At 39.2% G+C, this 64378-nt stretch overlaps 2 protein-coding genes and 2 long non-coding RNA genes across 4 annotated transcripts; 1 reads left to right on the top strand and 3 right to left on the bottom strand.

Moving 5' to 3' along the window:
- Nucleotides 1-19795: 19795 nt before the first annotated feature.
- Nucleotides 19796-22386, top strand: LOC114269489 (gibberellin receptor GID1B). The gene is made up of 2 exons (XM_028210819.2): nucleotides 19796-20394; nucleotides 20805-22386. The coding sequence occupies exons 1-2, from the start codon at nucleotides 20356-20358 to the stop codon at nucleotides 21801-21803; spliced, it is 1038 nt and encodes a 345-aa protein (XP_028066620.2). The 5' UTR covers nucleotides 19796-20355; the 3' UTR covers nucleotides 21804-22386.
- A 6841-nt stretch (nucleotides 22387-29227) lies between these two features.
- LOC114269490 (uncharacterized) lies at nucleotides 29228-32648 on the bottom strand. The gene is made up of 3 exons (XM_082905489.1): nucleotides 32547-32648; nucleotides 31659-31703; nucleotides 29228-29812 (listed from the first exon to the last, which is right to left on the bottom strand). Exons 1-3 carry the CDS (start codon nucleotides 32629-32631, stop codon nucleotides 29520-29522), a joined length of 423 nt encoding a protein of 140 aa, XP_082761615.1. The 5' UTR covers nucleotides 32632-32648; the 3' UTR covers nucleotides 29228-29519.
- A 10661-nt stretch (nucleotides 32649-43309) lies between these two features.
- On the bottom strand, nucleotides 43310-44407 carry LOC145807682 (uncharacterized). Its single transcript, XR_014350972.1, has 2 exons — nucleotides 44037-44407; nucleotides 43310-43570 (listed from the first exon to the last, which is right to left on the bottom strand). It is a non-coding gene; the product is annotated as an uncharacterized LOC145807682 (long non-coding RNA).
- A 10363-nt stretch (nucleotides 44408-54770) lies between these two features.
- On the bottom strand, nucleotides 54771-55867 carry LOC145807683 (uncharacterized). The gene is made up of 2 exons (XR_014350973.1): nucleotides 55497-55867; nucleotides 54771-55031 (listed from the first exon to the last, which is right to left on the bottom strand). It is a non-coding gene; the product is annotated as an uncharacterized LOC145807683 (long non-coding RNA).
- Nucleotides 55868-64378: the final 8511 nt, after the last annotated feature.

Below are 64378 nucleotides of genomic sequence, written 5' to 3' on the forward strand. Positions count from 1 at the left end.
AAGAGCCTGTGAGGCAAGGCCGAGTGTTCGCACTAGTACCGGGAGACGTGCAAAACACTGAGACCGTTGTGTCAGGTATCCTCTCTATCTGTATGCAAAATGCATATGTATTGATTGATTCGGGGTCTACGCATTCTTATGTATCGCATGCTTTTTCGCGGAAATTGAATAGACCCTTAGAACCTATGAACTATCTGCTAGCCGTATCATCACCCGTAGGGGGATCCATGACATGTGCTTATATGTACCCCGCATGTGAAATTATTGTTGAGGATATGCATCTGTTTATTGATTTACTGCCATTGAACATTGATCATTTTGACGTAATATTGGGGATGGATTGGTTACAAAAATATCATGCCACTATTGACTGTGTGACCAAGCAAGTTGTTTTCCGTCCACCTGGTTTGCCTATATTTGTGTTTAATGGGAGTGGAGTAGTACCTCCTCCGTATTTGATTTCGTCAGTGAAAGCTGTTAAATTAATTAGAAAGGGGTGTGGGTTTGGGTCGTGACAGCTTTCCTCTGTGCTTCTAACTCTTCCCTCACTGGGTCCTCCCCTAACGGTTGCAGTCCCAATTTCAGGGCGAACAACGTCGAAGGCAGGACCAGCTCATCTCACCTCAGCCCTTTCTCTTCTCTCCATTCCCTCACCTTCTTCACTCGGTCTTCAGCCTCCCTGCCAAACTTAGGTTGGACTGATTTAGTGGGGACCTTCCACGTGGTGCGCGCCCCAGTCCCATCGTTCTCCGTCACAAAGAACCATCTCGGTCTCCACCCCTTCACCGACGATGGAAGACCTGCCACCAAACCTCTCCCCGCCACCGCTTGCAACGTCACCCAAGTCTCCTACTGACTAGAGGCCTTGTAATAGGAGAAGAACTCCTCTACTGTCATCGTCGTCCCTCCGGTCGCCTGCGGCCAAGCACTCGCGCACGCCATTACTATTTTCCAGGCATTCGACATCGGTTGCCCTGGCGCTGCCTCTAGCTTTCTTAGCACATCCACCACAACCTGAGGGAGGGGTACCCTCAACCCTCCTCGCAATGCTTCTTCGTAGAGGCTAAATTCGCCCGGCCACACATCTGATGCCCTTTCCTTGGATGTGGGCACTCTTAGCCCTATCTCCGAGGGAATTTGATACTTCTTCCTTATTCCCTCCAACTCCTCCGCTGTTAGTACAGACCTATCCGGTTTGGTGTGCCAATGGTCTGGCTCCACCTGACTAATGGGCCTCGCGGCCGAGATTATTGTCCGGGGGCGAGCCCGCACAGCCTGACCTGCTTCCTCCACCTCCCTGTGCCCCGTACGGTATTATTCTGCCAAACCCACCGCATCATCGTCGCCTAATGGATCAACCCTCGCGGTCGTTGCTTCCTCTTGGGCCATCTCCCTCGTGTGTCTGCGAATAGCTTCGGATACGGGCACTAGAAAATTCACAAAGTGTTGCAGTGATGTATCACTAGCGACGAAGGAATTTACACTTGAAATATTTTGGTTGTTTGCAAAGAGGTATGTAAAACGGATAATACCAAAAGCCCAAGGCTTGCCTATATCCCAAGGGTCACAATTAATTTTCGCCAGTTTGAAAATTTTCAATAATCCGCCAAAACTGTCTTTTCGACAACCTATAGTAATGACCTATTGTTTCACTTCTTGCCCAACGCCTAACCTCTCCCACTACAAGATTCTGCCACGTGTATGACCACGATTCACTGCCCCCTTCCCCTACCCTGTCTTTTCCACTTCACATCACCACGTGTCCCGCCACCCCTCGAGCCCCACGTACCGCCACTCACCCTTCGCGGTCGGCTCTCCTCATGGTTGGTCCCTCCACTCGGCCACCCTTCGCGATCGGCCCTCCTCATAGTCGATCCCTCCGCTCAGCCACCCTTCGCGGTCGGCCCTCCTCATGGTTTATCATTCCACTCGGCTACCCTCCGCGGTCGATCCTCCTCATGGTCGGTCACTCCTCTCGGCCACCCTCCGCGGTCGGTCTTCCTTATGGTCGGTCACTCCTCTCGATCGGCCTTCACCCTGCCGGCCTCCCACAACCCTCGTTTTCTTCACTATTCCCTTCGTTGGACTAAAACTACACTTGGGAATGGGGGACTACTGACATGGGTAGGCCCATAAAGATTATAGGCCACCATTTAGGATCCAATATATAACCCAAATACTAAAGGCCAGCATTACTGAAGCCCCAATTAGCAATGAAAACCAATGACATCAAGACACATGGCAGGAGAAGGGCAAGCCACATAAGCAGACAAAGATCTGCAAAGTTATTGCCACTGCACATCGCCATTAATGAGGCCCCTTACAGCATTTATTGCGATAACCCCTCTCCGTCGGGACAGAACGCTTTCACCATGAATAAGGTAAGCCAGAGCGTAGACTTTCAGCCAAGGTGACAGGTCGGAAGGAACAACGAAATGATTACCAGAGAATATAAGCAGACGTCGAAGACAAGAAGAAGGTTAAACTTTTCTATCTCTAATTCATCTCTACATTCCACTTCTCTCTCTAAGTTGCTCGTCGGAGGGTTCATTGGAGGACTCCCCGTTCCCCGTTGAACTCGTCTACAGGTCTTCTAGTGGGCTTGATCACTTGGACACTGGTTTGGGAAGCGTGGATCAGTCCGACCCATTCCATCTGGAACTCGCTGTATCATCAATATCATAATTCATTAAAAATTACTAATCATCAAACTAGGGGGGTGCATGAGATAATTTGGCTACAAATCAGGTGCATCAACATTTTTTTTGTCCACTCATTATTTAATTTGCCTTTGAATCAAATATTAGATGATGGTTAAACAAAGAAAGTACTAGAGAAAATCTTCCTCCACATTGTATATGAGCAAATTGAGTTCAACCTGCAATATTTTAGGATTTAAGCAATATAATTTGAAATTTGGTTTTGATCTGGACTAAAAATTTGAACTCAAATTGTATTACTAACATATAGAAGTATACATATGTTGGATTTGTGTGGGTGATTTTCCGACCACACTGCCCGCCTAGCAATCAGCTGGAGAGCACCGGCAGAATAGATGGCTTTAGTAACCTGTAATAGAAAGAAAAAGGCTCTGGCGGTGGCTCTTCCACCCGGGGGCACTCCGACGATCAAGTCAATATATCTCTCAAAGATAATCAAGTGCTAAAACTCACAAGCTTGAGTATAAAACTGCGTACCTTAGACCCACGGGGGTGCCTCTCTTTTATAGTTTACTAAATCCAAGTCCCACTAGAAGTCTGACTTTTATGGACTCCAATTTAGTACTCACTTTGAATTCCTCAAGAGATAAAGATAAACTCCCTTAGAGCTTTATCCTTATCTTAGTAAAGTCTTCTCTTTTCTCCAGGACTCTTAACCCTTATCCGCTTATCTCGGATTTTGATATCTTCAGAGGCAACCTCGGCATCGCCATGATAACCTCGGCACAGCTACCACGACACGTGGCACCTTGGCTGACACGTCGGCGTCACCATGCCACGTGTTGGTACTCAGAAAATATATCTCCACAACTGCCCCCTAGGTTCTATTACCTCGGCATTCTAAGGTGATAGAACCTATATCTGTATTTTCTTCTATTACCTCGGCGTAAGAGTTCCTTGGCTGAGATCATTCTCGTCAGGCCCACATGTCTTCATCGGGGAATAAGAACTTCAAATGAATCCCTTTATGCGTATGAGCTGTCATACATCACTTGTCAACCGTTTTATTCACGTGTTACATCCTTATTGGCCCGTGTCCGCGACGCGCCTGTAAGCCGTCTTTCGTCCGTCTGCGCCGTCTGACGTACGCGTTCCTCCAGGCACAATAAATGTCGTGCTTTTGTCGCCGTTTCGAGTTTTTTACAAAACTTTTCTTTTCATCTTCACTTCTTTACTTTTGTATTCGGCTTTCTGGCTTTCTCTCTCTCTAAACTTTCTCAAAACCACCATTGATCTTGCTCGAAGCTCTGCAACCGTCTTCATTCCTCCATTCCAACGAAGCTTTCGTCATTCCGTTGTGTCTGCAACCACTGCCTTACCTCGACGACTCTTATTCCGGCATCTTTTGTTTTGGTAAGCCTTCACCCCTCTTATTCCCAATTTCTTCTATGTGCTTTCATTTACGTACTGCCATTACTGCTCTGTTTCAAACCTTTGATTTACTGAACTATCTATTTGGATGTGTCTATTCATGATTTCACCCATATCTTGAACACTTGCACTGTTTTCAACACTTTTCTTGCCACTGTTCTTGACCTTTTACTTTTGTATTTTCTTTTCTTTTAAGAACCGTACCTCTGTTCTTTGATTCTGAAACGTCGTTCTTTGTTTTTTGTTTTTTGTTTTTCTATTCCAGATCTCTGCTTTTAAATCTTGCTTTCAATCTTTGCCTTCATAGATTTAGGTTTGGGTTTTGTCTGTAGAGCCTTCAATTTTTAGGAAAAAACTGAAACAAGCCTTATCAGTCCTTACCTAGGGTTTTGCCGAGGTCCCAATAACCCCTTGACAACACCTTCTTTCTGAAATCTAGCCCTCTGATTTTAGGCCGACGTTATGGGCATGTGGAGACATAGGGTCGATACCCCGACCAGACTTGAGTACTTTAGGCGGGAGTTTTCTATTCCTGCCGATATCCATCTGAGGCTAGCTGAAGATGATGACACTATCGTGCCCACAGATGATTCAATGCCCTTCCCTATAGTAGCTTTTACTGAGTGCGGACTCCGGCTCCCACTTAACATTCTTTTTCGCGAAATTCTTCACTTTTACAAGTTGAACCCCATGCAACTTACCATCAACTCCTATCGCGTGATTAATGGTATCATAGCCCTAGCTAGACAGGAGAACGTTAGGATCACCCTTGCCGATGTACAATACTGCTATACCATGTGCCCTCTTAACCTGAAGGAAAGAGGTTACGTCTACTACCTCAAGCCGAGGTCTACTGAATTTAAAATTGTAGCCGACCTCCCAGACTCCAACAAGGGAGCCGGAGATGACTATGTCATTGCTTCGAGAAGTTGGGAATTTGGCCCAGACGAAGATGTTCATCTCTACCCTCTTCCTCGAACAGTTAAAGAGGGCAAGGGTAAGAGCCCAGCGTCAATACTTAGTTGTTTCTTTTCCAAGTCTTCAAAACTTTGTCTGTTTTTAATGTCCGTTTGTCTGTCCTGCAGATCTTCATCAGCCACCAAAAAACTTCCGCCAATCCTTCTTCCCAGGAAAAGATTTAAAGAAGCTCCTAGCTCTTCCAATCCACAAGCGCGAGGCTCCCCTGTTACTGAATTTTATTCCGACATACAAATCCACACTTTTCGACGTCCCAAAAAGAAAAAAGGAAAGCCTATCTCCTCCCTCTGCTACCATTCTACAAACAGCATCAACATCTCGGGCTAACCAAGGGTCAACCTCTGATCCAGCCGACCAACCATCAACTTCTGGTCCATACCTAATCCCAATACCGGAACGAAAACGTCGGCGAAGACTCGTAAAAACTGCCGAGATGGGTCGCCCAAAGCCTATTGCCCAAGATCTCCTAGCCGACCTTCCTACGGATGTTGATGCTCAACCGCCGCAAACCATGCCCCCACCAAAGCCGAAGAGAATTAAAAAGGCGCAGCCCAAGGCCAAACCTACTGAGGTTGAGGCTGAGGACGCTCTGCCCATCTCACACTTGGCTGAGAGTAAAAGAACTACTTCTACTTCTACAAAAAGGTCTGCTGAGGCCCAGCCATCGGAATCCACCCAATCAAAGAAGCCGAGGTCATCGTCTGCGACGACCTCGGTTTCCAAAGTACCAAAAGTCCCTTGGAGACCAGAAATTACTCTGGAAGATAAGCCAGTCCTAGCCAACGATAGTGCCGATGACATAGACGTCGGCGTGGCCCTAAGTACTGCTCTACTCCTCGCAGGCGATCTTGAGCGAAACGCCAAGATGAGTGAGTATGAGAATTACGCCTTTATGCTGCAACACTCTGTCCAAGTAAGTACCTTTGTGTTGAAATTTGTTTTCTCTCTTAATTTATAAAGGTTTGTAACAATTTGTGCCTTGTGTCCTTTCAGGCCATCCAACATGCCCACTCCTTCTCCAAGCAAGCTTTCGAAACAAGGGAGAAGTTGGCCGACATGAAGAAGGAGGTTTCTGCTCTCAAAAAGGAGAACAAAGCTGTTCTGATAAAGATGAAGAAGCTGGAAGATCAGGCCGAAGCTGCCACTAAGGCCCAACAGATGGCCGAAGAAAAAGCGGAGTCTGCTGAAGCCATCAAAAAAGTTGCCGAGGCTGAGAAGAGAGATGCCGAGGTAAAAAAGGCTTAAGCCGAAAAAGAGCTCAAGGAGGCCCTGGCCACTAAAAACGCCGAAATTACTGAAGCCGATGAAAAAGCTTACGCCCAAGGAATGGCCGATGTTGCTGAGGATTACAAACTGCAAGTTAGGCAGGCATGCAACAGGGGCTTTTCCCTTGGTTGGATGTCCCTGGCCAAAAAGCTCAATGTTCCTGAAGATTCCCCTCTGCTTAAGGCTGAAGCTATTCCTCTCTCATTCCCTCCTCCTGCTCCATCTTCAAGTCAAGCTGAAGATGAGTCAGAATCTGAGGCTGAGGATGAAGATAACAATGAAGATGAGGCCTTGGTGAGGAAATCCAAGGATGCTACTGAGGCCAAGTCCCTTCCTCCAACTGAGCAAGTCATGGACTTAACCTTGGATGAAGAGGGTGATGAGGTTGGGGAGGCGTCTAGGGAAGCTGTTACAGGGCAATTATCATCCGACCTTCTTTTAGCTGAAAGAAGTCTTGACAAAACGCTTGCGGAGATTGATGCCGAGCTGGTTGCAGAAAAGGCTGCCGAAGTAGTTCCCCAGGAATCTACCGAGGTCCAGACCCAAATCGCTCCTGAAACTAAAGAATCATAACTTGGATGTCTTCCGTACTCTTTTTGTTTCTTTGGATAACATAAGCTTTTCTGTACTTCTGGTTTTGAAACAATGTAAGCTCTTCTAGTTAGCTGATGTATCTTCTACTTCTGTTGGATACAACTTTATTTCTGGTAGGCCGTAGTGCCTTCCTTGTATACAACTGCAACTGCTTTAATCTTAATTTCTCTTGATTGTGTTTGTATGATTCTATACTTGGAATATTTTGCATGCCGTTCCATTTTGCCTCCTTTGTGCAATATTCTCGGGGTTACATACCTCGGGTATAATAACGTTTTACTTCGGCAAGATACAGACCTGCAAACTGTTCATAAATTCCAACAAGTGTTTAACATATACTATTTAATGTTAACTTTGCAAGTTTCTTCTCAAGTTTCAATAAGTATTTAAACAGTGATCTCGGTCTAACCTACTTGTAAATTGCTACAAATTTCAACAAGTGTTAACATATACTGTAAATTTTTCTCAAGTTATAACAATTATCAACTTGTAAATTGCTACAAATAACAAGAGTTTAAACAATATACTTAGCTTTTACTTCAACCTGAAAATTGCTGTAAATTTCAACAGATGATCACATGTCAGCTTAACATTATCTTGTAAATTGCTACAAATTTCAACAAGTGTTGAGCATCTTCTTTGGTTGGATCAACCTGTAGATTGCTATAAGTTGCAGACTATAACCTCGGCTTCATTTCGACTTGTAAATTGCTACAAATTTCAACAAGTGAAGAGAAACAGTAATCTCGGCTTAACTTCAACTTGTAAATTGCTACAAATTTCAACAAGTGAAGATAAGGAATCAGCTTAACTCCAACTTGTAAATTGCTACAAATTTTAACAAGTGAAGATAAGGAATAAGCTTAATTCCAATTTGTAAATTGCTACAAATTTCAACAAGTGAATTAAGGAATAATCTCGGCTTAACTTCGACTTGTAAATTGCTACAAATTTCAATAAGTGAAGATAATGAATCAGCTTAATTCCAACTTGTAAATTGCTACAAATTTCAACAGGTGAATTAAGGAATAATCTCGGCTTAACTTCGACTTGTAAATTGCTACAAATTTCAACAAGTGAAGATAAGGAATAAGCTTAATTCCAACTTGTAAATTGCTACAAATTTCAACAAGTGAATTAAGGAATAATCTCGGCTTAACTTCGACTTGTAAATTGCTTCAAATTTCAACAAGTGAAGATAAGGAATCAGCTTAATTCCAACTTGTAAATTGCTACAAATTTCAACAAGTGAATTAAGTGTCTCTGTCTTCTCTCTGCCCCCAATGTGAACCTGAGTTCTACTTGGGTTCTCATTATTCATGTTTCCAAAAACACCAATATGTAATTTCATCAAATATATGTGTTTTAAGAAAAGGGAAAAGATTTATTGATGACATCGGCTAAAAATACTGCACACCTAATGATAGAAGAATTTCAAATTACAAGTGTTCCAAGGTCTTGGCAGTGCTTTGCCCTCGTTATCTTCTAGTCGATAAGCTCCATTGCCTAATACCGAAGTAATTTTGTAGGGTCCTTCCCAGTTTGGGCCAAGCTTGCCTTCTCTGGGATCCTTCTTGTTGCCGACGACTTTTCTCAGGACTAGGTCGCCGACTTGAAAATCTCTTGGATTGACCTTCTTGTTGTAAGCTCTGGCAAACTGTTGCTGGTATACTGCGAGCTGAATTGCAGCTTTCTCTCTTCGTTCTTCCAAAAGATCCAGATCTCGGGCTAAGAGTATGTCGTTAGTGTCATTCTCTACTCCCTGGGTCCTGATCCCTGGGATGCCAATCTCCAATGGAATGATAGCTTCTGTGCCATAAGCCATGGCAAAGGGGGATTCCCCTGTTGATCTTCTCGGTGTAGTCCGATATGTCCAAAGTACGTTGGGCAATTCGTCTACCCACTTTCCTTTTGCTGCCAGCAGCCTCTTCTTTATTCCATCCAAAATTACTTTGTTGGATGCTTCTACTTGCCCATTACTTTGGGGAAAACTTGGTGTTGAAAAGTAATTCTTGATCTTGAATTTCGCACAAAAGTTCTTGATGAGTTTGCTGTCAAACTGTGTTCCGTTGTCGGCGACTATTGCTCTTGGAATCCCAAATCTGGTGATGATATTTCTCTATATAAAGTTCTTAACGTCCATATCTCGGATTTTGGCAAGAGGTTCTGCCTCTATCCATTTTGTAAAGTAATCTGTTGCCACCAGCAAGTATTTTCTCTGCCCAGTTGCCTGGGAAAGTTTCCCAACCAGATCCATGCCCCATTGGGCAAACGGCCAAGGGCAAGACACTGGGTTTAGGTCAGCAGCTGGCTGATGTATCAAAGGTGCAAACTTTTGGCATTGTTCACACTTCTTTACGTAGGCTTCAGCATCCTTTTGCATGTAGGGCCACCAATATCCCTGGGTAATGGCCCTGTGGGCTAATGATCTGCCCCCAGCATGGCTTCCACAGATTCCTTCATGAATTTCATATAGGAAATCTTCAACCTGCAAAGGGTGTACGCACCTTAAAAGTGGTCCAGTGAAGGACCTTCTGTAGAGATGTCCATCTTCTGTCAAATTGAATCTTGCAGATTTCATTCTGACTTTGTGTGCCTCCTTACGATCTTCTGGCAGCTTTCCTTCTTTTAGGAATGCAACAATTGCATCTATCCAGCTTGGCCCCATGTCCACACACATTACTTGCTGCTCTGTGCTCTCTGGTTCTATGCTCGGGCCCGACATATAGTCGATCATAATTGTCCTTGTTTTTCCCGTCTGTATTGAACTTGCCAGGTTAGCCAATGTGTCGGCGTGGGTGTTGTCATCTCGGCTAACTTGGAGTAGTCGGCAGTTCTGAAATAGGGCTGCCAATCTAATGACCTCTTTTGCATATGCCGACATCCTTTCGTCCCTGGCTGCAAATTCACCTGTTGGCTGGTTAACAATAAGTTGTGAATCACAAAAAACTATTACTTCATCTGCTTCTGCTGCTGCTGCCAGTTTTAGCCCTGCAATTAATGCTTCGTATTCCGCTTCATTGTTTGAGGCCTTGAACCCCAAACGGATGGACTGTTCTATTATTTCTCCATCTGGAGATATCAGCAGTACTCCTGCCCCTGCTCCTTGTCGGTTCGAACTCCCATCGACGAACAATCTGAATGAGTTGCCGATGTAGATGCTGCAGGGTCTGAGTTTTTCCTTCCTTTGATCTTTTGCGTTTAGCTGGGATTCTCCTTGCTTGCTGGGACAATGCTCATCCTGGCTCAACGGAGCCCGATGTTCGATGGTTTCAGGCGTGAATTCTGCCACGAAGTCGGCTAAAACTTGGCCTTTAATTTCCGTTCTTGGCCTGAACTCCAGGTCATACTGACCCAGGGCTACTGCCCATCTTGCTATCCTTCCTGTTAAGTCTCCTTGTTGTAACAAGGACTTCAGTGGATGCTCTGTTAGGACCACAATCTTGTGCGCCTGAAAGTAATGGTTCAACTTCTTTGAAGCCATTACTAAGGCTAGCATTAATTTCTCCAGTGGTAGATACCTTGTTTCTGCGCTGGCCAAGGTTTTGCTTACATAGTAGACCGCCTTTTGCTCCCCTTTTTCTTCTCGGATTAGTACTGCACTTACTGCGTGTTCTGAAACTGCCAAGTACAAGAATAGTTCTTCCCCTGGTTCTGGATTGGAAAGAACCGGAGTTGTGGTCAAGTACTTCTTTAGGTCGGTTAGAGCGGCTTCGCATTCTTCTGTCCACAGAAAGTCTGTGGCTTTTTTCACCAAGTTGAAGAAGGGTCTCATTTATCTGAGCTTCTGCTGATGAATCTGTTTAGGGCTGCGGCTCTTCCAGTAAGCATCTGAACCTGTTTTGCCGACGTCGGGCTCTGCAGCTCTACGATGGCCTTGATTTGGTCTGGGCTGGCCTCAATGCCCTTTCTCGTTACCAGATACCTTAAAACCTTACCTAATCCAACTCCAAACGCGCACTTTGATGCGTTGAGTCAGAGCCGGTATGTTTTGAGTATATTAAAGACCTCTTTTAGGTCGGTAAGATGACCCTTAGATTCCTTGGTCTTCACGACCATGTCATCGATGTAGACTTCTACCGTTTCGCCAATCAGGTGCTTGAACATTTTTGTTACTAACCTTTGGTAAGTTGCTCTTGCGTTTTTCAACCCAAAAGGCATTACCTTGTAACAGTACAGGCCTTTAGGGGTGATGAACGCGGTTTTCTCCTCGTCTGGAAGGTACATGGCAATCTGGTGGTACTCCCTATATGCGTCCAGAAAACTCATTCTTTCATGCCCTGAAGTAGCGTCTACGAGCTGGTCAATCTTGGGCAGAGGAAAGCTGTCTTTGGGGCAAGCTTTGTTGAGGCTGGTAAAGTCTACACAAACCCTTCATTTGCCGTTCTTCTTCTTCACCACCACTGTGTTGGATAGCCAAGTTGGGTAGTGAACTTCTCGGATGGCCCTGGCCTCCAGAAGCCTATCTACTTCTTTTGCTTTTACTGCTTCGACGTGTATCAACGTCGGTCTTCTGGCTCGTTGAATCACAAGTTTTGCCGATCTGTCGACATTCAGTCTGTAGTAAGTGACCTCGGGGTCAACGCCAGGCATCTCGTAAGGTGTCCAAGCGAACACCTCAATGTTGGCTCTCAAAAAATCTTCCAGTTCTCTTTCCTCTTCTTCGGCTAAGCCTGAGCCGAGAAGAAAGAAGCGTTCTTCGTCGCCCTCTTGGACAAGGATTTTCTTTAGTGTCTCTTCACTCTTTTCGGTTGGCTCCTTGCCGACATCATCTAGGACCTCCATGTCCTCGTCTTCAATCTCTGCCTCTTTTGGCTCCCGAATGCAGCAGATAGACTTCATTGCTGCCATGGAGCAACTTTTTGCCTGCAGTTGATCTCCTCTGACTTCTTCAATCCCATGCTCTGTTGGGAACCGTAGTAGTTGATGTAGTGTTGAGGGAACTGCCCCCATTGCATGCAACCATGGTCTTCCCAAGATGATGTTATATGGCCAGGGTGTGTCAATCACCATAAATTCTGTTTTAATCTTCTTAGTACCAGCTTGTACTTCCACGCTTGCTGCGCCCAGTGGCCATGTCGGCGTTCCATTGAAGCCGACCATAGAGTTGCTGGATTGTTCCAGGTCGTCTGGGTGAAGGCCCAGCTCCTTGTAACATCTGACGTACATGATGTCACAAGAGCTGCCTTGATCTATTAGGATGTGTTTCACTTGGTATTCCCCAACCTAGAGGGATACTACCAAGGCATCGTTATGCGGATGTTGGACCAGCTCCAGGTCAGCTTCAGTAAAGGCTATCACTGGCCCTTGGTACTCTTCTGGCCGATGTCTTTTTTCCCCGATTTGGTAGACATGCTGTAAATGCCTTACCCTCTGGGTCTCTCCCCTGACTTCGTTCTCGTTGACCCTTGAGTGGATCACATTAACCACCCTTGGTCCTCCTGTCTGTGGTTGCTGTACTGGAGGTGGTGGAGCTGCTGGTGCTTGAGGCAATCTTGCCTGTTCTTCTCTGGTCCTGGCCTCATCAACAAGGTCCCTCAGATGGCCTTGCCTTACCAAGTCTTCTAAGTGTGCTTTTAGGGCTCTGCAACCCTGGATTGGGTGCCCTTCTTCATTGTGGTAAGTGTAACGCCTACCCATGTTTCTTCCCATGAATTCCCCTGGTGCTCTTGCTGGAGTTCTGAAGTAGGGTTGGTTTCGTATTTGATCCAAGACTTTATGGATGGGGATTCGTAACATCGTGGTCACTGCCTGTTTACCCTTCAATTCTGTTTCTTGTTTGGTCGGTCCGTTGTTACCTCGGCCTCACTTCGGCGAGCCGTTTCCTTTCTCCTGCTTTATCTCTTTGTTTCCCGATGTATCTTCCTCGGCTCCGGCGTACTTCTCGATTCTTGCCATGAGTTCTTCCATGCTTTTTGGCAGTGTTTTTGCCAAAGACTTCCGTAGTGGGCAGTCATCTTTCAAGCCGTTCTTGAAAGATACGACCGCCACTTCTTGGTTGCATTCGGGTATTCGATTGAACACCTTGTAGTACCTCTTCGCGTAGGCCCTAAGGCCTTCTTCCTTGGTAATTCTTAAAGTCATTAGGGCGTCGACCCTTAAGGGCTGTAGTTTGTTCGTCACAAACCTGGCCACAAACATCTCGGCCAGGCCTTCCCACGTCTTTACGCTTCCCTTTGGTAGTTTATGGAACCAATCGGATGCAATTTTCCCAAAGGATGAGGGAAATACTTTGCAGAACAACGGCTCGTTGCCACTGTATAATGCCATTAAGTTCAGGTATAGTCAAACATGAAAGTTGAGATCTGACTTACCATCATAAATTTGAAACCTCGGCATACTGAATCTTTTTGGTGCTTTAAATTTGTCGAGATCCACTGAGAATGGTGTTCTCGGCTTAACTGCGGAAGTCACCTCGGCTTCAACATTCTACTGCCTCCTTTTGAGGTAATCCCTCAAGTCTTCCTTACTCCTCCCTGGAGCTCGGCTATCTCTGGACTTCAATCTTTTTGGCACACTACTTTCGGCCTCGTGGTGGGCCCGTTTCGATCTTTCTCTATGGGTTGTGTCAAAGCAGAGTGCTTGACCTTGAATATTCCGATGTTCTTTGGGCCTTGGGTCCTTCATGTAATGTGTCCTTTGGGACTCTTCTTGCCTTGGCTCCTCTCGTTCGATTTCCCTGGAAGGTTGGTGAGAGTGCCTTCCACTCCTAGTGTGCTAAGGGGCTTCGGGGATTGCTTTCCTTCCTCCCTTCTGGGCATTAATTGCTGGCATCGGCGTATCTTGCAGTGGGTATGGTGGCTGCATAACATTGTTTTGCATCATGAAGTTGACCACTGACTGTAGGTCCGCCAACTTGTTTGCCAAGTCTTTTACTTCCTCATCTCTCCGTAGGCACCTATCCCTCCATACCTGAAGGTTATTTTCATCATAATACTTACTTTGGTCTGTCCTCTTCGAAGCGTTGCCCTCCTGGCCGACGTCTCTTTCTCCGTGGCCCTGGTTATGATTTTCTGTACTGTGGTTATCTCCTTCAATGTCAAGGTCAATTGGTCTGCCACTCTCAGCAGGAGTGTTGCCTCCAATATTTTCGCCCTGTCCATTACTGGCCATCTATTCTTCTAAGATTCCCACAGACGGCGCCAAATTGTGTGGGTGATTTTCCGACCACACTGCCCGCCTAGTAATCAGCTGGAGAGCACCGGCAGAATAGATGGCTTTAGTAACCTGTAACAGAAAGAAAAAGGCTCTGGCGGTGGCTCTTCCACCCGGGGGCACTCCGACGATCAAGTCAGTATATCTCTCAAAGATAATCAAGTGCTAAAACTCACAAGCTTGAGTATAAAACTGCGTACCTTAGACCCACGGGGTGCCTCTCTTTTATAGTTTACTAAATCCAAGTCCCACTAGAAGTCTGACTTCTATGGACTCCAATTTAGTACTCACTTTGGATTCCTCAAGAGATAAAGATAAACTCCCTTAGAGCTTTATCCTTATCTTAGTAAAGTCTTATCTTTTCTCCAGGACTCTTAACCCTTATCCGCTTATCTCGGATTCCGATATCTTCGGAGGCAACCTCGGCATCGCCATGATAACCTCGGCACAGCTACCACGACACGTGGCACCTTGGCTGACACGTCGGCATCACCATGCCACGTGTTGGTACTCAGAAAATATATCCCCACAAGATTATATCATATTTCAATTGAACCAATTTTACTATTTGACACACATGATATAAATTAGTTTTCTTCATAATACCATGTTTAAATTTTAAAATATGTTTTATTTAAAAAAATTACAATAAATTGATTTAATATAAACTCAATATTTAACTTAAGATAAATTTTTATACTATTAAATTCGTATTACCCGATTCTAATTTGAGCTCAAGCTCTGACTGGAGTTTAGGCAAGTCATGTTTGTTAATGAACAAAGACTCTTGCTTATAAAAAAAAAAAAAAAAAAAAATGAACAAAGACTCTTGAAAAAAATAAGGGTAAATTTTAAATATATTTACTTAAAATATGGATGGCCTTGTGTGATTTAAAAAATTATAAAGAATTTTTTATCAGAATTTTTCATTTAACATAAATAACTAAAAAAATAAAATTTATAATTATTCTTTTATATAATAATAAAATTATTTGAATTATTAATTGAAATAAATTTCTAACATAATTTTAAGTCGATAATTTATTAACAAAAAAAATTATTTGTTATAAAATTAAATTTTTTTAAAAATCAGATGTAATTTAAAAAACTATAGAGATAAATCATATTTTAAACAAAATATATTTTTAATTTAACAAAAAACTAAGTGATGTTTTGAAAAGTTGATAAAAAATTGACTTTTAAACTTTTTTTTTAATTTATTTTATCTTTTTATAAATAAAAAATATAAGAAATAATATAACTTAAAATAGATAAAAAGTTAAAAACTAACTTTTCATTTGGTTGCCAAAGCACCCCTAAGAGATGAAAAAAATGGTGGTGATAAAATAAAGAAAGAAACATGTGTTCGAGCGTGAAGCAATGGACTTGGGGTTTGGGCTAGGCTCTCGTTTGAATGTGGTTGGGATTACTTTAATTCATTAAATAGAAAAAAATAATTAAAAAATAAATAAGACAAAATATTATATATAAATTATAATTATTTAAATTTTTATATTTTGCAAAATTATAAAAAAAATTCAAAAATTCATTCCAAACAAAAATTTTGTAATCAAACTAAAATAATAATAAAAAATAAAAACCAAACTAAAAACATTTATTACCAAACAAAGTCTACCAATAGGTTTTGCTTTAGGATTCGTTTGGCATTAAGGTTTGAATTGGGTTAGGGCTATTTTAGCCGCAAAAAAATAATGGGCAAATTATCAAGAAGTTTTCTTTGAAAAAAGACGTTTTTCTTCTTCTCAGCCTTTGTTATTCTTTGCCTCTTTCTTTTTCTGAATTTCGACAATCGTCAACGGGTAGTCACATCTTACTTCTTCTCTTTCTCTTTCTAATATATAATCACCGGCGATCGACGACTACCATTAATTGGGGTTCATCGGCAACCACCGACTGTCGACTCCTTACTTCACCTTCACCGACAGTGAATAAGTGTCACGACCCAAACCCGCCTCCATAGGTTTAGTGTCGAGACCGACCAGTAATCCTCAGATTACCAAAGGCCTCATGACATAATAGCATATGAAGAGGGTCTGCGGAAGCAATATATAAAACACATACAGTCCATTGAGCCGTGTTGACATGCATGGAACAGACAACTTAAAATTTCTTTATAACAAGATGCAATATTTACACACACCAAGTACATGCCAAAAGACATCCTGACTAAACATCACATAGCATAAAGTGTTTACAAAAATAGCCATGAAACTTAACTTCAATCGGAGCCTTCTCGGGAGGCACCAGGGTTGGCTGACAAAACTAAAGCATAGGTCGTCAACTCTAGGCCTGATCACGTGCCTGCTCACCTACATACGTAATATAAACAGTGAGCTAATGCCCAGTGCATAATAACAGAGTAAAGATTTTATTGAATGATGTCCATACGGAAACAAAGCCTTGTACATAATTAGTTACCATAACAGAGCAGATTCATAGGTATTCTTACATTCGTAGTCAAACTTGTACATGTATCATATCATAATACGTGACACATCCATTAGCATTGACAAATCCGATAACCCACAAAGGGACTGTTATGAAGGCTTACTGATGATTCATGTGCACAGAGACGTTTCTGATGACCTATGAAGGGAAGCATATCATATAATGCTAAGGATGCCACGGATAACTTTTAGAATCTTGGACAATCATTCATTCGTTTCAAACATAGCATTTCATTTTAGAAAACTAATTACTTCATATTGTAATATTCGGAAAATACTTAACATTGAACATAACTTTACAAAGTCATCACTCACAGATGATTGATAGCTCTAACTAGATGGTAAGGTGGCACTTCACTTGTCTTGAGGCGCGTAACCTACATGAACACACATACGAATACACACTTAAAACACACATTCGAGTTGTACATAACTTATTTCGTTTGTTCTTAGTGTGTTTTTAGTCTTTAATCCTCATTATGGAGTCTTAACATAGCCTAGGAATGCCTAGGATGGAATGAGGATGCAAAAATGTGTTGGAAAATAATTTTCAAAACTTGCTGAAAATAGGGTCCACGCTCGAGCGTGGCTTTTCCCGCTCGAATGGACATGCAAACAATGAAGCCACGCTCGAGCGTGACTTCCCTCGCTCGAGTGGACTGCAAACTTTTGAAAAAGTACTGGTTGCATGTGTTTTCACGCTCGATGGATGCTCGACCCTAACTCAAGCGTGAGACTCAAACCATCGCTTGAGCGGACTGTAAAACACATGAACTTCTGGGCATATGCATTTCACGCTCGAGCGTGACTCTCGACGCTGGAGCGAAAGTGCATGTACTCAGAGTGTACGCTCGAGCGTGAAGTCCTCCGCTCGAGCATGGATAAAAAATCTGGAATTTCCAGATTGATCCTCAAGTACAAAACTCAACCTTTAAAGCTTCAAACTCGATTTTTCTGGGCCAAATTCCTGAAAAATACTTAGAAACTCATAATACAACATGTCTTGAAGATCATTTTATAAAATCAAAGCCCAAAGTATGTCAATTGAACACAATACCAACTAAAACTTCATGAATAAAACATAAAATACAACATACATGATCTCCCTTGAATTCAAACACTCCAAAATATTATCAGACTTGGTAATTTAATGGAAAACATGATGAATTCTCAAAACATAAATGAAATAAGTACATGCATGAAAGAATCCTTTGAAGTTATGCCCAAAATGTGAAGAATTGCACATGCATGTATGGTATGGCCCCATTCTCTCAATTCTAATGCAATTCTACCATGAATTTACTTAATTCATCAATAATCTTGTAGAATCTAACTCAATTACTCAATTTAGAGTTTAGTCCCTTACCTAGAGGGTTGAATCTACAATGGTTGAAGTCAAAACTCTTAAATATTCTTCAATGACAACAATTCCTAGCATCCTATAATTTGAGCCCCAAATTCTTTAAGTTTTGAGCCAATTCTTCCTCCTTCACTCTCTCTCACATTTTGGGTCTAGAGGATGGAAAATGACAAGTCAAAATATATATAAGGTGTGCAACAATTTGTATAAGCCCACTCAATGGCACACTTGTAATTACTTTGGATTCAAATAATTCAACCTTATTTATTATAATTTAATCATCCCAAATCGAATTTAAATTAAACCTACCATAAAATCCTATAAATCTTGATGGGCATATAAATCAAGTCAATTTCTGAGTCAGATGCCGATAAAGCTTTCAATTCGCAAATCGAAACTAAAGCATAAACAGATTTTTCTATTTCAATACATATAGACACAAAATGATGCAATATACATATAATTGACTCAGAATTTCTTCTTAATTACTTATTTGGCATACTTAAACATGGATTAGTGTTAAGCACTGGTTGGGGTTGTTACAAGGAGATATGTTTCTAACGAAGAAGATGAGTAGATCTACATCAGATCCGACTAGATCTAAACAAAAAATAATTGCCAGAATACAGTCCTCTCTCTATATCTACTTCTCTCATTCAATCTCTTAATTTTTCTACATTTTCTCTGTTATACACTTGTCTTTTCCTATTTTAATGGAGAAAATTTTCAAATTCTGAACAAGTTATTTTTGAGTTTTAGTTACAGGTAGTGAAAACTGTAAAATTTTACAGTTTCAATTTATTTGGTGCTATAATGAATTATGGTTTAAAATTATACAATTTTGCAGTTTCATAACATTATTTAAAATTGTAAAATTTTACAGTTTCATAACATGTTTTCAGTTTGATTAACAAGGATAAATGCTTAATAGATTTTTGCTTTGAAACTGTAACATTTTACAGTTTCAAAGCTTGTTTTTTATTTTGACCAATATTGGAGATTATTTGCTTAAACCCTACAAAAATTAAAAAATAACATATGTTTTTTCCATCGTTGTTGTTTTTTGTCATTATATTTTTTTCGTTTTAGTTTATCAATATTTAGTACATTTTGTTACGTTTTTTCGCTCTAATTTCTCCATTTATTTTTTTTTTCTCGGGAAATATTTTGGACATTGCAATGAGTCTCTAATGATATTCTTAACGTTCAGCGAACGTTCTGGACATTCCAGCGACTTCCATTAGCGTTTAGAACACTTCGGTGAACTCTGGCGACTTTCCGGTGATATTAAACATTCCGACGAGTCTCCAGTGACCGTATGATGGAAATCCGACAATAATGGGATGCAGTAGTGTTTGTAAATTAAAAAATAAAAAAATAGGATTTTTTTATAATAATTAAAAAGATATAGGACTAATTGGTGCAAGTGTTATGTTTTGAGATTAGATGAGTTTTGAACTTTATATTATTGATAAATTTTCCAAAGATAAAATAGATTTTTTAGCCCAATAAGACAAAATGTCACATCCAAATCATAATCATTTCATTTTTTCTCCCACAAAAATAAAAAAAATCAAAAAATCAAAAAATCAATCACAAACGAGGCTTTTTAGCCCTCGGGCTAAAATTGCCAAAAAATTAAAAAGTTAAAAAGTCAACTCACATTCCAAACAAAAGTTTAATATGATATAACTTTTTGATTTATAAATATTGTATTAAAAAAGAAAAAAAAATGAGAATAAAATAATAATACTACAAATTCAAAATTAATTATTCAAAATTTACTTAAAAATAAAAATCAAAAATTTAAATTTATTTTACTCATAAATCTCACACATCATCAATTTACTTTTTATTAGACATTCTCCTTCTGATTAAATTCTAATTGTGACATCCTATACTTTTTGAGAAGAAAATGGTGGGAGGAGGTGCAACATAGTAAATTAATAAAATAATTAAAATTTGGAGTTGTTTTGTTTTTATTATGGACCTGGTGGGTCCATTCAAACAGTTTAATTCGGCCGCCCGCTTTGTCGTCTCTCTCGTCTCCGTCCACCACCGTCGTCCCTTTGCGTTTGACTCAACACCTCGCTCTCCTCCCTTCTCTTTCCTCTCTCCTCCCTCTCTCTCTCATCGCCTGTCTTTGTGCTCTTCTTCTTCTCTCCCGTCTCTTATCCAACACGCCATCACCCAACTCTCTCTCTCTCTCTCAAAATATTTGATCTGAGCCCTCTGTTTTTTTATTTCAGAAGTGTCTCTTCTTGTTCAGAACTCAACTAGAGACACAAACCCACACCACAACCATCATCGCACCAGTCCTCTCCATCTTTTTCGTCACTTTGAAAGCGTTATTATGAGTAGTCAAAGACTAATCTTTCTGAACATCACTGTTTGTTTTTGAGGTTTCTAAAAAGCTTGAATCTTTGTGGGTTGTATAGTCCTCATGGCTGGTAGCAATGAAATCAACGCTAATGAATCCAAGGTGCTCACCTTTCTCCTTTCAATTTCGCCTATTTTCCCTTATTTACGAGCTAATTATGTGTTGATTTCTTGATTTTCCGTTTGCTTTTCGTGCTTTCTCTGTTGGGTTTGAGTTTCTCTGTCCTCAAAACCCAAAAGTTTCTTCTGTGGGGAAAAAAAGTATCTAACTTTACTCTGATTGGAATGATTTTGATTTGTATTTTGCTATTTTTTGGCTAATCCCCTGTTTATTTCAAGATTTCCACACAAAAAATCTCATTATCTTCATCTGGGTTTACATGATTACTATTTCAAATCTTCCTTTATTATCAAATTATAATTGAAAAAAACACTATTAAGTATCGTACGGCTCTGTTTAATTGATTGGTTTTTCTCATCATCATCTTCAAAATCTTTGGTGGTTCTTTACAGAGAGTGGTTCCACTGAATACATGGATCCTCATATCAAACTTGAAGCTAGCTTACCACATGCTTCGCCGCCCGGACGGCACATTCAACCGTGATCTAGCCGAGTTCCTCGATCGCAAAGTCCAAGCCAACACAATCCCAGTTGACGGAGTCTACTCTTTCGACGTGGTCGATCGATCCACAAGCCTCCTCAATCGAGTCTACAGACCAGCCCCAGAAAACGAGTCTCAATGGGGTTTAGTAGAGCTGGAAAAGCCCTTAAGCACCACTGAAATCGTACCTGTAATCATCTTCTTCCATGGAGGAAGCTTCAGTCACTCCTCCGCCAACAGTGCCATTTACGACACGTTTTGTCGCCGCCTCGTTGGCCATTGCAAGGCTGTTGTGGTGTCTGTTAACTATCGCCGATCGCCCGAGCATCGATACCCTTGTGCTTATGATGATGGATGGGCTGCTCTGAAATGGGTTCACTCTAGACCTTGGCTACAGAGTGGGAAAGATTCAAAAGCCTATGCTTACTTAGCTGGAGATAGCTCTGGTGGTAACATTGCTCATCATGTTGCAGTGAGAGCAGCTGAATCAGGAGTTGAAGTATTGGGTAATATACTTCTTCATCCTCTGTTTGGCGGGCAAGAAAGGACTGAATCAGAGAAGAAATTGGATGGAAGATACTTTGTGACGATTCAAACCCGGGATTGGTATTGGAGAGCCTATTTGCCAGAAGGGGAAGACAGAGATCATCCTGCTTGTAACCCGTTTGGACCGAGGGGGAGACCGATTGATGATCTGATCAATTTCCCGAAAAGTCTTGTGGTTGTGGCGGGTTTGGATCTTCTTCAGGATTGGCAATTGGGTTATGTTGAAAGGCTCAAGAAATCAGGACAAAAGGTGAAACCCTTGTTCCTGAAACAGGCCACGATCGGGTTCTACTTCTTTCCAAACAATGACCATTACTATTGTCTCATGGATGAGATAAACAGCTTCGTGAATTCTAACTGTTAATAGAGCGTATAATAATATTACTAATTACTACTACTCTTAACTTTGAACAGAAGCTTTTGACACTTCACTCGGGTTCTTTTTTTCTCTCCCCCTTTTGCAGTGATCTCGTGTAGTTACATATTATTGTGTAGTTGTTGTTGTCGTCATGGTGGTGACTCTGGGTACCGGTTGTTGTTCGCTCTGATTATATTTGCCATTGCCAATTGCCTTTCTTGGTGCAGAAATGGGGTTTTTTTTGCAACATGAGAAGGCTGGTTGCTTTGGTTAGTTTCAGCAGAAATTGTGACTCATTCATGGCAGCATTTTAGCAGAAAATACTAAAATTTCAAGCTTTTACCCCGTTGAGCCTTCGACCATGGAGGATGAGGGAGGTGTAGTGCGTACTACTACAATGGGGGGTAAAGTTTGGTGGGTTGTTGATTTGGGTTTCAGTATATGGCTACTACTATTGTAAAAGCTAATTTCAGAAGATGAACTGGGAAAATGTTCATGCTACAACTGCTGTGAACTTGTATGTTATACTTGTGCTCTAGAAATATATATATATATATATATATATATAAAGGTTTTGTTTGGTAACTAATCACTTTGTATATGCTCTTCTTTCTCATGGAAATGGTGGTTGTTGCCAAATCTTGTTCTTTTCATGTTCGACTTCTGGAAAAATTTCCCCAAAATTGAACCTTTTTTCTTGGCAAAAAGGGCTTTCTTCTTGACTAGGTTACCTCGCAGGAAGTCTTCTGGCTCATCTACAAATTAATTAATCACTCTGAATTTTCAAGTTTCGTTTGGATCAAAGATTTTAATAAAAAGATTTGTGAAGGAAAATAAAAAAAGAAAGGAAAAAATGAATGAAATATAAGATTTTAATTTTTTTTCTTCCATTTTCTTTTTCCTTCTTACTTTTCCCTTATGTTTTTCTTTTCTTCTATAATTCTTTATTTAAATCGTTGATCCAAATACATTATTTTCCCTTGATATAGTGAGTTCAAGATTCATTCGGTTGGTTAGAAACTCTTTGATTGTATTTGGGTTTGGTTGAGAAATTTAAAAAAAGAAAAAGAAAAAGAAAAAATAAGTGAAATATAAATAAATAAAATATATATATATATTTTATCTAATTTGATATATATATTTTTTTCTTTCTAAATTCTTTAACCAAATAGTATACAGTGTTAATAAATAAATAAATATACGCACATAAAAAAATATTGATATTTGACTTGGTTTAATCTGCAGTGGCCTAAGCCTACGGATAATATGAGAGGTAAATTATTATAAATAACAAAATACTATGATGAGAAAAAACAAAACTCAACACCAATATTCGAGTTCATTGCGCATTCACAAACTATAATTGAAAGTTATCTTTGTAACCCACTATGGATCAAATTCTGAAATTCACCACTTAAAGCCAACACCAACTGTGTTTCCTTTTCCATGAGAGGGATCTTTCTTAGTCATCTACTCAAAAATGGCACAAGGACCCCATTGTCTTCCCAAATAGCATCAACAATTTAACGAAAGAATGATTGGACACAAGCCCAAATCATGGTTTTTTTTCTTTCTTTCTCGCCATCTTTCACCGTCAATTTGATTAATCCTTTTGTCAGTTCTTGATTTGCCCCTGTTGTAGATGGGACTGTTTGGAGGCTGGGAAAATAGGAAACAACAGGGGGATTGTTCTTTGTTCTTTGTTTTTGAAAACAGAAAACTTATCAAACTAGTGGTTGGGAATTTTTGGATTTACAAAGGGGACCACTTTGATGATCCACAAACATGAAACACCTCCTTGTAATTTTTAAAGCTCTGTTTGGATTGCTTTTTTTAAAAAAATAGTTTAAAATACCCACTAAATGGTAAAAACAGCTAAGCTTAGACAAGGACACCAAACCCTGTTTAAATTGACTTTTTGGGCCTTTGCTTAGAATATGTGCTTTATTAGTTTGCATCTGTCAATCCACTTTAGTTTGTTGGATTATTTTATATATATATATATATATTTTTTGCTTTCTTTGCTTGCATTGTCTTATTATGAAAATGTCGTTTACTAATGAGTTGGTTTTAATGCTTAAATATGTTTTCTATTACAACAAGATGAAAGTTATTGTCATCAATTTGTTTTGTTTTGTTTTGTTTTTTTATTTTATTTTCTTAATCACGATTATGGCCAGATTTGTTAATTTTGTTTGTCGCCACTTTAATTTATTTTGACGGGTTGTTTGTGGCAGTTTGCATATTCACATCTTTGATTCTTTTTGTAGGACATTTTTTACCAAGGGCTTTGATAGAGACTCTCTTCAATTATCACCCCCACCACCATCCCCCCTCCCCCCACACACACGTGACGGGTGGTGATTAGAGGAAAAGAAGAAAAGAAAAAAAAAAATCTGACCAATCAGAGAGAGAGGGGGTTAAGGGGGTGGGGAGAAAGGAGGTCTGAATCTTTTTCCTTTTACCAATTCACAACAAGAAAGTTTAATTACACCTAATTAAATTATAAAATAAAACATAAAGGATGAGGATTGGATCTCATTTTTTATTCTACAATTTAGTTTTATACGATAAGCATATCTCCCCCGAGCCATCTTGAATTTCTTGAGTTAGTTCAAACTAATTGTATTTTTAATAACTCAAGAAGTTTTGCGTACATAGTTAGGTAAACCCCAATCGTAATAATCAAAGATTAACTAGTAATCTTATAAAAACAAAGCACAAAGCATAGACTTCATCAACCCATGTGCTAGCTGATTTTACACCATTGACTACTACGAGGCAAATCAACGACCTAGTGCCCAATTTTTTTGTCCGATCATGCTACGTAGCTCGAATGTCGCGGCTCGAAACGCGGCTCGACACCAAAACGACGTCGTTTTGGTGTCGATTTTGTTTTTTTTTTTTGTTTTTTCTTTCTTCCCTGGTTTTGCAGAACGAAGAAGAAGAATGGAGAGAGAAGGGAGGAGGAGGAGAAGGAGGGGAGGGGGGCATAAAAACTAGTTTGAGGAGGAGGGGAGGCTGGGCAGACGACGGTGGTGCTGCGACATCGGCGGGGCTGCGACGGAGGAGGAAGCAGAGGCGGCGGCGAGAGCTACGACGACGGCGGGAGCTGCGACGACGGCGGGGCGGGGAGCTGCGACGACGGCGGGGCGGGGAGCTGCGACGCCGACATTCTTCCTCTCCCTCCCTCCTCTTTCTCTCCCTCTCCCTCTCCCTCTCCCTCTCTTCCTCTCGAGCCATTTTCGAGCCTGGTAGCTTCGAGCTACCAGGCATTTTCCTTTTTCGTCATTCTTTCTACCTTCTAGTTAATTGGCTAAACTAGAGATGTGGGTGTTAAACGTGCAAAAAAAAAAAATCCATATTCAATACCTAGAAAAATAATATGTAATTTAGATTTAACTCAAGTATGATAAGATTGATACTTAAAATGAAAAAAAAAGGACAAATAATTACTGAATAATAATATGTAAAAAAAATTTGCAACTTCATTGGTTCGAGCATCGTGTGAATAATATGACACGATGCTCTAAAATTACTTAAACATTTCACTATTGTTTCAACATTGTTGATCCCAAGTTTGGATAATTAAGAAACTATTAATAATTACTTGAACATTTCATCATGTTTCAACATTGTTGATTTGTATAGTAAAAATATCATGACAATTAGCACTTAAAACTCGGATCGAATCCTAACATAGACATGAGTCTTAATACAAAAACATGCCACATGTTTTTTTAAATAGGAAAACCCTTTGCACCCTATGGAAACTTTTGTCGGAGGAAATGAACCTCATTGTGGTGAGTTTTTTTTTTTTTGTGGGTATTTTGAGATTGATTCTATGACATGAATACATGCATTTTGTATGACTCTTACAAATCTATGCATTTTCCATATTTACCAAAATAAATACATGCATTTGAATCTCACTTTGGTGAAATGTTGTCAAATGAATTGAACCTGATTTTGGTCAACAGTAGTTGAGAGTTTTTTTAAAAATTTTGAGATTTTTTTTTTTTCCTTTCCCCCCCCCCCTGTACTTGGGCATGAATGAATGCATGGATTTTGAATCTATTAGTCACAGATTCGACACCACGTGCTTCATACAGTGAGAAGCAGGGGAGGAGGACTGGTCTGGTCTGGTCTACCATAGCAGATGGTGAAAAAAAAGGAAGAAAAAAACATGATAGAGTCCAAAACATAGAAACAAACCAAGTAGGACAATGTTTCGAAAAAAAAGTGAATGCTAAAGTCTATAAAGCAATAATGGCATATTTGATGTTCTTCTTTATTGCCCCCCTTCCCCTTTGCAAAACAATGGGCTGACATCCCTCTCTCTGCGGGCTCTGGGAGTGGGTTAAAATGTTGTTTGGTGGGGTCTTGGTTTCTACACTTGACCAGCCAGCCAGCATTCACTGTCAACCTTACTTGCTGTGACTCACTAAAGTTGTGAGTTCATGGACTTATTGCCATGGTTTTTAGTGCATTAACCTCTTCTAATTCACATTGCAAAAAGATTCAGAGAAAAAAATGTGCTCAATTCAAGTCTTGTTCGTTTTATATTTTGAGTCCATTTCAAACGAAATTGATAACAAATTGAGTTCAAATAGTCAATATTTTATAGTGTGTAACAGCTTATAAAATCAAGTTGTATCATATTTAAATTTGACTTGAGAACTTAATATACTTAAAAAATACATTCAAATTTAATTTATTTACATAATAAGTTACTTTCAAATAAATTTCTAACGAATCAATCATGAGTAGAACTTGAATAACCTAATTGGCCCTACTTTGAGGCAGGATAGCCCACCCATAGATCGAATTGTCTTCACCTCTGAACTTAATGCAGTTCCATTTTATGGCCAAATTTTATTACAATCCAAGCAAATGGTTAATATCCAAGTTTGGTATAAAGAATCATCAATCATAGCTCTGTTTGATTTCTTGTCTTAAAATACTTAATTATTGATTCGTATGGTGAAATTTTTATATAATTTAAAAATTTTGAGTATTTTGAGAGAAATAGTTATCATTACGTTTTTAAATTGAGGAAATACCAATAGCCTATTTTATTATGGGATGTGATGGATGAGAGGGAAGTAGAATAGAACAAGGTACAAGAAATTGGCATCACTGGAGGTGATGACTTAGTGGAGAAAGCAGCTTTCTCTTTGGGAGTGAGTCAGGTTCGAATCTTGTGGGATGCGGATTTTGTTTGGCTTTGTCGAGCTAGGCTCTTTCGGACACCTTGTATTGTATTCTGATTGAAACTTAGCCTCTTCTATAACATATGGCCTAGCTCCATTGGTGCCTCGGTGATGGGTCCCTTCTTATGAATTGGGTTAAATTTGACTGGTAACCGGTTACCCCGGAACCAAGACCTACGGATGGTGTGATACTCCCATAAAATGTCTTTTTTTTTTTCTTTTTTTTTTTCAGTTCAAAAAAAAAAGTTGCAAGAAATTATCACATTTAATGGAGGAAATGGGAACCCAAAAAGCAGTTGTGATCAAAATGTATATCAATGGGGAAGTCTACAAGAAGAAAGGGAAAGAGCATGAATTTCACATTTGCATTGGCATTTTGTTGGCCTTTCTCACCTAACTCAACCCTGCTTTCAAAGTACAATTTGTCTGTTTCCAACTCTACTTTTAGGATATAGCCATGTCCAAATATTTATTTATTTATTTATTATTATTTTTTTCTTGTCATGGTGGCTTTGCTACATTTGGACCACAAGCTATTCTCAATGAGAAATACAAGTGGCTTGTTTGTTATACAATACTGGATCTATTCAGGGGCTAGGAGTCCTCTATGCTGTGTCCCAATTTACCCATATTAGTGAAGGAAAATTCTAAAGATCCATAAATTCATACAAAAATTTGATAAGAATGATATGACAATATTATTATTGTAAATAAGTTTATTTTTAATGATGTTTTGGTATTTGTTTTGAAATGAAAAATTCACTATGAACTACATTATTATGTTAAAAATTATGTATAAATTTTTTATTTATATAACATTATTCATTGTTGAATCATGTAAAAATCACGAGACACGGACATTGGATCCTCAGTTAGAGAAAATTTTTAAATTTCAGTTAGATAAACATGGATGTAGCTCAAAAGTCTAAACATGTTCGCTTGTCTGGAAGTACAAGCTCAAAATACATTTTTTTTTTAACTTTGAAATAATCATCTTATTTTAATTTATTTAAGTTATTTTTTATTTAATAAGTTATAAATAGAAGTTACATCAAATAATTTAACATAAAAAGTCTATTTTGGCAATTAAAAAAAAAGCCAACTTATTAGTTTATTGATTTATTTGAATTACATCATCTCTCTACCTTTTTGCATGTTTTTCCTTTAAAAGTCAAAAAATTGGTTTTTTCCTTACTTCCCAAAATAGGCCAAAATAAGTTATAAGTTGTACAATTAAGTTGGCTAGCACTTTGGCTACCAAGTCTCTTTTAAAAGGAGATCTTGGGTTCCACTATTAGGAGTGGAATGAGAAGGCAAAATTTTCTGAACTCCCCCAAATACTAATCTAACAACTACGCACTAAACTTTTGCCAATAAAAAAAAATAATTTGAAACTAGATACAAAATATTACCGTTGAATAATATTGAATTTCTTTGACAGTAACTTATTGTGATATCAGAGTGTAATTCTGGGATTAGGATGTTTTGTATGAATTCTTGTCGCTATTTTATGGATGGATGATGATCTTCATTTCATGAATAAAAAATCTTTATTTTAAATTTAAAAATAGAAAAGGAAAACGAGGTAATTGTAAATAATTAATTTTGAATTTTATAAAATGAAATGGAAAGGATCAAATTTTATTGAGAAGAAAATAATGGTCACAACATGATTATTAATCTGCAATAACAATTTAAATAATATGCAGTAATTGTTTAAATTTATAGAAAAAAATGGTTAATCATTATTCAGAAAATATAATTCTATTGAAAATATTAATCATGAAAATAATCCATCTTTAATAGTGGTAAATAATTTAACATAATATCACAACATAAAATAGAAAAAGTATAAATTATAATATTTGCAAGTGTTTAACCAGGGAACATTGAGCATAAATAGGAGGAGGGTTTTTTTTTATAAATCTGTGTCATCACAATAGGTACATTTACAAGCTAGAAACATGATGTACAAGAACTTTGACTTAACACATTATACATACATGTATGTCTCAACAATTGCAAATCAAGAGAGAGCTTTTATTTGATAATAATGAAAAGAAAATGTTTTTAATCATTACATTCAAAGCCCCTGTTTAGCGGTGTATGTATTTTGACTTATTATTTGATCTGGTTTGGAGGGGGGGTCCCCCTGGTCTGCATTGGAGTGTACATAATAATTCAACAGATGCCTCCTCTCCTCTGACATGGAAAACAGGGAAGCAAACTATCCTTTTAAAATTGAATACTTTGAATAAACAGAATCATATTTACAATTGTTGATGTAGTGTGCAGAGATTTGTAAGATTGTAGAGGGAAAACAAAACCAGCACATGATTTAGAATTAAAAATTGGTAGTTCTGCTCCTACGACTGATTTCCATGACATTGCTTCATGCTCGTACAAAAATTGAGTAACATAGAATTCCCAACTCCCAACTGAAATATTCTACAAAATCTAGAACAGAGGTCCAGCAGTTGAGAGAGTTTATGTCACTGGTGGTAGACAATCAATCTGCAAACTGTTCTACGGCTTCCAGCTGATAATCCATTGTTTGTGCTGCAAACATCAAATTTGCACAGTCCTTCCAACATAGATATTGTGTCTCATAGATGGGTTGAATACTGTAAATCTCTTCATTGTAAAATCCTCTGCTGCTATAGTTCCTGAAAATTGAGCAATGAGCATGTGGGATGGAATTGTGTGCAAAAAGAAACACACTACCTCCAAGACTGCAGCCAAATTTGTTCAAGTCATAGGCATTCCACATCACAGCAGCCATGGTTTGTCCAAAACCTACAGCTGTTTGTGTAATATAATATATTGCAGTCAATCGATTATGCGTACCAACTACATCATCTATCACATGTACATACTTAAGTAATAACTAAACCTGCTAGTATGGTTTAAAGAATAAACAACACTATCAATCATCTTTGGAGTCGATGCATTTAAAGGAGACCTTGTCATATAAAACATCATAAGCACCAGACATTCTCAAGCACAAGCCTAGATTAGAGGTTTTTTTTTTTTTTTTTTTTTTTTTTTCCTTACCAAAGTAAGGAGCAATTTATCGATAGGTAATCATCAATTAAAGATCCTACGAATTCTCAACCAAGTTCCACATGTTCAATTTTCTATCAAAAGCAAGAAATAAGCAATACTATCTCAAGTTAAGATGCAAGTACACACAATGATCAGTGCCACAGATATTCGGGGGTTGACAATTAGCATGTGCAATATCATATTTTGGTTAAGAAATAAGCAAGATCTCAAGTTAAGCACACACATTGGGGGTTGACAATTATCAAGTGCAATACCGATTTCTAATTCACATATCTAATGCTTTAGAGCCTAGCTAGTGTCCAGCAAATTTGCCAGTAAATTTGGTTTAGGAGTAGAAACGAATTTCACCAGAAAGTCATTTCAAAAGTTGGGATGAAACTTTCAAGAAAATTTTAGGAAAACCACTTCGAGACATTTTGGAAACATTTTGGAAATTCTAGATAAGCTTGTTAGAAATTTAGAGTGAGACTTCTTTTTCAAAGGGAACCCAAAAAAAAAAAAAAATTGGGGGGCTTTTCCTAGTGTTTTATTGTTAAGTACAGAAACTAGGTAATAGTATCCTCCCAATCAAAACAGCTGGCAAACGGGTAGAGTACGACACAGAGTCTACTAGACGCAGTTCAACTAGCAGAAACTCTTTGAACAGCTAAGAGTAAGAAGTCCTCAAATGAGTGTGATTTAAATTACTTCTCATTTCATCCTTATTCACATCATCATTCCCTTGTCATATGGATATACCATTCATATTGAAGGGAGCAGCAGCGACCTTGAAGAAAGTATTGACCCAATATTCCTCGGCACAATGCCCAATTAGTTTTCAATGTGGATGACATGGTGGTTAAGGCCTGGTTTAAGGCCCAACAAATATTCCACAGAGTGGTTAAGGCAAGCATGATGCCTGATTGGTTAAGACCCAGTTTAGACATGGTGGTTATACCATTCAACGTAATCAATATCACAAAAATCAGCTGGATAAATAATCTTAACTTCTTATTTGCATACTCTTGTAAACACAAGTCACACACAATTAAAAAATATTTCACAACATACAAGGCGTAATGAGATTGAAATCATTTTGCACGGATGATTTTGGCAGCCGAGCTGCTACTGAAAAGTAGCACAAAGTGGGTTCCAATCTTGTCTTTCAATTAACCTGACTACTATTTATGCCCACATATCATATACGGACTCGCACTGGAAAAGTATAAAAGCAAGCCTCACAGATTAAGATTGTATTTACCCCATGCTCACAACAGAATATTCGAAAAAAATATATTGGAAATTTATTTTGAGCCATCCAATTTTCTGATAATTAAATGGGAAAGAGGGGAGCATCTAAAGGGGGGAGCAACTAAAAAGGGAATAAAATGAGTTAACAAGAAAAGATTAATCTCCATGTGTGATGGAAGTGATGTTTTTTAATAAGCTGACACTTGGGAACTTATTATATTGCTGAGATTATATTGTTCACCAAAAATACTGGGATAAATCTAGGCCAGATATTAATTGTGCTTGAGAACGAAGAATGAATTTGAAAATGAAGTGTGATTCCCTGTATTCAACATAAAATTTTCTTTTTTACCTCCAGAATATGCATTGGAACAGGGAAGGTCTGCATCCTTGCACCCTACACAGCCAAACATCATTGAATTTAAGAGAGTAGAAGATGACAAATGGGCACAAAAGTGAACGTTGTCGTACTTATGTCTAATACAAACCATGCCATCTATGCATACATGAACATAGAAATCAGAGTGTTTTACATGAGACATCAAACCAAAAGATGCCACAATAGCATTATAAACTACAAACCAAATGGAATCTGTACTTCATCCTGCAGATGCAGTGAACCATTTGCAATTATGAGCGGAATGCTCCTTCAACCGTTCGAGCACATACATATGCACTTTAATCAAAAGGTACACTACAAAGTTTCTAGTGTAGCATCAAAATATCACCTTGGATGTTAAATTATTAGAATGAGCTAATTTGGAAACCCTTTTCACAAGCAACTTTGGTGTCAGCAGGAGTTAAACATAGTTCATTCCAAAAATTTGAATGACTAGTTTCACTCCTTTAGTTAATTGTAACATCTTTAGGCACGCCAAAGTTAGCATTTCAACATAGCTTATTGAATGAATCACAAATTGTATTTGTTTCAATCAATTGTCAACCTAAACAAATAAACAACCAGGTCAACACTCATAAATCATCAAAATTCGAAGCATTACGAAAACATACTTCAACCCTCCACAGTTCCACCCATTTTGGCTCTTGGGTCACAATCTTTAGAATCTTTAGAAAATCACAAATAAGGGCACATTTATGTTATGATATGATGCGCAGAGAGTAATTACTAGGTAAAAGGGTCAACAAAAGCCAAGAACGCAACTAATTCAACAACTCAACACAAATTGAGGAAGATCCATTGGAGTGAGTGGTTCATGAACAGAAAAACACCACCCTTTACCTTCGAGCAAATCCCCGCAGTAACTCCATTTGTCAGCTAACAAACCGATGGTGCTCCGGAACAGAAGGGTTTGGTCTAAGAACATAAAAGGCTATGTTTGCCATTTATTTTTTTATTTTTTATTTTTTATTTTTTTTTCCTGCTATTTTAGTCATAAAACGATAGAATATATTTAAGGGTAAATTTTATTAATATCCTTTGAGGTTTATGTTTATTACAATTTTCTCTCACCTTTTGAAAATTATATCCCTTTTTTTGAGGTTTAAAATTTTATTACAGATTGCTTCCTCTAGCAATTTAGGGTATGTTTGGTTTGTGTTTGAGAGATGTGTTTTAGAGATAAAAAGTACGAAAACATGTTTGGTTTGGTTTTTTTTAAAAGATGTTTTGGAAAATTATTTTGAGATAGAGTTTTGGAAAAAGTGATTGATTTGATATGTGTGAGAGAGAGATTTGTTTGGAAAACTTGTTTGGTTTACAAGTTTTGAGAAAATTTTTTGGGAAAATTTGTTTGGTTTGATTATTTTTGAAAACTTATTTGTAGAGAAAATTTCCCAAATTTTTTTCAGAAAATCAAACCAAACGAGCCCTTAATTTTTTTAAATGTCAATTTTATCCTCATTGGGTAAATTACATTAACACCCCTCACATTTTAGAAATTGCAATCTCCTCCCAAGATTTAAAGTAGCATTACCAATTGCCCTCTCGGTTAGTATTAGTTGAAAAATAAATAAATTGGGAAAAAAATTAATTGTAAAAAAAATTAATTGAAAAAAAAAATTGTTTATCAAATTTTTAAATTTCTATTTAAAAACCAACGTAAACTCATTTTTTGAATTTACGTTTTTTCCTCAAATTTACAAACTGACACAACCATTTATAAATTAAAAAAATTATCAAATAAGTTTTTATGATATTTTTTTAAATTTTTATAAATATAAATTGAAAACTGAAAACGAAATAGTTACCAAACAGGCATCATATGGTAAAAATGTTGTAAAATTAACAAATAATTAAATAAGTTATCAACGTAAAAAATGACTTATCAAAAGATTATTAGGTTATGTATGGTTTGATTTTTATAAAAAAAAAAATTAAAAATTAAAAATTAATTTGGTTAAGAAATAAAAAATAAAAAATAATTATTATTTTTATATAATTTTATCTTTCGAGTGTAATAAACATAAATCTCAAGGGGTGTCAATGTAATTTTTATATTATGTTGATTTTTAAACAAAAATTTAAAAATTTGACTAACAATTTTTTTTTTAATTAATTTTTTTTTCAATGAATTTTTTTCAACTAATACTAACTGAGGGGGCAATTGATAATACTACTTTAAATCTTGGAGAGAGGATTATAATTTCTAAAATGTGAGGGGTGTCAATGTAATTTATCCAGTGAGGAAAAAATTGGTATTTAAAAAAATTAAATTGCTGGAGGGAGCAATCTGGAATAAAACTTTAAACCTCAGGAAGGGAGATGTAATTTTCAAAAGGTCTCAGAGAGTGCCAATATAATTTACCCTATATTTAAATAATAATTATTTTATTTTTCCTGTCATAAAAATCAAAAAAAATTAAAAAATACATCCCAAACAAACCAAAAAGCTAAAACGCCCAACCACATTTCAAATAAAGGCAAAATAACTTCGGATAAATTAAACTGCCATCCCGAGTTGGGGAAAAATAATCTTTTACCTCATAATTTTCATATAATTATATTAATCTAATCACACAGACCTCCTTTTTAATAAATCAAAATTAGTGGACATAGTTTAAAGAAATAGATAAAGTAAAATATATATTTTCAATATAAAAAATAAAAAAATATCATTATTAAATTAAGTGTTATCTAAATGAAAATTTAAAAAAATTTCAATATAATTATATTAAAATTGTGAAACTTATATATATATATATATATATTAAATCTTTAAGAAAGTCAATGTAATTTATTCAAATAATTTTATAACATATAATTGTTGGCTACATATTTTGTAAAAGCCAGTTACAGTTCGACACGTGGCAGAGTAAGGGTAATAAAGGGAGGTTATTCAAGCCTTTAATCCTGATCGTACACGTGGCAACAAATATTGGTCCTCACATGATCTGAGTAACACTAGATCAATGACGGGATGCAAGATGACATATCTTCAACGGTTACTCATATTCAAATTCAAGTACAAGAGGGAAACTCAACTGCCAGTAATGGCGTAATGGAGCTACTTGTAAGGAAGCATGATCAGCGATCATGGAGGAGCGGTTCGACAGTTCGAAGTGCAGTTCGAAGGTCATCACTGACGAGTATAAATAGCAGAGCAGCCCCCAGAAAAAAGGACGGACTCAGATCATACAAACCAGTCATTTACTTCATATATTTTCTTTTCCAGTCTTTTACATTTCCAGTCTTTAAATACCTGTTCTTTAAATACCTGCACTTTAAATACCCGCACTGCACTTCAATTCATAGGAGTAGCTTCAAGTAGATTCAAGTAGATTGCTGTTGTAAACCTCTCTGAGGCTGAGTTCGAACCATTGTAAGTGTTCATTTTTATGAAATACTTCAATTGTTCTTCATATTACTATTATTTCTATTAACTTCTCCTAAGTCAAGCCACTAGTAAAAGTCCTCTTCATTGAGGCTGAAAAGAACTAAAACACAATCGTCTGATAATTGGTTGGCAATCACAATTTCTGTAAGGACTGATTGATCCTTACTGGCACGCTCACATTCACAAAAATACGCTTCGAAAAGCCAAAAAGCCAACATATATTTTTGGCACGCCCAGTGGGACTTAATTAAAAATGGCTAGAAGAAGACGACAAGGAGAAAATGAACGCTTGGAAGAAGGCGTGGAATGAGAGGTAGAAATACCAAATCCAGAGGATAATGTGGTAACACATCCTGTGGAAACTCCTATATTGTCAGAACCTATGGTCGAACAGACCAGTACTTCTGGACAAGAACCATATGTTCATATTATTGGACAAAACCAAGGAATTGGACCGTCCACTGTGCCATTTATTCAACCAACAAATCCATGGGATGGTTTAGTAAATGCCATGAGACAACAATTAATGAACACAATGGAAAGGTGGGCAACATCCTTTTTGGATCGAATGAATACCCACCAACCAACAAACACAAGACACACGGAGGAAGTTGTAAATGTCCCCCAACAAAGATTGGCTAGAGAAAAACAGCCTATGCAAGTTAATGGACATTCTAATGGTCAAACTAGTACCCAAAACTTTGAAAGACCATCACCTCAGTCTTGGTATGAACCCATTTCAAGGCCTATAGCAGGCCAAAATGCCTCAGTACTTAATAATGAAGCCACACAGGTTGGTGGATCTGGCCAAGTACAAGAAACTGGCATAAGAATGGTTACAAATCCCATGTTCGAAGCCATGCCTGGCACAAGGGGGTACACTAATCCCTTATTCGAATTTACACCCGGGGGGTTGGAGGGTTTTCCTACAAATGGCAGAGACACGACACCTGTTCCAGCACCTTTTGCAGGTCCTTTCGCAGGTCAGGTTCAAAGGGGTTACCCATACCCTCAACAGCAACCTGCACCGCAAGGACAACCAGCCCCAAATTTACCACCTTATGGACCAAGAGGACCACAAGCACAAGTTTGTCCACCAAATCCTGTGTTTGCCCCTCCAGTAGTGGTTCAGCAGGCACAAAATATGGTCCCTAGAGACCAGATTGCTGATATTGTTAGGGAGATATGTGGACCAATGGCTCGGGGGGTCCAGACTCCTATATACAGAAAACCATACCCAGAATGGGTAGATAGGGTACATGAATACCCAAGGGGATTCAGGATACCAGATTTTACCCTTTTTTATGGGACTGGAAATCAATCAACGATAGAACATATTGCTAGGTTTGCCGCTCAATGCGGTGAATTTACTAACCATGACTATATGAAACTGAGATTATTTCCAAATTCCCTAACGGGGGGAGCATTCGTATGGTACATCAACCTTACACCTGGCTCCATTCAAAATTGGCAACAAATGGAAGAGGCATTTCATGCCCAATTCTTCCAATCAGAGCCAGAAGTATCTATGGCAGATTTGGCTAGATTGAGTCAAAGGCCTGAAGAAAAGGCTACTCAGTTTATTGCCAGATTTAAAAGGGCTCGAAATAAATGTAGAGTCATCCTGCCAGAACCAGAATTCGTCAGATTGGCTCAAAATGGTTTAGAATTCAGGCTTCGAAAGAAGTTTGATTCAACTGAATTCAGAGATTTGGTCGAATTAACCTATAAGGTGTCTCGATATGAAGCATTATTAGAAGAGGAACAAGATCGAAATAATGCATCATATAAGACATATTATAGAGATCCTAATTATGAAATAGATGCAGCAGAGATTGTAGGCAAAGAACCTGTAATTTGTGAAGCATTAATTCATAAGGATACAACTATAGACCAGCAGTTTAAAAAGAAAGACTTTCATAGAAAATACTCTTTCGATTTAACAAAAGCAGATGACATCTTTGATCATTTGCTCGCGGCTAATTTCCTTAAGTTACCTAAAGGAGTAAAACTACCATCTCCAGATGAACTAAAAGGAAAAGTATACTGTAAATGGCATAATTCTTGGACTCACTCGACTAAAAACTGCATTGTTTTTCGAGACAGGATCCAAGAACAGATTCGAAAAGGAAGTTTGAAGTTCTCAGCTAAAACAGAAAAAGCCATGGGAATTGACAGTGATCCCTTTCCAGAAGTTGGAGAGGCAGCAGCCAATGTCATTACATCAGACTTTCAGAACTTGTCCTTGACAGAATTGGAGGAAGTCAATGTGCAGATGCATGTTGCTAATCAAACCAACATCAAGAAGAATGCTAGAAGCCTACCAGTTATTGAACAAGGTTTCTCGCACCAGAAGGAACATTCTGATGAAGAATCACTGGATGATGATTCTTTAGAAGCAGCGGTAATGCAGAGAATGTGCCCCAGGTGCAGACTCAGTTACAAGTGGTTGAAGGGGCTCCCAACTGATGGGAAGCAATACTACAGGGACGTTCAGAGACGTCCTAAGTCAACCAATGCTTACAACAAAAGGCCGTATCCGGCTAGTGATAGGCAGAGACCACCAGTGGTTGAGCCTGTGGTGAACAGAATGCATGACAAAGGCAAGAAGCTCTTGCATGAATCCAGGCCACATAACTATTATAGAATGGAGAGTAGCCATTCTGAAAGAAAACTGGAGAGAGGTTCGGTTCATGGAATCAAAGCCAGAGATTGGCCCCCTAGACCAGTTTTACGCAGGACAGAAAATGGTCACCCTTATCGAAGGTCTGAATCAGATTCAAAACACGAGGACAAAACTAAGCACTTACCTTTACGGCCAGTTTCGAAGATGGCTTCGAAGGTGGAAAAGGGCAGTTCAGCATCTGAATCAGCAAGTTCATGGGTACCTGGAGTCCCAGATTGGTTTGTAATGCAAAACAAACCTAGAGAATTGCCTGTTCGAGGAGATGTTGTAAACCAAGGCAGGATGATCAGGCCTCCTATGGTGGCTCCAAATAATTGGGTGCTGCTTAAACACCCAAAGACAAGGGAACCAGATATGATCCCAGTCATCTCAAGATCACAGAGAAGAAAAATTCAGTGCAGGTACACCCAGTATCAGAAAGATCTGAAGGAAAGTGGAGAAAATTCTTCACCAGTCAAAACGGAAGGAAGGAAGAACCCAAAGTCAGACCATGCTCCAAAGCCAGTTCCACAGAGCAAAGTGGTCTGCAGCCGAGAACAGTTGGCCAAAGTTCATTCTGAACTGAAAACCAGAGAGAAGGCTAGTTTGGTAGGGTTGGAGAAAGCTTTGATGGAGACAGATAGCGAGACCGAAGAAGAGATTAGCATAAGCCAGAAGAAAGAGGTCGTAGAAGAAGAGATGTTCGAAGCCTTCATGGCTGAGCAAACGTTTCTGACTGAAGAGCCAGTTGAGAAAGATCCTTCGAAGGGATCAGTTAGCAATGAAATACCAGAATACATCATGCAGGATGTTTCTGAGGGAGTCAACCATAGTAACCAAGAGGGTGAACAAGTACAGCCAGCCATCCAGTTTGGCTCGTTTCCCCCAGTATCAGTGAACATGGTACACATACTACCACAGGAATTCCAAGCTGGAGATGAAAATCAAGAGGGGCAGGAAGCTGATCTAGTTCAGATCTCTAGTGAAGACTCGCAAGCAAGCATGGTGCAAGATAACTTCGAAATGGTTACCCCGATGGAAGATGAATATGAAAGTGAGGAAGTAGTAAGCATCAATCTATCGTATCCATTCGAGTACCCCTTAGATTCGATGACGCAGCACGTCAGGCCATTGTACATCAAGGCTTTCTTTGATGGGATACAGCTGAACCGAGTCCTGATAGACAATGGGGCAGCAGTAAACCTACTCCCGAAATCTTCTTTGAAGAAACTAGGGAAAAAGAATCCCAGGTTGATACCAACCAGCACAACCATTGTTGGTTTTGCTGGAGATAAGCAAATGGCTCAGGGGATTCTACCCATTAATTTAAGTGTGGGAACCAGGGATTGTATGACAGCATTCTTCGTAATCGACAGTAATGCTAAATACAATGCTTTGCTTGGAAGGGATTGGATCCACACTAACAAATGTGTGCCTTCTTCTTTACATCAGAAAATCATGATGGCTTTAGGCAATGGAGAGACAGAGGAAATCGATGCAGATCCTCAACCCTTTATAGCCTGTGCAGACTTTGCAGAGGCTAAATTGTATATTGAGGGAGTGACACCTCTCAGTATACTGATGAAAGATGACAGCTCAGCCGAAGTGACGGCTGATGAGGAGGTGACGCACCTGAAGCACTTAGTCCAAAAAAGTGCTGATGAAGAGGTTGTCCTTAGAGATGACAATGATGCCTGGTTATAGGCAAAGAGAGGAACCACAAGAAGTCAAGTCCTTGGCTTTGATTAAATTTTCAGCATTGGACATAAAAGCAATATTCCAGAAAGTTCAGGAGCAAGAGAGAGAGGCCATGATAATTGGCTGCAAACAGCAGCAGCAACAGGCTAGAGTCTTGACTCTTGGTAAGTACTGTGCCTTGGACATTGAAACAAAAGTCCAGGAGATACAGGAAGAGGAAGCCTTGTGGACAGATTTTGTCTATGAGGAGGAGGACAGAGATATTGAATTGAAGAATCTGGGGGCAGAACCAAGCTTGAAGATCACTTCAAAGGTAGAAGAAACCAGAGGGAGTTCTCATGCACAAGATCCTTTAGAAGAAGTAAATCTAGGGGAAGGTTCTGTACAACAGCCCACCTATATAAGTGCTTGTTTGAATGCTCTGGACAGAAACCAGCTATTGGTTGTTCTGAAGAAATACAAAGATTGCTTTGCATGGTCTTATAATGAACTACCAGGATTGGATAGGTCATTAGTGGAACATAGGCTCCCCATGAAGCCTAATTTCAAGCCTTACAAGCAGAAATCAAGGAGGATGAGTCCAGAAGTAATTCAGAAGGTCAAGGAAGAGATCCTTAGACTCCTCAAGGCAGGTTTTATTAGAACAGCTAGGTATGTCAAGTGGCTATCTAATATTGTGCCTGTAGTCAAGAAGAATGGCAAAATGAGGGTATGTATTGATTTCAGAAATTTAAATCTGGCAACTCCCAAAGATGAGTACCCTATGCCCATAGTGGACTTGCTGGTGGACAGTTCAGCAGGTCACCATGTCTTGTCAATGATGGATGGGCATTCCGGCTATAACCAAATCTGCATTGCAGAGGAAGATATCCACAAGACAGCATTCAGATGTCCTGGGAATATTGGCACCTTTGAATGGGTTAAGATGTCATTTGGTCTAAAGAATGCTGGAGCTACATATCAAAGAGCCATGAACACTATCTTTCATGATCTTATTGGAGGATATTTGGAATGTTATATTGATGACATTGTGGTTAAGTCCCAATCCATGGAGGAGCACCTGTTTCACTTAGAAGCAGCTTTTGAAAGGATGAGGAAGTTCAAGTTAAAGCTCAATCCTCTTAAATGTGCTTTTGGTGTATCATCTGGAAATTTCTTGGGCTATGTTGTTCACAAGAAATGAATACAGATTGATCAGAATAAAGCCAAAGCAATCATTGAAGCCAAACCCCCATCAAGTAAGAAAGAATTACAAAGGTTCCTTGGGCAGGTTAACTTTCTTCGAAGGTTCATTTCTAACACTGCAGGGAAAACTAAAGTATTTTCTTCCTTGTTAAGGCTGAAAGATGAAGAGGAATTTATGTGGACAGCAGAGCATCAAATTGCTTTCGAAGGTATCAAGGCCTACTTGGCCAACCCTCCAGTGCTGATGCCACCAAAGGATAACAACCCCTTGAAGTTGTACATAGCTGCAGCAGAAGATTCATTGGGAGCTTTCTTGGCCCAAGACAATGAAGAAGGCAAGGAGCAAGCTGTTTATTACCTTAGTAGGTTTTTAAATTCTTGTGAATATAAATACTCAGCTGTTGAAAAGCTGTGCCTTGCTTTGTATTTTGCTGCAATAAAATTGAGATACTATCTTTTACCTACAACTGTCTTGGTAATTGCAACCACGGATTTGGTTAAATATATGTTATCTAGACCAATGTTGAGGGGAAGAATTGGCAAATGGATGCTTGCCTTATCAGAATTTCATCTAGAATATGTCCCTCAAAGGGCAGTAAAAGGGCAGGTTTTAGCCAATTTTTTGGCAGATCATCCATCTCAAACAGAGAGCCAGGAGATAATGGAACTTGGTATGGCCAGTGTTGAGCCATGGCAAATGTGGTTCGATGGGTCGAAAGCAAATGGGTTAATTGGAATTGGTATTGTAATCAAGTCTCCACAGGGGATAGAAACTACCCATGGTTTTAGAGTGGATGAAGCTACCTGTTCCAATAACCAGGCTCAATATGAAGCCTTAATTGTGGGACTAGATATTCTTATTGGATTACAAGTACATGCAGTTGACATATTTGGAGATTCTCAATTGGTGGTTAACCAAGTGAAAGGAATTTTCAAGTGTCAAAGCATAAGTATCCTGCCATATTATGTTGTTGCATTACATTTGCTTTCTCAGTTTCAAATAGCAAATGTAACCCATGTTCCAAGATTCTTGAACAATAGAGCCAATGATGTGGCTCAAAAGGCTTCGAACTTCAAGAGAAGGGATAATACCCAAAGGGACATAAGCCAAACAATATATCAGAGATTAATACAACCTTTGAATAAAACGAATGTGATCTTGGAAGTCAATCATAATGACTTACAAGAACAAGATTGGAGGCATCCAATAATGCAGTACTTGGTTGGTCCATCTTCGAAGGCCAGTAGAAAAGTTAAGTTGCAGTCTATGCAATATATGATATATGGTAATGCTCTCTACAAAAGGGGGGGAGATGGCTTATTGTTAGAATGTCTAGGCCCGAAAGAAGCATTAACAGCCATGGCTGAGGTTCATGAAGGCATCTGTGTGGTGCTCATCAACCTGGTGTAAAAATGAGATGGTTGCTTCGAAGGCATTCCTATTATTGGCCAACCATCCTTAAAGACTGCATAGAATATGCAAAGGGATGTCAGGCATGTCAAAAGCATGGCACAATAAGGCACGTGCCCATAACTGACCTACATGCAGTAGTGAAGCCTTGGCCATTCAGAGGGTGGGCCATGGATATGATGGGAAAAATACACCCACCTTCTTCGAAGCATCATTGTTTCATTTTAGTGGCCACTGACTACTTCACTAAATGGGTCGAAGCTAAGCCATACAAGGTGTAACATGCCCGGGGGGTACCCACGCGCGTTAAACAGTTCGGACCCCCGAGATCTCTTCGATCTATTCTCACGAGTGCAATGTGAAACATAGATGAGAGTCCAGTTTTGGCAACTTTTATTGAAAATCCATTTTATTACAATTTTGTCAAAAATGGACTGCGTCATCAGATCTCAGAGTCGCCACCTAATATTTATTTTGGGAAAATTAGGAAACCCATGACTCGTGCCAAAGCTACTGTTCGTCGTAACCAAGGATACTTGGCTCGGAACCTTAGGTATGAGAGGGGAAGGTCAATAATGAGCACCCCCGCCCACCCGATCAAAGATCGGCCTTTACTAACCATGATATGAAATTTATTTTATTTATATGTTCATGTTCTGATTAGTTAATAAATCCTAAAATTTACTATGTGAAGCATACAAGTATAGACTATGCCATTCATTTTGGAACAATTTGATATCATGCATTTTGAAAGAGTTTTGACGATGTACAACCCAAATAAATTGAGTTTACAAGCATGAAAAATCAACATCATTCCAAATTAAGCGACACAACCTCCATCCACTGGCATTCATAGAGTTATATCACATAAGCAACTAGCCTCATGGTAGAATGCTAGACATAGTAAGAAAAACACGCACACATGGGATGCTAAAGCATAAAAACTCACATGTTTGATGTCCCACGAACAAGCTGCAAAACAAAGTTAGTAAAATATGCGTGATCTTATATACAAAACCCTAATGCAATTCACTCATGAGATGCAACTAAAGATTCGGCTTCTAAAATATGATATGTGAATCATCTCAAGAACATGAGGTAGCGCACATAATCACATAGGAATTGATTAAATCCACAAATGCAAACTTAGCCGAATCAAGATGCATGAAACATGGATGCAAAGCATAACTATGATGAAAAATAAATATGATGTTTATGTACAAATAAAGAAAGCAAGTAAAAGAACGGGATGGAAAGAAGCGGGGCGGGGAATTATTACAACATTTTAAAGAATAATTACAAACCGAATTAGAGAGGGATGAGGAGAATATTACAACAAAATAAAAACCTCACAATACACTCAAAATAAAATAAATAAATAAAATAAAAGCTTCATGTTCTTTAGAACCGCCGGCGGAAATTGGCCAATATTGGAAGATTACGCCATCTTGTTCGGAAGAAGCTAACCGACCGGCCAAATAGGCCGGCCGGCGAACTAGGCCAAGCAAAACCTGTCTTGTTGCAAAACCAAGAAAAGGAACAAACAAAAAAAAAAATATGTAGGTGGCTCAACTAACCACTACCGGTTAGATTAAAAAAGAAAATAAATATAAAATAAAATAAAAAAAGTGCAAACTCACAATATAAACCTAAAGCAATAAAACAAATATAAGATAGAACATGCAAGATTATAACAGAACTAATATGAGACTAATACACGAAAAAAAATAAATGTGAGGTAAAACATGCAAGATTATAACAAAACTAATATGAAATTAAAGTATGCGAATAAAAATAAATAAATAATTATGAGCTAAACAAACCACTAGGATTATAACAACATACTATGAAATATAAAGTAAGAAAATAAATATGAGATAAACAACTACTTGGATTATAACAAAACACAATGAAATAAGAAGTAAGAAAATAAATATAAGATACAAAATATAAGAAAATGAAAGATTAAAAATTCACCTTCCAAAGAAAGATTGGACTTCTTGATTTCCAAACTTCCTCTTGATTACCCTCAAGTGTAGGAAGTGTGTTCTCAAATCCTTAATTCAAAATTATGGAGTTTATGGAGTTTGTGGTATGAAAAGTGGTTAACTCTCTAGTTTTTTTTCACTTTCAATCACTAAACATTCTTCCTTATGGTCGAGGCAATTGATCTTTGGCTATATCAGAATTTTTGGAGTGGTTTTGGTGTATGGAAATGAGGAATTTCAGCAGCTATGGAAGGTATGAGGTGTATATGGAAGATAGGAATATTTTTGGTTCAAAAACTCAATTTTTCTCTCTTTTTTCACCCTTTTCTCACTCCTTTCTCTTCAATTTCGTGGTCCTCCTCCTCTCTTACAATATGATCATTCTATATAGGCAATGAGGGAGAGTAAAGGTCAAAAAGAAGGTGGGAGACAAGGTGGGAGACAAGAATGTGATAGGAGGGCAAATTTTCAAGGTGGTTGCATGGGATACTCCTTTATGGATGCAAACAAAACCTCTTTTTGACAATGGAGGATGATTAGGTATAATGGAGGATGAGTGGATGCACTTGAATGGCTCAAAAAATAGGTAAATGGGTTGCCCCAACCGAACCAAAACCAAGAAAAATGGGCTATTATTGTTTTGGGTCGAATCAACAAAATCTGCTTTTAAGCCCAACTTCAAATGGACATATCTCCGCCATATGGACTTGGTTTTAGGCAGTTCTTCGGTCTAAATTGAAGCCCCAGAAGTCTACTTTCCAATGGTGGTGGCCTCACATTTAAATTCCAAGTGTACAAAGAGATATGCCTAATTTAGTGAAGGCTGTCTCGGGCTGGGTCAACAAAATCTGCTCTTAAGCTTCACTTCAAATGGGCATATCTCCCTTATTTAGACTTGGTCTAAGGTGGTTCTTGGGTCTAAATTGAAGCCCCAAAAGTCTACTTTCCAATGGTGGTGGCCTCACATTTAAATTCCAAGTGTACAAAGAGAAATGCCTAATTTAGTGAAGGCTGCTCATTTCCTTCTTAATGATTTGATACTCATCCTTTTCCTAAACCTGCTTTCTTTCATCCCCTCCTATTTTCTTCAACTCCAAACCTATAAAGAAGATATTTTTAAATATTTTTCAAAAATTTCACCTCCCTTCCATTTATTTCCAGTTTGTCCTTTTTACTGAAAAGTGCAATATTTTAATCGAAATGGGAGCCTCGGGACATCGTAGAAACATTTAAAAAAAACATATTTTGAAAAGAGGGTTTTAAGGTCTAAAATAGTTTGGCCAAAAAATGGGTGAAGGTTGGGATTAAAACTTAAATTTCATCTTTCTTACTGAGAATTTTGTGAGAAACACATTCTAATTGTCATCATCGGGTAATCAAAAGAAAGCGCCCAAGTCTTAGGGCCGGTCAAAAATGGGGTGTCTACAGTTGCCCCTCTTTGACAGAGCTCAAAGTCATTTCATGACATGAGTGAATGTCAAAGCCCAAAGACGACCCTTTTGACAAGGCCGTAAGACTTGGGCAAGCAAACAAGATGCAATGCAAGTGGTTGAACCCGAAGGTTGCCTACGTATCCTTTTGCAAGGAATCAAACCAGCGTAGTTCAGGGGCAGAATGCAAGTGACATGCTCAAAATGCAGTTTGAAGGTTGGACTTACACGGTTCGCGAATACAGTTGTTTGAAAATTCATGATTATGCAATGCAATACCATGCCATGGAGTGATGATAAAGATATGAAGATGACAACAATGGAGAGGCAAGCTTCGTGCAAATGATATGAAATATAACAGGGGATGCATTGCATTAAATGTGCCACAAGATCACATGCAAATGTGTCACGGAGAAAGGGAAGGTTTTAACCATGGAGAACAATAATGGTGTAACCAACAGGCATACCTAACCGTATTTAATACAGAAAGGGGGAAGGTTTTAACCAGAGAAAATGACAATGGTGTAACCAACAGGCATATCTCAGCGTATTTTATACGGAGAGAGGGAAGGTTTTAACCAAGGAGAACAACAATGGTGTAACCAACAGGCGTACCTAACCGTATTTTATACGGAGAGGGGGAAGGTTTTAACCAGAGAAAATGACAATGGTGTAACCAACAGGCGTACCTAACCGTATTTTATACGGAGAGGGGGAAGGTTTTAACCAGAGAAAATGACAATGGTGTAACCAACAGGCGTATCTCAACGTATTTTATACGAAGAGAGGGAAGGTTTTAACCAATGAGAATGACAATGGTGTAACCAACAAGCGTATCTCAACGTATTTTATACGAAGAGAGGGAAGGTTTTAACCAATGAGAATGACAATGGTGTAACCAACAGGCGTACCTAGCCGTATTTTATACGGAGAGGGGAAAGGTTTTAACCAGAGAGAATGACAATGGTGTAACCAACAGGCGTATCTCAACGTATTTTATACGAAGAGAGGGAAGGTTTTAACCAATGAGAATGACAATGGTGTAACCAACAGGCGTATCTCAACGTATTTTATACGAAGAGAGGGAAGGTTTTAACCAATGAGAATGACAATGGTGTAACCAACAGGCGTACCTAACCGTATTTTATACGGAGAGGGGGAAGGTTTTAACCAAGTAGAAAATGACAATAGTGTAACCAACAGGCGTATCTCAACGTATTTTATACGGAGAGAGGGAAGGTTTTAACCAGAGAATGACAATGGTGTAACCAACAGGCGTATCTCAACGTATTTTATACGAAGAGAGGGAAGGTTTTAACCAATGAGAATGACAATGGTGTAACCAACAGGCGTATCTCAACGTATTTTATACGAAGAGAGGGAAGGTTTTAACCAATGAGAATGACAATGGTGTAACCAACAGGCGTATCTCAACGTATTTTATACGAAGAGAGGGAAGGTTTTAACCATGTAAACATCACGTTTCACGTGAAAGGAGTAAAGGTGGATTCGAAATCCAAACGCGTCTCACGCAAGTGGAAGAAGGTATGGTAGAATGACAAGGGGTAACCTCTACATGTAGAAGCCACCGATATTGCTTTTCTTCTTGATCATATTCACAACTTTCCCTATTCTCCAACGGGGTGACAGACTAGGTTGGTTCAGTATCCAGAATTGAGGCGCATACACGCTACCTCAACCTATGGGGCTGCCATACAGATTTCAAGTCGGGGATACACCCCTGGGTATTTAAACCAGACTTTAGTCTCGAAAATCGCCATTCGAACTCTAGTTTCCACCGTCGCAGTTGGTCTCCTAGGAACTCATTGCAATCACAAGCAGGTGGCTATACCAGACCATCTAAAGTCGTTCGGGCACGACAAACACCAAAGGAATTGCACCTTTAGAGGATTTAAGGTCTCCTAGACCATACTTAGGCCATTGAAGTCGTTCGGGCATGACAAACACCAACGGAATTGCACCTTCAGAGGATTTAAGATCTCCTAGACCTAGGGAGTGCACAAGATGGTATGATGCGCAAGATAGCGCGATTAAATTGAAATTGCACAAGACAGTGCAATGGAATCAAAATTGTGCGATAGAGGCTTTATTATGCGTTAGATGCACAGAATGTAAGGAGGAAAGATGGTGTAAACACCAGGCACACCTGCTGTTTTTAACCGATTTGCAATCCTAACGCGTCTCACGCGAGAGGAGGAGAGGTGGTGTAAACAGACAGGCTCATCTGCTGTTTTTAACCGATTTGGGTGGTGTAAACAGACAGGCTCACCTGACTATATTCTAATCGGGGTGATATAAACAGACAGACTCACCTGACTGTATTTTAACCGAGGTGGTGTAAACAGATAGGCACACCTGACTGTTTTTAACCGATTTGAGTGAATGCGCAGAATAGCGTAATGCAGCACAATGCGGGTGCACAAGACAGTGCGATATGGGTGAATGCGCAAGATAGCACAATACGGGTGCACAAGACAGTGCGAGTGGGGGGTGCACAAGATAGTGCGATGTAGGGATGCACAAGATAGTGCGATTGAATTGGATGCACAAGCCAGTGCGATGCCCAAGACAGGGCGATTGAATTTGATGATGCACAAGACAGTGCGATTGAATTTGATGATGCACAAGACAGTGTGATTGAATTTGATGCACAAGACAGTGCGATGCCCAAGACAGGGCGATTGAATTTGATGATGCACAAGACAGTGCGATGCCCAAGACAGGGCGATTGAATTTGATGATGCACAAGACAGTGCGATGCCCAAGACGGGGCGATTGAATTTGATGATGCACAAGACAGTGCGATGCCCAAGACAGGGCGATTGAATCTGATGCATTTATGTGGTAGGTGCATGAAGTGAGATTATTGTGCGATAAATGCACAGAATGAAAGAAGGAATCGTATGTTCGAACCAAATACCATATACATATACCATGTATAGACAAAGTACATACAAATACGACAATATACACAGACATGCATATACGGTATACATATATTCATATACAGACAAAAATACACACAGATATGTACATACGGTATACATATATACATATACAGATATATAAATATACAGATATGTACAGACATATACAAAGACATACGGATATATACATAGATATATACGGTATATGACAGCGTGCGTACGCAAAACACACAAAAAGAAAGGATAAACACAAAATGCATGGATACGGGGGTTCGACCCTCTGATCTTAAGCTTAGTTTCCTAGTCCTCAACCACTGAACCGAACCACTAAACCAAACCACTCTTGTGACAAAATATGCAAACAAATATATATATATATATATATATGTAGGTATACGAGACATATATATATATATAACCAAAAGAAAACAAAAGAAACATTTGTTATGGGATTCGAACCCCTGACCTCGGGCTCAGCCTTCCATCCTTCAAACATCGAATTAGACCACTAAACCTAAGCCACTCTTGTGACCAAAACGTTCAAACAAATATATATAATACATAGATATACAATATGTATACATATATGTATAAATATACAATTCTCCCGCCTCTCTCTCTGTTTTTGTCTCACTCTCTCTTCCGTCATCTTCTTCGAGCGTTGTGTCTGGCGCACGATTTCAACAATCGCGGCGCCTGACCGACAGGCTATCCAATCGTGCCCCGATTGTCAATGATCATCTCAGCCTTCCTCCCTCTTTGTCTTCTTCTTTGGCTTCATCCTCTTCTTAAGTTGAGGCCTACGAAAGAGAGAGGCAGAACAAAAGCCTGCAAACTTTCTCTGTCACCACTCTGCAACCTCTTTCTTTTGCATTACTCTTCTTTGCCATGGCTTCTTCACATGGTTCTCTCACTCTTTTTCCAGACCTGAACGAGTCCACGATAGAGATGATCGATTCTGACTCTCCTGAACCTCAACCACGAGCTCCTCCTCCTTCCCCTGTTTTCAACTTTCCAGCGATGTCAGTTGAACAAATCATGGCGGCACAGTCTGACATCGAAGCAAACTCATATACACTGAGGTCATGTGTGGAGACCGTGACAGCGGTCTCCAACTTGTCCCGTCGACTGCAGAACAGGACGTGTGAAGTACATCGATTGAATGCACAACTTTCTTTACTTCAACATATGTACAAAGATTCTCGAGGGGAAGTTAGTGGCTTGAAGAAACAAATTAAGGAGTTGAAACGACAGGTGACCGTCGCAACTCGTCATGGGACTACCTTTGACGGCCAGCGAGGGATAATCTCCTTCGGAAGCTCTACCAAGGCCGAGGCAGAGTCTTCAAGAGCTTCGAAGAAGTAAAGATGAAGCGAGGCAGCTGATGGTAAAGTCAGGCAACGAAGTTGTGTACAAATGAAGTCGGTTGCAATCTTCGCCGCCGGGCTGTTGCCGGAGAAGAAAGAAGAAAAAGATCCCTCTCTCTCTCTCTTTGTTTTTTTGTTTTTTTTGTTTTTTGTGTTTTGTTTTTGTTTTTTTTTTTTTTTTTTTTTTTGTTTTGTTTTGTTTTGTGTCTCTGTGATCGGGGATGTCCTCCCCTGACTACAATAAAATCAGTTTAGTTTTTGCACATCGAGGGCGTGACTGGCATATCACTTTGAACTTGAAAACATTTTTGTTTGATTGAATTTGAGAGTGATTGAATTTTGAACTCTGAATTGAACGTTGATTCTATACTGACCCATACTGACCTAAATCAAAGAATGACTTAACGAAAGAAAAACGAAACAAAACAATCCAAACATACTTATATACATTGATTGGTATGAAAGGAACTTAAAAAAAAACAAGACTCTGGAACACAACCATTGAGCCTAAGTGATTCTGCAGTTTATCCTGATGGGTTGAAATTGAAACTGGGCCGACCAAAACGTTGGCTGACGAACTCATGATCTAGCCAAAGAGTTGGCCAAGGAACTTCATGACTCAAGTGGTGGAGAAGATAGAATCTCTAACTCGACTATGCCCCTAAATTTTATTTTATTTTTTTGATTTTTTTTCATAAAAATGTTTTGATCAACAGACAGTTAGATTAGCATACTTATTCAATTTTCTGTTTCAAATCATGTAAGTTAAACTGTAAGCACTGAAAATTTTCCCTTTTCAAATCCAAAGAATGGTCCAAGTTTTGCAAAAATAGAACAATTTTTGAGAAAAATTAGTCAGCTTCATTCAAATTAATCAAAACCTATTTTTGCAAATGGCCACTACTCAACTAACATGGAATCAACCATTGGGGTGCATAGCCCCAAGCCAAATAACCCCGAATTGGTTTTGTAGCAACGATGATAACCGAACCAAGCCGATCCGAATCGAATGAAACTGAGCAGAACGGGACCGAACCGAACCGCCAAACTGAACCAAACTGAACCAAGTTGAATTGAACAACTGAACTGAGCAGAACGAAGATACACCAATCAACACGAATAGGACAACCAAGTCGACTAAAGATACACCAATCAAACATGGACGAAATGAATGAGTTAACAAAAATTATTGGGGCCGAACTTCAAGATGAAGCTACCTACGTATCCTCAAGATAGGAATCAGGCCATCGTAGTTCGGGCTGAGGGTTACTCGGGTATTGACACTCTCCTTTTGTGCTCTAACTTTTGCCAAAGCCGCCCTTTCGGGTTTTCAACCTTGCGAGCTTTTCATTTTTTCATTTTTATATATATATATATATATATATTTTTTATTTTTTTTTATTTTTTTTTTTTCATTTTGTTCATTTCATTTTTTTTTCTATATATTTTTTTTTGTTTTTCTGCTCTAACTTTTGCCTGGGTCTCCCTTCCGGATTTTCAGCCCAGCGAGCCTCTCAAGGGTTACTTTCAGTTTAACTTGTCCATGTTGATTGGATGTAAAATCTCTAGGCTATCTATAAGAACGACTGCTACACTTGACCAGTAGATATGATGATGTAGGGACTAGGTTAATTGGGTTTGAATTTGCCCCTAGTGTTGCCCCTAGTGTAGTGGATAGGAACTCGACTGTCCTTCAATAATAAAGTTCATTCTCTCAAATTATGGGTTTTGCCTTTCTGTGCGGTCTTCTTTGGGAAACGATTCAGTTTTAACTCTTTGATCACATCCAACCTTTCCTAGTTTAAGGGCTGCTTCAAATCTACATCACATCAGACCTTCTTGCCCCTAGTTCAAGGGTTGCTTCCAATCCGAATCACTGGCCTTACATAGTTCTGGCTAAGGTTCACTTGGGTATTGACACTCTCCTTTTACGCTCTAACTTTTGCCAAAGTCGCCCTTTCAGGTTTTCAACCTTGCGAGCTTTTCATTTTTCTTTTTATTTTTTATTTTTTATTTTTTGTGCTCTAACTTTTGTCTGGGTCGTCCTTCCGAGTTTTCAGCCCAACGAGCCTCTCAAGGGTGGTACCTTATTGCCCCTAATTCAAGGACTGCCTCCATTTCAGCTATGCAAGCCTCACACTTTTGCCCCTAGTTCAAGGGCTGTTTCAAATCGAAATCACATTCTTTGCCCTGAGTTCAAGGGCTGTTTCTAATCTGGATCACATCATTGCCCCTAGTTCAAGGGCTATTTCCGATCTAAATCATATTCGACCTTATTGCCCCTAGTTGAAGGGCAGCCTCCATTTGAATCACATCATGGCCCCTAGTTCAAGGGCTATTTCCAATCTAAATCATATTCGACCTTATTGCCCCTAGTTGAAGGGCTGCCTCCATTTGAATCACATCATGGCCCTAGTTCAAGGGCTATTTCCAATTCGGCTATGCAAGCCTTACACTTTGAATGATCATTGAATACTTCGGATCAAGGTTTGAAAGCTAAGGAGCTAAGGAGGTCGGACCACGAGTCAAGAGGGATCTTATGTTGTATAATCAATTCCAGGCATGTCTTCGTAGGACCACGCAAAAACAGTTTTTGAAATCTTTTAACAAAGTGACTAATCACCCGTACTCTTACGAAGATAAGATAGAACCAATTTGGACCAAGCTAGGATCATTCTCAGTACCCACATTAACAAAAATGATTTTATTCATCAAAGGCTTAGCACACCTCTCTTCTTCTCAGTTGATCAAAATTTGCAAATCTCGAGGAAATTCTTTCTCTTTGTTTTCATCAGAGTTTTGGAAAAACTTTTGAAAAAACTTTGGTCAATGCAATGAATTAAGGCACAGAGAAGTAGGCAGACTCTATGGCATTTTGTTTTTGTTTTTTTTTTTTTTTTTTTTGGTTTTCTGTTTATTGAAAAAAGACTATGACTCAGCAATGGCAATACACTTTTGACAACATACTCAAAAGAAAATGACAAAGAGGACCTAGACAGGACAGAAATGTCTAGGTTAGCACCATCGAAATCAACAGACTCTGACTCATTAGGCTGACTCGAGCCTGACTCTAACTCTACAAACTTGGTGGAGTCAAACTTAGACTCAATACTCAATTCAGAACTCAGAATAAAACCAATCTCAATTTTGCTAGTCAAAGTGTGGACCAGCCACAACATTCAAAATAAATTTCTAGTCAAAGTGTGGGCCAGCCACAACATTCAAAATAAAGCTCGTGCAATCAACAGGTGGTCACTCCCCAATCACAGAGATGGTCGACTTTGTGGGATATCGGCATTTTTTTTTTTTTTTTTTTTAACAATTTTTTTTTTTTGATTTTATGTTTTTGTTATTTTTTTTGTTTTTTGAAGTAATGGTGCTAAACTGAACAGCCTGAGCCACTTATTCGAATTTGAGAACCCCTGTATAGATCCAATACATTACACATAAAGCAGGAAAGAGAACAAACACCCCTAAAGAGGGTAGGGTTATCCTGTCCTAGCTTGGAATGATCTAGGGTTTCACTATTCATACAAGCGGTATCATACATCCTAGAAACGGGAAAGCATCCTGTCCTAATTTTAAAGGTACTATAGCTCACCATATGTACAAGGTTGGCTCTACTTTACGGGTTGAAGCCAAGGTGACGTTACCAAAGAGTCCTTTGGGTCATAACCAATAAAGATCCCAGGAAATTAGAAGAGTCAAATAGCCTCTCTTCGGAGTCTGAGAACCTTAGATAGCAAAGCTAGATAGCACGGCTACATAGCAAAGCTACCCTTTTGACAAATCTCAAAAGGTTACAACACAAGGCCTCTAAAGTATCGTAAAAATAGGTGTAGTGTCACAAAAAGCGTACCTGTGCTCCCACCAGTATCTGGGCAACACAAGGACTTGAAGTGCACCAATGAATGCAATACAATGAACATATAATTGAAAATAAAGGTCATATCATGGAGTTCGAGTCAAGGTTTCATAAAATCCCCAGCAGAGTCGCCAGAAACTGTAACATGCCCGGGGGGTACCCGCGCGCGTTAAACAGTTCGGACCCCCGAGATCTCTTCGATCTATTCTCACGAGTGCAATGTGAAACATAAATGAGAGTCCAGTTTTGGCAACTTTTATTGAAAATCCATTTTATTACAATTTTGTCAAAAATGAACTGCGTCATCAGATCTCAGAGTCGCCACCTAATATTTATTTTGGGAAAATTAGGAAACCCATGACTCGTGCCAAAGCTACTGTTCGTCGTAACCAAGGATACTTGGCTCGGAACCTTAGGTATGAGAGGGGAAGGTCAATAATGAGCACCCCCGCCCACCCGATCAAAGATCGGCCTTTACTAACCATGATATGAAATTTATTTTATTTATATGTTCATGTTCTGATTAGTTAATAAATCCTAAAATTTACTATGTGAAGCATACAAGTATAGACTATGCCATTCATTTTGGAACAATTTGATATCATGCATTTTGAAAGAGTTTTGACGATGTACAACCCAAATAAATTGAGTTTACAAGCATGAAAAATCAACATCATTCCAAATTAAGCGACACAACCTCCATCCACTGGCATTCATAGAGTTATATCACATAAGCAACTAGCCTCATGGTAGAATGCTAGACATAGTAAGAAAAACACGCACACATGGGATGCTAAAGCATAAAAACTCACATGTTTGATGTCCCACGAACAAGCTGCAAAACAAAGTTAGTAAAATATGCGTGATCTTATATACAAAACCCTAATGCAATTCACTCATGAGATGCAACTAAAGATTCGGCTTCTAAAATATGATATGTGAATCATCTCAAGAACATGAGGTAGCGCACATAATCACATAGGAATTGATTAAATCCACAAATGCAAACTTAGCCGAATCAAGATGCATGAAACATGGATGCAAAGCATAACTATGATGAAAAATAAATATGATGTTTATGTACAAATAAAGAAAGCAAGTAAAAGAACGGGATGGAAAGAAGCGGGGCGGGGAATTATTACAACATTTTAAAGAATAATTACAAACCGAATTAGAGAGGGATGAGGAGAATATTACAACAAAATAAAAACCTCACAATACACTCAAAATAAAATAAATAAATAAAATAAAAGCTTCATGTTCTTTAGAACCGCCGGCGGAAATTGGCCAATATTGGAAGATTACGCCATCTTGTTCGGAAGAAGCTAACCGACCGGCCAAATAGGCCGGCCGGCGAACTAGGCCAAGCAAAACCTGTCTTGTTGCAAAACCAAGAAAAGGAACAAACAAAAAAAAAAATATGTAGGTGGCTCAACTAACCACTACCGGTTAGATTAAAAAAGAAAATAAATATAAAATAAAATAAAAAAGTGCAAACTCACAATATAAACCTAAAGCAATAAAACAAATATAAGATAGAACATGCAAGATTATAACAGAACTAATATGAGACTAATACACGAAAAAAAATAAATGTGAGGTAAAACATGCAAGATTATAACAAAACTAATATGAAATTAAAGTATGCGAATAAAAATAAATAAATAATTATGAGCTAAACAAACCACTAGGATTATAACAACATACTATGAAATATAAAGTAAGAAAATAAATATGAGATAAACAACTACTTGGATTATAACAAAACACAATGAAATAAGAAGTAAGAAAATAAATATAAGATACAAAATATAAGAAAATGAAAGATTAAAAATTCACCTTCCAAAGAAAGATTGGACTTCTTGATTTCCAAACTTCCTCTTGATTACCCTCAAGTGTAGGAAGTGTGTTCTCAAATCCTTAATTCAAAATTATGGAGTTTATGGAGTTTGTGGTATGAAAAGTGGTTAACTCTCTAGTTTTTTTTCACTTTCAATCACTAAACATTCTTCCTTATGGTCGAGGCAATTGATCTTTGGCTATATCAGAATTTTTGGAGTGGTTTTGGTGTATGGAAATGAGGAATTTCAGCAGCTATGGAAGGTATGAGGTGTATATGGAAGATAGGAATATTTTTGGTTCAAAAACTCAATTTTTCTCTCTTTTTTCACCCTTTTCTCACTCCTTTCTCTTCAATTTCGTGGTCCTCCTCCTCTCTTACAATATGATCATTCTATATAGGCAATGAGGGAGAGTAAAGGTCAAAAAGAAGGTGGGAGACAAGGTGGGAGACAAGAATGTGATAGGAGGGCAAATTTTCAAGGTGGTTGCATGGGATACTCCTTTATGGATGCAAACAAAACCTCTTTTTGACAATGGAGGATGATTAGGTATAATGGAGGATGAGTGGATGCACTTGAATGGCTCAAAAAATAGGTAAATGGGTTGCCCCAACCGAACCAAAACCAAGAAAAATGGGCTATTATTGTTTTGGGTCGAATCAACAAAATCTGCTTTTAAGCCCAACTTCAAATGGACATATCTCCGCCATATGGACTTGGTTTTAGGCAGTTCTTCGGTCTAAATTGAAGCCCCAGAAGTCTACTTTCCAATGGTGGTGGCCTCACATTTAAATTCCAAGTGTACAAAGAGATATGCCTAATTTAGTGAAGGCTGTCTCGGGCTGGGTCAACAAAATCTGCTCTTAAGCTTCACTTCAAATGGGCATATCTCCCTTATTTAGACTTGGTCTAAGGTGGTTCTTGGGTCTAAATTGAAGCCCCAGAAGTATACTTTCCAATGGTGGTGGCCTCACATTTAAATTCCAAGTGTACAAAGAGAAATGCCTAATTTAGTGAAGGCTGCTCATTTCCTTCTTAATGATTTGATACTCATCCTTTTCCTAAACCTGCTTTCTTTCATCCCCTCCTATTTCCTTCAACTCCAAACCTATAAAGAAGATATTTTTAAATATTTTTCAAAAATTTCACCTCCCTTCCATTTATTTCCAGTTTGTCCTTTTTACTGAAAAGTGCAATATTTTAATCGAAATGGGAGCCTCGGGACATCGTAGAAACATTTAAAAAAAACATATTTTGAAAAGAGGGTTTTAAGGTCTAAAATAGTTTGGCCAAAAAATGGGTGAAGGTTGGGATTAAAACTTAAATTCCATCTTTCTTACTGAGAATTTTGTGAGAAACACATTCTAATTGTCATCATCGGGTAATCAAAAGAAAGCACCCAAGTCTTAGGGCCGGTCAAAAATGGGGTGTCTACACAAGGCTATAGACCAAACAGAGGTTATTGGTTTTATTAAAGATTTGATCCATAGATTTGGCATCCCGCAAACCATAACAGTTGATAATGGAACTATGTTTGATGGGAAGATGGTGAAGGCTTTTGTGGCAGAATTTGGAATTAGCCTTGTTAATTCCACACCCTATTATGCACAAGCTAATGGTCAAGCTGAGTCATCCAATAAGTCCTTGAAAAAAGGAATACAGAAGGTTGTGGATGACAATCCCAGGGATTGGCATAACTTATTATTGGATGTTTTGTGGGCATATAGAACCTCACCGAGGTCAAGCATAGGAGTCACTCCCTACGCCTTGGTGTATGGACATGATGCAGTCTTACCAGTAGAGATTAATGTTAAATCTTTGAGAGTAAGATGTCAAGATCAATTGAATCCTGAACAATACCATCAAAGTATGTGCTTAGAAATAGAAGGCATAGATGAAGCCAGAATTTTGGTATTAAATAGCATTCTTTTCCAAAAGAAGAAAGCAGCCAAGAATTATAATAAGAAAGTCAAACACATTGGCTTTGATGAAGGTGATTTGGTATGGAAGACAATACTCCCAATTGGGATTAAAAGCCATAAGTTTGGCAAATGGTCACCTAACTGGGAAGGACCATATCAAATTCATAGGGTTCTGCCTTTTGGAGCATACCATTTAAGAAATTTGAATGGTTATGTACATCCCAAAAAGATTAATGGCAGATATTTAAAACCTTATTTTCCAACCATTTGGGAAACACGAGGGATAGAGTAAACATCATATGCAAGCATCATATGCAAAAACACAAGCTTGCTCAAATGGTATACAAAATATTGTGCTTTCATAAAGAATCAAGTACATTGTGCCACAAATTGGCCCAAAAATCATTACAATGCTTTAGTTGTTTTTCTACAATAGCTTTCCTATTGCTAAGGGAAGGAAATAATTGGATAGCCACAGCCATGTCTTCTTTTCGATTAGCCAGCCCTTGATTGGTGATGTGCAGTTTCTTATCAGTTCGAACCAAGGCTTGGTTTACTGCGGCTAATTCTTCTTCAAGCTGAGCTTTTTTCTCCAGAAGTTGGACTCGAAAGTGGGAGGCAGAAGAGTGTTGTTCTTTCAGAGTCGATACTTCAGTATGCACTTGAGAAACAAAACTCTGGTCCTTAGCCAGCTTCTCATCCGCAGTTTTAGCAGCATGACAAATATTGAGATAAAAATCAATAGTAGCTGCAGCCTGAGATAGATGACTTGAGACACTCATGGCAGACTGCTCAGCAATGTTACAGCATTGAAGGAACCCATTCCTGATGATGGGCCTTTGTAGAGCCTCGAAGGGGATCCTTGAAAAAGAAGTCAACAGTTGCAAGCATGTGTCCAAATCTACTAAAGGTGCAAAAGGCTTGTTGCTGGAGGAAGGAGAACTCTTGAAGATTTCCAATAGGGAGTCAGCCAAGGCTAATGGCTCAGCTTCAGCAGTGGAGGTGGGAGAGGTAGAAGGTATGTCAAAGAGACTAGCTAGTCTTTCTTCAAAAATGTCTACCTCATCCCTTGACATGAAGGGCATAGAGAGTGTTGTGGTGGAAGACGCAAAGGGCTGCATAGGGATGGGAGAAACGGATGGAGCATCTTTGGCAGCCTCTATGGTCTTGGCCACCAGCAAATCAAGAGAAGAGGGACTGGAAGTAGGCATTGGTGATGAACCATGAATTGAAGGGCTACCAGTGTCTTCTGTGGAAGAATCAACTGCCATTGGGAATGGAGTAGCAGTTGGAGTTTCTATAAAGGATGGAGAAAGAGCAAGGCTTGAAGGAAAAGTAGACTGAGGTAGGTTACGAGCCAAAAAAGGGAGGTATGGCTTTAATCCAAGAAAAGGAGATGCAGGAATACTGGAGTCTAAAGAAGGTATGACAAATATAGGCTTTGGAAGTGGAAGTACGACTCGAACAACCCTGACATTCTGTATTTGGTCAACCTCAACCGAAATTGAGGAAGGTCTCATTGGAAAGGTGAGTGCAGTAGTTGTCACTGCAAAAGGAAGAAATGCAGAACAATGTTAAACTTCAATACCACAAGCTGACAAAGTAAAAAACAGCAGAGGTATGAAAGAAATTACTTGTTCCAGAGGCGCTAGTACTGATGGGAGAACTGCGGAGAGAGTAATGTCCAGCAGTCTGCTGCCTTCTTACCATTTCCCCTTGTGTTGCATCGGCAGCAGCAGCTTCCTCTCTTTGCTCTTGCCATCTTTTCTTGGCCCTCTCAAATACAACGATTGCCTTGGAATGTTCTTGTTTGACTGCCTTGGCGGCTGCTTTATGAGTAGAGTCCTCAACATAGTCAGTGACAGGAACAGTCATTTTCTTTCTCTTCTCCCTTGGCAGAGATACAACCAATTCTTTTCCAACCTCCCCTTCTTCAGATCGGGGTTCAGACTCTCCGAAGATAAGTTCTTTCTCCGCTATTATGGTGGTTGCCTCGCTAACAGGATTTTCAATGACATCAGATGAAGATACAGCTACCTTTTGTCTCTTTGTTCTTTGTAAGGGCACTTCCTTCTCTGACTCAACCTCTCTTTCTTCTTCAAGAGATTCAGGTACTTCAGGAGGAAGGACTAGTCTCCTTTTTGTTTTTTGTTGTTGTTTCTTCTTGAGAATAGCTAAAGTTTCGGCTCTCTTGGGAGACTCTTCTTGTGGAGACCCTACACCAAAAGCATGAGTATAAGGAAACCAACAAAAGATTCAGAAATAAAAAGGGAGGAGAAGAACTTGAAGATACTCACCCTTCTTCGAAGCAGCTCTAGTAACCCTGGCTGGAAGGGGTAAAGTGGCAGGAGTAGTGGTGACAACTTCAGGAGGGGGAGAAGTGTTCTGGGCTGTTGTTGACTTATCCTTCGAAGGCAATCCCAACCCCACCAACAAGTCATGAGGGTGTGCAGAGAGGCGCACTTCCATATTGGCTGTCCACCAGTTCTTAAATCTTTTTAAGACTGAGCCAAAGGGGCGAAAGGGGATAAATTGGAATTCACTCAATTCCTTCAGCAGTCTGAGTACTGCTGCCTCTGGCTTGGATTTGGGTATTCTCAAATCTCTGGCAGTAAGATGGACATTTGAAAGACTGCAAAGAGGAACAGGTATCCCTTGAGAGAGCCCAAATTGCCTTGCAAATTGAGAAGAGCAGTATACCTCAGATATACATTTATAGGCTCGAGGGTTCAGAGTGCCAATGAACAGCTCCCTTGGTAATAATATAGAGGCCCACATATCTTTGTGGGGAGAAGTGGAACATTCCTTATCAGCCAGAAAAGATTGTAGCCAGGTTGGCCCTCTATTGGCTTCGAAAGGACAAAAGAAGGAAGCAGATGGAGAGATAGGAAGTTGATAAAAGAAGGTGAAGTAATAAGCAAAGGAAGCAGGGTAAAGGGCAATCCTAGCATATTTTTCCCCGTAAGTACTAGGATCCTGAACAAGGAATCCTAAACACTTGGGATGTAGGTCAGTGAAATAAGCAAAGAGCCAGAGTTGGAGCACCCAGAGGGGACCTCCTTGGTTAGCATCGAGGGGTTTTTCGCAAAATTGGGAGCAGGTTCTGTAGACATGACCTAGAAGATAAGGAGCAAGAGCGATATGTTTCTTCAAGACGAGTGCCTTCGCAAGTGGAGCAAACTTAGGCATAATCCTCTGAGATGAGGTGCAAAAGAGGAATTTGCATAACCAGTATAATATGAAGGAGAAGAATTCTCTGTCCCGCACAGGACCTTCTCTCTTATTTTCAGCCTTTACGAAGTCACTATAAGAAGAGTTTAGGGCTGGGAGAGAAAATTTGACAGGAAGGTCTGGATAGTTGGGAGTAAAAGGAGAACCATGGGGTGAAAGCCCTAGGAGATGGCAAATATCAAGAACGGTGGGGGCCATCATACCGCACCGAAACTGGAAGAAATTGAAAGCCATATTCCAAAAACATAAGGTAGCAGGAATCAAAAAGGGGTCTTTAGGAATAATGAACCTGGAAAGTCGAAGGGCATCGAGGATATAAAGCTCTTGCAGGTCATCTTCTCTCGCAGGCACCACTCTGTCATACCATTCCTCCAAGTCAGTCCTCAATGTCGGCCAGCAGCGATGAGGACGGTTTACCCTCCAAGTTCCCCAATCAAGCCTTCCTTCGTAAAGAAGGAAATGGTCCTCCAAACGAGGGTACAGAGCTGGGAGTTGAGCAGGAACCTCCCGGAAGATAGGACCTAGGACGTACTCCTGTTTGTTGCTGTGGCGAGGAACGAAAAGACGACCATCGATGTTACTTGACTCACCAGATGTCAGCTTGCTGATTTCTTCATCGATACAATGTTTCAAAGCCATGGTAGGACTGATATGGTCGCCAGCAAGTACTTTTAGAGAGGAAGGATCCATTGGTAGTAAGCAAAAGAAGAGCAAAGAAGATCAGAAGAACCAGTAGAGAGAAGGGTTTGTAAAAGGCAAGAGATTTCGGAACACGAAACGAGAGGGTTTTAAAACCTTTGTGTCCGAAATTATACCCCGTAAGTCGTTAAGTACTAAAAGTACGAATGCGAGGAATTTCTTCCAATATTGATAGTTTTGGAGGGAAAAGCTTATTCCGGGGATTGGGGCCAGCTTCGAAATGAAATATTTGGCTTCGAAAACAAGATCTTGGCGTCAAAAAATCAAATAACAACGGCTTAGAAATACATAAGTCGGCTTCGAAGCCTAGTATATGCTTAAAGGTGCTAAATTGGTTGGTTATGGGTCTGTTTAGGGGTTATAAATCAAAGTAACGACCTTCGGAGCAAAACCTAGTATTCTCTGAGTATGAGAAACGCTGTTCGGAGCATACTACATGCTTAAAAATGCTTGAATGCTCAAAGTATTGGTCTACTTCAAAAAATCTAAAGACCTGTTTGAAGGTTATCAGTCAAAATGACAACATTCGAAGCAAACCCTAGGACTCTTTAAGGAAGAGGGGCACTGTTCGAAACATCCAAGACCAATCATTGGTTTCTATATGAGCAAGAAGGAATTGTCATATGTTGCCCTTCGAAGCCAAAAGAGATCAGTTTAAAATTAATTGGCTTTATCAACCATGACCATATATTGGTTACAATTAGTGTTGAAGAGTAAAGTCATTCGAAGTACTAAAATAATATCTGCCAGAATTGTCAATTTTACACCATGAATTGGAAAAAGACATGATTGGTTCTTTTAGTACTTCATTTGATTCGAAGGATGAGATTGTTCAAATTCGAAGTTACGAGTTAGCTGTTAAAGATAAAAGGAAACAGAGTCAAACAGTGTTAAGTACAGAAAGACTTTGTTTATATTAAAGCCAAGACGATTACATTAAGTGACCCTATCTGGGTACAAATTCAAGTTCATAAAAATAAGGAATAGAATAAATAACGAGGTCATGAAATTTTGTCCAGCAATGGTTAATAAATTTCTGTTCTTTCTTTATTATTTCTTCTATCTCTTCCAAAGTTGGCTGCATAAGCTGATGAGCTCTCACTTCATAATAGAGTTCTTCAGCCTTTGTTTCGAAAGCCTCTTCCCTCGATTTTTGTTCCAATTCATCTATAACCAAATCATCCCAGTACGCAGAATCTTTATTCCTGAAGTCATCGAACTCTTCGATAAAATTCTCTGCTTCATACTGGGCATGAATTCGGAGAGATGAAAGTTGATCCAGATTTTGGATGGTGATCTTAGAATTCTGATGCCAGTAGAGGAGCACTGGGAGTTGGTCCAAAAACAAATAAAGCTCTACCTGGGCAAGAGGGTTGAGGACATGGCCCCTAGTCAGGATATCACAAGCCCATTGAAAGTTCTTAAGAGGAATGTCATCCTCAAGAACATTGAAGGGCAGGTGGGAGAAAGCCGCGAGCAAAAGTTGAGCTTGCTTTCGCTCGGTTGGAGAAGGGGGTGACGGAGGTTGGTAAGGTGGAAAAACTTTGTCCATTGGAAGGGCAAGTCTTAGTTTCTCTGTCCAAGAAAGAATGGGAGAAGGAGAAGGAGAAGATGATCCTGTTTCGGAAGATGGGAAGAGAGTAGATGGCTCTGCTTCAGAAGACAAAGGGGAGGGAGTAGATGTTTCTATCTCAGAAGGTGCAGAAGAGGGTGTGGATGCCTCTATTATGGGAGATGGCACGGGAGCAGAAGGAACAAAGGCATTAATGTAATCAAGCCAATCAGAAGAATAAATCTTCGCCTTCTTGGCTACGAATGAAGGGGTATACCCTTGTGCTTCTTCTGGTCGCCGGGCAGGGTGCATTATCTTTGTAGGCATGGAAGAAGTATACCAAGCCACAAGCAGAGTCTCTTCCAAGCTACGTCGAAGGTCAATGGGCACGTAAGGGTAGACCATTGAGCTTCGAGCGTAGGAGGGAAACTCCAAGGGGTCAGTGAACTCAACAAAATGGTGATTGATTCGCTCCCTTAAATCATAAGTCTCAGGAGTTGACCAGCTTGTCCAGCCAGAAGCCCTAGAGAGTGGAGAGGTTACAGTCTCATCCCATGCAGAGGTCTGTGAAGAAGAGTTTCCTAAGTCCATATTTTCAACTTGTCGAAGCAAAGGCTTGAGAGTAGTTCGGTCAAAATACAAAGGGAGCTTAGGGGAAGAACTCTTTGTGTCTGTAAGTTTGTAAACCAAGGGATTGAAGGCAATGTGTTCGTAGTCCAAAGGTTTATAATCTGCAAAAGCCTCCATTACCTGAATAGAGAAGGGCGGGTAAAGGTGGCTAATGAATGCGTGGAGATTCTTTCGAGGAGGAATAACATCACTCAAAGGCTCTTCATATGCTTGATCAGTAGTAAGGAAAGTTGATGCAGCCATAGCCTGTTCGAATACTAAGGTATTGGGATGTTCAACGAGTTAATGCAAATAATCACCAAATGGATGACGGTTGTATTTCCAGAATTTGGACTCCATACACGATCTAGAGGCGCAGGAAAACTGTAATCCACTAATATCACCAAGTATTGGGTATATTAGTGCGGGGGGTAATGTTGGCTACATATTTTGTAAAAGCCAGTTACAGTTCGACACGTGGCAGAGTAAGGGTAATAAAGGGAGGTTATTCAAGCCTTTAATCCTGATCGTACACGTGGCAACAAATATTGGTCCTCACATGATCTGAGTAACACTAGATCAATGACGGGATGCAAGATGACATATCTTCAACGGTTACTCATATTCAAATTCAAGTACAAGAGGGAAACTCAACTGCCAGTAATGGTGTAATGGAGCTACTTGTAAGGAAGCATGATCAGCGATCATGGAGGAGCGGTTCGACAGTTCGAAGTGCAGTTCGAAGGTCATCACTGACGAGTATAAATAGCAGAGCAGCCCCCAGAAAAAAGGACGGACTCAGATCATACAAACCATTCATTTACTTCATATATTTTCTTTTCCAGTCTTTTACATTTCCAGTCTTTA

The sequence above is a fragment of the Camellia sinensis genome, chromosome 14 (assembly GCF_055761805.1).
Source record: "Camellia sinensis isolate YWXY chromosome 14, ASM5576180v1, whole genome shotgun sequence".
Lineage (NCBI taxonomy): Eukaryota > Viridiplantae > Streptophyta > Magnoliopsida > Ericales > Theaceae > Camellia > Camellia sinensis.

Coding starts and splice junctions, on each gene's coding strand:
- LOC114269489 (XM_028210819.2), top strand. CDS start 20,356: ATGGCTGGTAGCAATGAAATCAACGCTAATGAATCCAAG. Junction 20,395..20,804: donor TCAACGCTAATGAATCCAAG/GTGCTCACCTTT, acceptor GGTTCTTTACAG/AGAGTGGTTCCACTGAATAC.
- LOC114269490 (XM_082905489.1), bottom strand. CDS start 32,631: ATGTTCTTAGACCAAACCCTTCTGTTCCGGAGCACCATCGGTTTGTTA. Junction 31,704..32,546: donor CTGCGGGGATTTGCTCGAAG/GTAAAGGGTGGT, acceptor TTGGCTGTGTAG/GGTGCAAGGATGCAGACCTT. Junction 29,813..31,658: donor TTCCAATGCATATTCTGGAG/GTAAAAAAGAAA, acceptor TTACACAAACAG/CTGTAGGTTTTGGACAAACC.